We start from the raw sequence: 72,089 nt of genomic DNA, 5'->3' as shown, positions 1-72,089 counted from the left end.
TTGTTTGCATCTGATTACAATACTGCTATAATAATGTGTACATATTAATTTGAATTCCTTTCCCATTGAGATATATGGTTATGGACTTTTCACCACTGATTCATATAGTTATGGACTTTTCACCATTGATTCATATGGTTATGGATTTTTCCCAGAGATACATATGGTTTTGGATTTTCACCCATTCATACATATGGTTATGGACTTTCACCCATTCATACGTATGGTTATGGACTTTTCCCCATTCCTACATATGGTTATGGACTTTTCCCCATTGATACATATAGTCATTGTCATATTTTTATATATTGATATATATGGTTATAGCCTTCTCCCCGTTGATACATATAGTTATGGACGTTTCATGCCCTGCCTGTTCATCTTATAGGAAACTATGCACATTTGCAAATTTTGGAAAGACAATAGTGTTGTTCCTTCAGGGAGAAACTTAAACATTCTTGCACAGTTTATGATCTTCTTGTTCTTATAATATTTTAGCAATAATGACTTCATCTTTCATTGTTCATTTTTCTGTTTAATAGTTGTTTTTTTTTTATTTGGCTTATAAATGTCTGTAAAATGTCGTACGTTCTGACATTCAGTCTGATTTTTCTTCTCCAGTGACTTAGAGAATTAATCGTTGAACAATGTATCCCACTATTCAAGTGCCTCTGTATGTCAAGCTGGAGAATAATAAAATGATTTATCTGTAGCATACGCCATCAAGGTTAATGATATCACACGTGTCAACACTTCGCACATAGAATGGAAAATTTCAATCTAAATATTTTTGTTTTAATGCCTTCAAAATTGATTGCTTTTTTTTAAAATCCATTTTAAGTTACTCAGTAAGACCACTTACTTCGTAGAGCAAGTCCATATCACCCTTCTCCTTTGATTGGGGATTGTATCGGTCAGTAAATTGCCGGTACCATTCCTTTCGGGTGATGCTGGTATGTACGGGTGATTATGCCAATCAGCACAAAAAGTTTATTATTCTTGTTTATGTATGCATGAGTTTGTTATTTATATATCTAACTGTAATTATGTCCCTGTCATTCTCGCGTCCATACCATTTCTCTATGCTGCTATTAATCTCAAAATAAGGAAATAAAGATGGGTTGGGCTCGCTTTGATTGGTTGTCTGCCAGTGAAACTAATCTAACAACAGGGATAAAAACCATGCCAAACGCATCTTTTTCTGTTGTACACTTGTCATATACAGAAAACTGCATAAAGGTCAAACTCCTGGACAGAAAAGCATAAGCATTGGGTATACCCAACTGAGAAACACCACCGACACAATACAACAACGATGGCTTTCTTCATCTTCTTTAAGCTGCTTCTGATCTCTGCTGTGACCGAACTAGCTTACAGCTGCCGCCCGGAAAGTAAGTTAAAAATCTGTCTTTAACTGTCTCATTGTCCTTCATTCTTTCTCACTAATTTAATTTATGGCAATACGGAGTGTGTGTGGGCAGCGTAGACCCTCTTCCCTAACTCCTGCGATTTATTTGAGTCTTGAAATGATATAACTTACTTATTCACCACAATTTATTGAATGCAATCTTTGATAAGTGACTAATATTCCCAGTTTCCAGCCTAATAGAAATGAAATGTTTTTTTTTTTCTTCCATAAAATTATCCTCATTTTAGTTTATCAACCTCAGTAATAAGGAACTTTTAAGCTAGTTTACACATAAACACTCACAAATAAACACGTTTCTAAATAACAGAGTTTTAGTTCTATTATAAACGATGCATCGATAAAATAACTCTCTCTCTCTCTCTCTCTCATATACGTGTAACAAGTAATTTCCATTGAAGTCGTTTCAAGTCATGTTTCTATATTTCAATGGGCGTGACTTGTAAGACTTGTATACATGCAAAAGATGTCAATATCTGTATATAAATGTTGAAGTGCAAAATTAAAAGATTTTGCGCTACGTAAAATGTGCAGGAAATCAGAAGTGCATTTTGTTTAGATAATAGTAATTAATAGTAATTAAATAAAAGTAGCAACATGGCTAAATAATTCACTCATCTGCACTTAACATCCAAATTAATGCTGTTGTTGTTGTAGGGGTTAACGCCATTTTTCAGCACAGAATAGGCTATACATGGCGGCCAGTATAAATGGTGGAAGAAGAACACTGGAAAACCCCAGAAAGAACCACCGACCCACGAAAACCTACTGGCAAGCTTTCTCGCTTACCTATATTGGCCGAACCCGAGACTCGAGCCCACGCAGACATGGTAATGATCCATAACAGTGAGCGCTTTGGACCACTCGACCACTCGGCCTAAGTAATGATAATCTTCATATATATTTATGAAGAAATATTTATCTTAATGGCCGACATTACTAATATTAGTGATCTTCTTTTTCAATGCTTTTCACTTGAATTATTATTTTCAGTAATGATTTTAAATTTTAAAAACAACAGATAACTGCAGCAACTCGACATAACTCAAGCGTCGTAATGCAAAATCTGTCACATATACGTTGTGCCCTTTTAATCTGGATGCATATATTTAGTTTGGTTTAAAGAAAGACTATTGATTGAAAATATAATTATGATATCAAATTTGTGAGCATTAGTCCTTCGTTCCACGTCCTGAGACCCCATCAGCGGCGGTTATTGGGCCCCCAAAATCGAATTGTATATATCACTGAAGAAATATTTTGAAACATTCATAGAAAAATACATGTTTTTTTTCTTCAAATTCAAATTTATTTTTGAATAATCTGCTTAATTTATAATCTGTTTTAAACAAACTCTAAAATTTTCTCTTCCCTCCCCACCCCCCACCCCCCTCCGTGTGCCGGCCTGATGCAATCGTACCTTTCTCACCTTGTTAAGGCCACAACTGACCCCAGGTTCAGAAACCAATTATGACTATCCTTTTGCAGACAATCACAATATCAAAAACACTGGAGCTTTTCCATGGCTATCCATAAAAAATATCCCCAGACTTATTATTGCACCTTCACCTAGACTTCCTTCCGCCTCAAGACCCTGATCCATGAGTCGTAATCCCAAATCTAACAACGAATGTACAAAATTTGCTGAAAAAAATATATTTACAAAAAGTCACTATAATTATTTATATCCAAAACTTGATCTCACGTGAGATATCCCAAAGACATACCCTTCTCACAGATGGGCGACCATATCACCAGATTTTTGGTGACATTCTTACCGTTGATTTAGGAGGAGAAAGCGTTTATGAATTGACTGCCAGCTAGATAGACAGACTGCTGATATTACCATTCCCCAACGCTTTTGAAAGAATGTTGTAATAAAGAAAAAAAGTTTTTCACGGAACAATCGATCTTGCCCGTTAACAGCGTAATGACTCTTCAAGTTAACATGATCTTAAAAGGCAGTTTTTGTCGCCGCAGTACTGCAGCGCCATCAGCAGGGTATAAATGTACCAAACGTACAACTAGGCATATGATAACGGTGAGATACCAGCATAAATCACTAGGGAGCTTATTTATATGTGAAATTGAACCCATTTTCAGGTCCTTAGGACTCAGTCGCCACCAAAAGAACCACAAAAGCGCATTGATGTCTATATGGTCGAGAAGTACACTTTTCATTATTATTATTATTATTATTATTATTATTATTATTATTATCATTATTATTATTATTATTATTATTATTATTATTTCATTTGCTTGAAAAAAGTCGGTAAGATATCATTGACATGCATTGTAGGTTTTCTTAGTGTTTTGAGTTTCTACCATTTCCACACAGCTTCAGTATTAGGTCAAAACTAGAGATGAATCGACAAGCATCTTGTCATTCGATATATTTTGCAAAAGAATACGTCCATTGAGTAGAAAAGTGCAAAATGTATATTTTATTTCATTTGATATGTTTTGCAAGAGTTGACTTTCAGTAAAGAAGATATTAAAAAGTACACATAATCACCGTTTTTTTTATTCAATCGAACACGTATCAGGTGAAAACAAATACTTCATGTATCAATACACTTAGCGTACACTCATGGTGCGAAATAGTGCGTGAAGTAAGAAAAACAAATTATTCCCTTGACCTATTCCTTTATGTAAAATTCAGTCAGTTGATGGATGGTTATATTTTTCATGATGTCAGACAACCATAAAAAACAAGGGGAAAAAACAAGACCTGAAAATTTACATACAACTCATGTGAAATTTATAATAATTTAGGAGTTAATTTGTTATTTTTAAATGACAATTATGACTGCCTAGGGCATTCACATCTGGGAGCGAGTTCTTCTTTAACTAATGAATAATGTACACTATTTTTGTTTCCATCAAATGTGTGTGTGTGTGTGAGAGAGAGAGAGAGAGAGAGAGAGAGAGAGAGAGAGATTTGGATTTTTAATGTAGCTTTAAAAAATATTCAGTCATATCGCTTCCATGTCTGCAGTTGGGCAGTTAAAGTTATGTCTAGTACTGGGCATATTACGATGTTGGGAAAACGGAGATTTTCGCGGTCGTTTTACCAAAGAACTTATCTGCCGGCGGAGACGTCGTTTTTTTTCTTCTTCGAATTAGACCAGCAGCATTTCAAACTCACCTGTTAGTCGTCTTATCTTCGATGTCCATCGAGTGCAGCTTGGGTGGCGCTCTACAGTTTTGTATTTTACATAGGTAGATTTTTAAATTAAGAATTTCCCCGGGTTTCCTCACTTGTTATAATGGCTATTTAAAAAGACCTTTCATATCCTATGTATTATTCAAAGAACCTTTAATTCCATTGTGTTTCCCTTTAGAGACACCCTAATTTTTTTAATCTGAGCCCCACTTTTGATACCAAAGCGTCTTATTTACTCAGTCTGACCCCCAGTTATGACATCACTCTCAGTCTTGCACCCCTAATGGATACACTGATTCCCTTTATATGAGTGTATGACTGATGGGCGTAATATGGGTTATAGAGTATACAGTTTAGCCTTACTTCAGATGTACACCTCTCAAAAAAATGCATTTAGAGTAGAGGTAAATTGCAGATTGGAGCCGATAACTTTTTTGTTACGTCTTTCTTTTCCTGATCGCGTCAATGTTGATAGCGTATTATACTCGACGGGAAATTTTATCGCTGTATGTTTGTTGGTGAATTCCACTCCATCATTGTAAAATCAATCCCTGAATGTTTTCACCCATATATCAGCCGAGTAGGCGTTTTCGCATGCTAATGCAATCCAAACTGGCTTCGAGTTGGTATTGCAATAACAGGATGACCCAACAATCAATTTCTATCTGACTCTCGCGTAGATTATATCCGAGTGTATATGAGGGTATGGTAGCGCCAATTTAGCGCAGATAAACATCAACAAATGACAAAAGAAATGTTACAGATGTTGACATCCCCTATGACTTTAAGTTCCGCAATATCATCACCGCGCTCAGAATTCATCACGTATATGTAACAACAAATCTTGAAGACAAACACTAAAGACGGTTAAATACCCGACAAGATGGATGTGGAATTTCTCAATCTGAATTTCACCATTAGCAACCAACAATATCCATGTCGTGTTTAGAAATGAGATTTTAGTGCATCGATGCAGGTTCGGCACGAGATACTACTACTCGTGAATCAGGCTGTTTGTTTATCAAAGCTCTCAATTGACCTCGCCGACCCCAAAAAAACTATCCGGTCTCGTGCACCGTTAAGATGTGAGGTTTTGGTATATCATAACCATTCACGTTAGTAAAAACAAGTCGACCTTTTGTTATAATGGCATCATTTTTGTCTGTCCCTCGCTGGTGATCAGTCCTATATATTCTATAAATGAAGTTACTACGAGTGATGGTGAAGGTATGGCTGTTAACATCGCACCATTAACATCTTTAACATAATTTTGGATACAGATCATCGACACGCCAAAGTCTCTGATTCCCTTCCTCTATGATTTCGGGAAGGTTTTCCGCGATGGCATTATACTACTTCAAAACAATAGCGAGAATGTCCACGTTGAACCTTTGCAGGTTTCCATTTTGATACTGGAAAAGAATAAACTCGGTCCGGATCGACCTCAACAACAACTCGGCTCATAAACTCCACTTTGTTGACAAACCTGGTCAGATGTATATCCAGTTAACGTCGTTGGGTGGTTGAGCGTCCGTAAATGTCAACATTCATTTCATATTCTACTAAGTGTGGTTTCTAAGTGATAATGTAAAATTAATATACCCTTGTGGTGTCGGTGAATGCTCGAGTGCATTCAGTGTCTCTACAACAAAGATTTCTAAAGATATTAGGCCTTCCATCCGAGTCTGTCATGACGGTGTTGACTAAATGAGCGATCGACGTCCAGAAGCATCGGTTTTACCACCATGCAAATAATCTACAGTCACGTGGCAATGCAATTCCATTTCAGTCAAAATACAAAAGATGTTGAGGCATTACCACATAACCTACCCAGCGAGTAACAGGTCCTGTTATTGAATCCAAGCTGACGATTAATGCTTCGCACTTCCAGGACATTCATTCTTATAATTTCCCACTACATTTGTGTTAGCATTTCTAAATAGTGGATGATCTCGCTGATACTAGCTGGCATCGAATTTATTTGTCAGACCTGGTTCAGTCATATCTGCATACACGTCACCGATTGTGATGTGTATTAAAAATGAGTACAGCACTTGAATGCTAGCACCATACCGTACTTCTGCTTGAACGAGTTGTAATAGAACTCGTACATCAGGACCATGGAAAGATCTAGCATAGATACGTATAAAGGCTTTGTCAGTTTCAGGTTAAAATGTTGTTACTTTTTAAAACGATGAGACAGCCATCATTTGTTAGCGTTAATAAACGATGTAGTTGTTTGTGACATCGGGGTCATATCTGTCCACGAATGGATTGTTCGCGCGAGTGTAGCGATGACCCGTCATAGAAATCCCGCCACAGGTTCCACTTGTGATACACAGATGCTGACCAATATCAGTGGTTTTATAGAACATTGCGTCCAAAGAAATTCACCAGTGACAGAAAGTAGTGTACTGGACTCAGCTTGTACACACGCATGAATGTGCCTCATAACGTTTCCAAGATATCTTCGAGCAGAAGTACATCTCTTCTAAACTACAGATCGTAAGAGCAGACAAGTCTTAACAAATAAAAGCGGACCACACATTGTCGCGTGGATGTAGTCGTTGGTGGAAATAACTTCGCGATACAGCGATGAAGGAAAGACCTCTATGTGTGCCTATTGAGTTTCAGGAAACACTTGCCTGTCGCTCATGTACTCGTAGGGGAAAGATTCTTTTGCAAATGTTCAAGTCAAACAGTTCCGGTTCGTCAGGGAAACCACCATCGTATCGATGTGGGATTTTAAAACGCGAAGCTGTGGGAAACTTCGCTTCCTGTTGCTAGTTTGCTCATTAAGGCATCCAGGAACGAACTGAGAAAGTGCAGTGAATCAATAAACTGCAGTTGGCCCACCGAAACGTCACGAATTTGTCGATGTCTGTTGGGGATGGCGTATTTGCATTCGATGCCGTTGCGACTCATTTCATGATCGTGTGTTCCTCAGAGATCGAATGCGCTGTGTGCGGCTCCTCTATATGCGCAAGTGATGTGGTAGTGATCGCGAACTTTTGGCAATAGTCTGAAGAGGTCATCACATATCGAGCAATGAGATGAGATTTTGTTATTCACGTTATTTTATTTAGTCGAAAGAATTTAAATATAAAGAAGAAATGATTTCATTTTATTCGTGCTCAAATATTGCACTTTTCAATTCTTACGCGTGAAATAATAATCCCAGACGCGAATTGAGTCAATAATGCACATCCAGTACCCTTGAAATTTTAAAAATTGTTAAAATTCAAAGAGCAATTGCCCTTCCAAATCAATACAACATTTGACACGGACAACACAATATTTCAACACATGATTTCTGATGTGAATTCCTGTGAGATGTATCATACTTCACTGGGGCAAGAACTGTTAGATTAGATGGAGTTAGATTCCCGTTGTTGAATACTGTTGTGAAAGCATGATTATTGGATGCATACATTGTTCCAACTCTAAACTATAAAACGTATATTGAGATGGCGCTAAGTATAGTGATTCCACCTATAATGCTTGTGTAAACCGATATTTGCATTTTATGATTTGGAAGAATGAACGAGTACAATGTATACCTATGATTTCATTTGACTTCATGGCCTGATTTTTATTTACAACGATTTATGCTGATAACCAGCAAAAAGCTAATGATTCCTAAATGTTATCATAATAAAATACATTTTACATTCCTGTAATGTTTTGTTAAATGTTGATGGTTTCTTCTGTACATAATTGACGTTAATCAGCGTACTATTTTGTGGGAAGGTGACATTATCTGCATAACATATCTTCAGAACAGTTTTCTGTAAATTTTATAACATGGTTAGAATATTCCACTGTTGTTAATTTATCCGTACTATATAGCACGTCACAAACATTCTCCTTCTACAAACGTATGTACCATTTGCTACATCCATGATATCTGAACATTTGGTTTAGATACAAAGAATTCGAAACAAGTCGCACACCTTTTTTGTATGAGGCGTTATGTGGCAACCCTATGTTGATCTATTAAAGATACAAAGCCAAACTAAAATTTTAAATCTTCAAATGTTTACAACAATTTGATTCGAAATTAAGCCTGCAGTTAAAATGTGTATGGTCGTCATTAGAATTATATGCTTCACATTCTTCGACATTTTCAGGCTCATGCCAACAAATTTACAAGCAGTCTGTTGCTCCAGTGTCAGGCGAATACCAGTTATGTACACCAACCTGGATAAACGTTGACGTGTTCTGTGACTTTTACGATGGGTACGGCTACACATATATATCAAGAGACAGTCTGGGCGTTCTCCAAACCTTATCCCAACTGTACACCAACCAAAGCAATGTCGTTGTGCGTCATCGTCATACAAATGGAACCCAAAAAGGTGTCGAGATAGCTCCTCTTTCAGAATTCAGCAAAACGTATCCAATAAGCGTCCAACTAAGCCAAGCTGTTGGGTATAAAGTTCCATTAAATGCAGCAATGCAACCATACATCTATATTGGATTTCTGCCCGAATCTTACGCTAAGAGCACGTCAAAACAAGGCTATCAAGTAGCAGGAGTGGACTACACATTCACAAACTGCGACTCCAATCCAAATTCCTATTTGGCCTTCTTTACTAACCCATCCAATGGCCCTCTTAATGATTACTACACACGATGCTGCATGACAGATCTGGTTGGCGCTTGGATTACAAAGGCAACAGATACCCCATTAACCCACTACCTTCCCAAAAAGTACTTCTACGACTTCGAGATGCACATGGGCGGCTGTGGGGGCTATGTCAGCACTGGTTCATTCCCCTCAATTTCTGGGGCTGCTGTTGGTTTCAAATTCGGTATGTATTCAACAGAGGACCTTAATATATTAATTTTTATTAGATATTCTTAGTTCTGAGAAAAAGGTTGCACTTTATGATGATCAATGTTATTTTATTGAACCAATTCATTTAATATAAATGTTATTAAATCGAGTAAACTCATTTAATATCCATGTTATTAAATTTTACCAATTCATTTAATAACAATGTTTTTAAATTGAGCCAATTCGTTTAATATCAATATTATTAACTTGAGTCAATTCATTTAATATCAATGTTATTAAATTGGGCCAATTAATTTAATATAATTGCCATTATTTTACAAATACGGTTCTACTTCTGAAGTATTATAAATAAAGGAAGAATATAAGACCTTTAATGCTAACATTTTATTTTAAACATTTGTCTAGGACATTTCAAGTATCTCAGACGCAATAGGATTTGTATATGTCCTTACTCTTTACAATTCAGTCTGCGTACCGAATATAACTCCATCTTGAATTGTTTTGTCATTACATATTATATTGCACAAACTCAGTTGAAGAATACTGTAACGTAAAAATCAATCTTGCTTATTTCAGAAACGAAAGAAAACAAAATGCAAAATGTTACTAAGCTATGATCAGACCATTAGTAGATTGTCAGGAGGTATACAAGCAGTGACCTTAAAGCAGAGCGTCTAACTAAAGACAGTGATTTTATTTCATTTAAATTCTACAAATTTAGACATATTTTTTTATTTCTTCTTCTGATTCACGCGTCACATTATGTTAACTTTAAATGAAAAACAAATGGATTCATAATTCCTCATCCCAAGTTCATACATACTGGTACATAAAAAACAAATGACTACAGAAGTCCTCATCCCACGTTCATACATGCTGGTACATAAAAAAACAAATGACTACATAATTCCTCATCCCACGTTCATACATGCTGGTACATAAAAAACAAATGACTACATAATTCCTAACCCCAAGTTCATACATACTGGTACATGAAAAACAAATGACTACATAATTCATCATCCCAAGTTCATACATACTGGTACATAAAGAACAAATGACCACAGAATTCCTCATCCCAAGTTCATGCATACTGGTACATAAAAATCAAATGACTACATATGTAATCACCCCAAGTTCATACATACAGGTACATAAAAAAACAAATGACTACAGAATTCCTCATCCCAAGTTCATACATACTGGTGCATAAAGAAACAAATGATTTTTAACCCAGCATGTATGTTCAGCTAAGCGTTGTTAATTAGTTGACAGAAGTATGTGTGAGAATTATATACAATAATACATGTGACTCTGCAGGTTGCAAGATCAAACGTATTTATCAATTGGCTCATAATATATATATATATAAACAAAAACCCAGACCCAGACAAATAACAGTGCAAAGATAGTGCGAAACCAGTCCAGGCGCTTTCGGAATCCGCCTGATTCCTTTTGCAAGGGCTAAAAGCCACAGAAGAACAATTACACAATTTTCCTGACTAACACTATCTTCGTTGATCCATTTCCCCTGAGCGGGATTAAACAAAAAATATTTTGAAAACGTTTTTCCAAATATATGGTAAATGAATAATGTATTTATATAAAGATCCTCCATAACGATGATGCGAAAGCGCTTGAAGGAATAAATTATGGATATTTTTCTGATCGGTATATGTTAACTAATTTTTCTATGTAGTATCCGGCACATGAACGGATTCCGTGTTTGTGTGTAGTTTATGTTGCTTAACATAACTCTTTTTTCATCTCTTCCAGTTGTCTGAAGATCTATTCAATGGAATAATGCCTAGCTGTATTCGTCTAGAAACCTGAACTGCTTGCATTTGATCTTATTATACTTTCAAAATAGTAACTCCAATCTTTCCGATTATGTTTTCGGATATGAATGTAATTACTTAAAATCCTGTACTGAAAACATTAAATGTTATAATATTTAGAATATTTTGTCTTTATAATTTATATAGTTGGAAACTACCGGTTTGCATGTATCCCTCCTGTCTGATTTCGACAGAAAATAGTCAGGAATGTATATGATTTAGTATATCGAACTTTCTTGTTTTTCATGTATATTGTTACGAAAACGATATATCTGCTAGCACAGAAGTGAGAAGTCTAAGGAAAACACACAGGTTCAAAATAAATTAGTACGTGGAAATTATTCTAACGTCACTATGTGTTGTCGTGAAATAATATCGGTATCCATGTTTTGCTTTTGAGCGTGCATATCCAATCGAAGAGGAAAACTGTATTAATCTTTATAGTAACCATTTTTGTGCGCATGCATTTTTTCGAATAAAATATTGGCTTAAGATACTCTGATGTGTGTTCGTGAGTTCTTAAAGTAGCGAAAGTTCTCTCGTACTTTTAGAAAGAAAATGAAACTTACAACTTTGCGATAAACAAACGCAGGCTTGTAGACGCACAATGCACACATCCAATATCTGGCGCAGAGATATAATGTCAAGGCTTGGGGAGGGACAAGGGTCACTTAAGCATGAAGTGACGTGACTTTGCAGACTTCAGCGTTATTAAGAGTCTATGGTCACAAACTAAGCAACAGAAACAAGCAAAACCTACAAGTTTTGGAAAACTTAACGAACAATTTAATTATCAAAGTTATAAATGAAAATGTGAGAGTAACTTACAGATTTATGAAATGAATTAAAAACAAACCCTGATAAATAAGTTATGAAAGTCAGCTTGAATGAAAAGTTCTGTATACATTTCAAGACCGGAAATGTACTGGTCAGCCAAGAATCATGACCTTGTTAGGATGACGCCGTCCAGAACTCATTTCAAAAATTCAAAATAGTTCAAAATAATTTTATAGTCCAAATAATGAGCATTTTTTTTATTTCCACTGAAGAGCCCAAACAATTATTTTCCTCTCAAATAATATCTAAGTACAACATAAGACACGTCTGTAGACTTAATTCAGGAATACAATAAATGAAAATTACCCCAAAATAGGAATAAATGTGGTTGCTCAGTTCTCTACTTATATACTTTTTTATTACGACTGTATTTCACAACATACTCCCAACATGACAGATCTTACTACTTAATTTATCTCGACCTTGTCTATTCATGTGACCTAGCCCAACCAATCGCAATTTACTGAATTCTTACAAAACCCTCCAAACCCCATCAACTAACAAGTAATTAACCTGTTTGACTTAAGTTTTACCATCATTCATGTGCATAGGTCCAGAAACATCGTGGTATGACACAAGTGAAAATCCTCTACGCTCGTCTTTTATGGGATTTTTGCCCGTTAACTCGAAAAGAAAATCCACAATGAGAGAGAGAGAGGCGAGTGTGTGTGTGTGCCTTTTATGGGATTTTTGCCCGTAACACGCTAATAAGATCCAGAGAGAGAGATAGGCGAGGGGGGAGCTTTAGACGTTTCATATCTAACTAATAATAATCGATTTTTAGATAATTATAATAGGTTTGAGAAACAACAACAACGAAGCATTAAATTACAGTATGTGTTCCTCGTAACCAAAAATTTACCGTCTAGTGTCAACAGGTTATTGCAACTTTGTATCATTGGTTATATAAACAGATAGATAAATCCCAAGTTCAGTTCCAATGCTTTCATCCAGCCTAAATTCTTTTTCTCTCTCATTACAGATTTTGCGTATTTTGATTTTGTAACTTATGCACGAGAAGGGAGGGAGAAAGTAAAACAGAAAAGATTGCGATGAAATTGATTTCCATATCAAATTCATTTACAAAACTGGAATTATTAATACTTTTGTCGTTATTTTCATTCGTCAATAATGTTTAATGAGTGGAAATTCATTATTGTTCTACAGACGTTGAATCGACAGCACACAGTTGCGAGTTTTTTTATGATTGCGCCATGGGCGGATCACAGTTTGGTATACCAATAGTACTGATATATAAAAATGCTTTATACTGACAGTTTAAAAGCCATGTTATTTTAATATATATATATATATATATATATATATATATATATATATATATATATATATATATATATATATATATATATATATATATATATATATATACATACATACATACATACATACATACACTAATCGGTTTTGTCTTGACGTGAAAATCTATGTTGATGCATCTGCCGTGCAACTTACGTCAAAATGAAAACTGAGCTAAAATGTTGTGTGAAACATTATTTACAAATGCTACAGTAATATACTGCATAGTCTAAAACTTATAACAATATAAATGGACAAAGAAGTCAAGTAAATTCCAGTAATCCGTCCCCCTCCCCTTTCGTAGGCCTCATCAATATCAATCAAAGGAGTTAGTGTACAGAATCCAATATGGCTGTGTCTGGCACTGAAGGACTATCAGAGTCGGCTGAAAGATTCGCAATGGTGCCTATTGAACTCAGCCATGGTGTCATGTAAATCAAGCTGCATACAAAGTTTAGTTGAGATCCAGTAATAATTAGAGCAGTTCTTGTGCTTACACAAAAGTAAATCCGTCTGAAAGTCAGCGTCTATAACTCCGCCATGCTTTCCGGTAGAACGCTGACATTGAAATATAGCCAGTTCATTGATGCTAAGCAGCAATCCCAATTTGTTTGAAACCAAATAATAAACAAGATCTGTTATGCGATGGAAAAAAGTGGATGGGTCTGAAATTCACTGCTTCATGTAAACATTGCATACTGAGAATTGAATTTAGCAATGGTATCATCAATACCTAGCAGCATCCCAAATTTGAATAGTGGCATACCAAATTTCAACAGCGGCATACCAAATTTCGATAGCGGCATACCAAATTTCAATTAGGCATACCTTAATTAATTTATATCCAGTGACACTTACTTAAAGCATTTATTAATCAGAAACGAAAATGGGCCATTGGGTGGAAGGAAGAACAGATGGAAGAACGGACAAACATGCCTAATTTAATATCTTCAGCTCTTTCTACGAGCAGCAGAGGGGGCGAACAGACCACTTGTCTGAAACCTAATTTGCTTAAAATATAAGCTTCTTCCGAAATAAAAAAAATAAGGTCACTATTAACCTGATCGAGAGTTGTGTTTACATACCAGAGGTCCCCGTCCCCTCTGCTGCTATTAATTTATCCAAAAGTTTTATCAAGTCCGATACGATATCTTGTTCTAGGATCATGTAAATTTCTTGTTATAAACCCGTGCTGGGTTGATTGTGCTTGTGAAAAGAAATTTCTGAATTTAATTATATCCATGTCACCGCTACACCAAGTTTGATGAATATTTCGCAACGTGTGCGTATCAACTCCATTAAACATAACTAAAATATTACAGTTATCTCTGATTACTTTTGGCATTTGTGTGTATCGCTGAGTAACATAAATCACATCAGTGTTTTTATGTCTGCCACGTGAAAAAATTCTGGCAGGGTTTGATTGCTTGTCCAGCATCACATCATCGTATACAACTAAATTATTAATAAATCCGTCTAAAACATCAACGCTCGGCGCTTCATCAATATCGGTTATAAACTCTATAACATCCTTATCTTCGTCCAGTAATCTTGCGTTTTCATTGAAATCTTTAAGTACATCATAACATCGTTGATCATCAACTGATGGTGCTACTAAATACAACCTATCCCATTTTAGCCATCTCATTATCAGATTAAGTAATAATTGCGTCTTACCCGATCTAGATGGACCTATTATTATCATTCTAATCGAATTGGGCAACGCAGGATGGTGTTTAATTGGCTCTTGTTTTCGTGTCGCTGAGAAATCAATTATATCCATATATAAATAATATGAATCTATATTATTTACGTTGCAAAGTTAAAACTCCAACTAATGATCTATCTACGGTTACAACAAAAAATGAGAGAATTGCATACGGTGGAAGATGTACAGTATGTAACAGAAAAAAGTTTTCGTTTTTACCCATGAAGGATGGTGGTGATATTGCTAAATTAATGTCAAATTTCCCAGGCACTCCCTGGGCTAAATACCCAGGAGAAAAACATCTACCAGGATATAATTATTGTGGTCCTGGTACTGACTTGATATCAGGCTTGACAATCAGGATCAACCAAAACCAGGTGGGTATCCCATAAATGATATTGATAAAGCATGTCACGTTCATGATGTGGCTTATAAAAATAAAGATCTACAACATAGGCATATTGCAGATGTGAAGTTGATTCATTCGCTAGATTCCATAAAAAATAAAAATATCAGAGAATCATTAGCTAATTGGTTAGTAAAATCTGCAATGAAAGGTAAACTCGTATTAGGGGCTGGTAATTAATTATAAATGGAATCAATTTATTATAGTCCAAAAGGATACTGGAGGAGTAAAGCAGCAATTAGTAAACTCGCTGATGCAGCAGCAGTTAAACATTCTACTGCTAAACCGTGGTTATCCAAACAAGCAATATGGCAAATTTACCTACCATCACCGAAACGAATTCAGTACGCGTATTTCGATGTTAGTGTTCCTAATGAAGTTCGTCAAGCAGATATTCTGTTTTTACCTTATGATACGATTAAAGTACGTAGACGTCAAATAACATACAAATACGCGTTAACTGTCATTGACGTTGCAAGTAAATATAAAGAGGCAGAACCATTATCAACGAAAACATCATCTGAAGTTGCCGATGCGTTTGAACGAATTTATCAACGAGGACCATTACGATGGCCACAACTATTACAGGTTGATCCTGGCAAAGAATTTCTTGGTCCAGTATCATCGTTGATGAAGCAACATAATGTCAAAATCAGACGAGGACACACTGCAATTCATCGTGATCAGGCAATTGTTGAACGATTTAATCGAACACTTGCTGAGCGGTTATTTGGATATCAATACGCGAAAGAATTTATTCAAGATAAAAGATCTCCCGAATGGGTTGCAAGATTACCAAGTGTGATAGCTGCATTAAATAATGAAATAACTCGAACAACCAATACGAAACCTATTAACGCAATTACCAAAAAAAATATACCTGTACAACGACGTGATTTTTCAACACAGCCAGTATTAGGTAATGTGACCGTAAGATATTTATATGAACGAGGTGAACTTGAAGGTGGTAAAAAAAGAGCGACTGATCCTATTTGGAGTATTACGACACACAAGATATCTAGCGTAACAAGATCTACTGGTAGACCAGCAATCTACAGACTAGATTCAACTGCTCCTCAACGTGGATTTGTACGTGAACAGCTACAAATAATTCCCGAGGACACTCAATTACCACCGCAGTCACTTAACTAGCACCCCTACGTCGATTACACTCAAGACAGGTCAACATCGTGTTTTCTCGTGTATGGCCAAGACGATTATCTTACCTATCTACGGTAAATTGTCTTGGATCATTTTTCAGATACCGCCATAACATTATACAATTACAACTCACACAATGATTATTCTGCTGTTGTTTCAGCGTATTAATAAATTCAACGTCAAGATCAAAATCACGTTTATTTTTTTTTTATCACATTGTTTATAACCAGCTAATTTTTTTCTTGTTATGTCACCGTCAACATCATCATCATTGATCACTGACTCGTTCATGATAATCCTTCGTAGTTGAGATATTCTTCTGACCCTAGATACAGCGAGATAAACTAAGTTTGACCACTCGATACGATCATCGATAGATCCAAACAACTGTATCAGAAATAGTTAATCCCTGAGATGAGTGAATCGTCATTGCATATCCTAGCGTCCACGGAGATTTGTTCAACGATAATGCATCTTCAACAGCGTTGATATCAACTGTGACAATATCATTCAACACTAAATTCTGTTTCTCGGTCTGTCCTGGTATATCAACGTCAATATTTTGCCGCCGTGTATCTGCTGGTCGATAACATAACGGAACTGGCAACGTTGGAAACTTTTCTCTTTGTAACTGAAATAATTCCCGTTGAAGTGTGTCTCTGACTATCTTTCTACTTGCAACTATCAAATCGTTTGGTTTCCATGTAAGTAGAAAGTCGTTCATGGGTGTTTCTGAAATCACCTCACGCATTACTTCACATTGAATTTTATTAGTTTGAAATCTGATTAATTTTTTTAACTCCCTTAATTCTGGATCAAGTGCTCTATGATCATCAGTTACTTCTTCAGCATGGTCAACAAAATCTTTCAGCCATCCATGTGGAGATGGTCCAACTACGGGTGGTGGTTGACCGTGATCGCCACACATTATCACGGCAGTATTTCTTGTCAATAGCCAATCAAGAAACATTTTTTATGTTTCTAACGGTACTGTACATATTTCATCCCAAACGATATTCCGAGGAATATATTTCTCACCCATCCTCGAAGAAGTCCATGCGTCACCCTTCCATCGAAGAAACTGTGATAGGTACACGATTGTACTCCTCGTTGTTTCATCTCTCGTGCGAGTCAATGTGTAGGAGTTAAAACGATCATATCTGAATTCTGAAATAATTCGATTGCTCGTGTCGTCTTACCAGAACCCCCTGGTCCGTTCAGATAAACCGTTTTATTTCTGGATATTGGATCGTACACCGATGGTACAGAAAATAACTTTAATGCTTGATATTTTTTACAATAAATATCTTTAATCGTAACATCAGCGGATTCGGAATAATCGAGTATGTTTTCTATTTTTATTCTCCACGAACCCCACTGTGCACAAGTATCGATATATGGTTGTTCTAACAATCCTGAATATTTTTTATTGATATAAAACGAGTCCGTAGCAACTCTGACAGCAAACTTAGAAACCTTATTCATCATCGATAACAGATTTATTGAAAAGTACGCGAGCATCGATGATCTTTAATGAGTGTACTGAGGTGACTCACCGTCCATGTAGCTCACGATTGTGACTAGTTTAGTTCCATTTGACAAGAAAGCTATCTCTCGACTTATAAACGTGTTTTTCTTCGTTGTATCAGCGATTATAAAATCTAACTCAGCATCGTCCATGATCAATCTTGCACAATGTCGTGTATGATCGTATGATCCTCCCTAAGCGAACTTGCCAATTATTTTTCTGCCAAGATCTTTCGTAATTTTATTCTCGTAATCTGTTTTATCCGGGTTTTCATCATCAGAATACTGTTTTTGTTGCGGTAACCAAACTTCGGTTTGTTTCCGATATGATATATATGATATAATTGCTTCGCTGATCGTCAACGATATTAACATCGCACAATCAAGCATGTACCGTAACAGTACTATTGGTGCCCACATTTTTTCTGAAAAATGTTTTCCAAACCAAACATAACAAATTGGATGAAGTCCCATAGCAAACTCGAATGACTCGATACAAGCGAATCCAGTCAGATCAAAATCCGGTAATGGTCCATTTATTGATACTCGTGTCATTTCATGCGTCGGATGACCGAATCGCTCAAAGTACACAGAACAATCTCCGTACCCGAGAAAACTTCCGGGGTAACACGCGACCATATCAACCGAAATAACTTCTCTGTGATCGTATTTAGTATTCCATAATCCACCGTGTCCGTATTCGACACAACTGGATATTATATCATTAAGAAAATCTAGTTGGTTTCCACGAATTTTTCTTTCTAGCAAAATGAGCCGCAACTGACGGAACTGTAAAACAGTTGCTCAATAGTTCGTCAGTATCATCAGTATATTGCAGTGCAAGATTTTTCATTTTCTCGTGAAGAAGATCTTTTCGATAAATAACGCCATTAGGTCGTACAAACTGATCAAATTTATTTTTTTCTTCCATGCAAGAACTCTGAAATAACCATACTGACACAGGATCGTCTTTACTTATTTCGTTAATAAAATCAAACATATCTCCGCGGTAAATTTTAACAGTTCGATTTCGTGGAAACACTGTTACTGCGCTAGTCCACGCGTGTGCGTTATGATCAATAATTTCGATCGAAGCACCTTTTGATTTATATTTTGATTCAAACAATATTTCTCCTGTTATCGTCGCTACGGGTATTGGGAACTTTAGTTTTTTCCCTAGTTCAGCCACATCTTTGATTGACGCCCCGGTATCTTTAACCATTTCTCCCCACGTGTTTATTATTTTACGTCTTTTATCCGTTAAGCCGTTTCCACGAATCGAAACTGTAAAATGTTCTGTTACTCGTTCAGCTACACAGTTTATTTTTGAAAATTTCATCGGCGCCAGCTTATCAACGTTGGGTTTTTCATTTATCACATAGATTCCATAAATAACCGCGGTCACAGGATACGCTAGCTCATAATATGGTTTGTAAATGCCAGTCAATAGAACTGGTTTAGAATCTTTACTTAATACGACAGTCTTTTCACAGTTGTGTACAGGATCATGTTTGTCACGGATAATCCAATTACCTGTTTCTGTTAACACGACAAATTTTATTCTGAAAAGATATTTGCGATCATCAATGTAGTTAATGATAGTTGCTGCTCGTTCATCATTCATGATATTTTTATTTCTATATCGATATGGTTATGATCAGCTAGTTTGTCTTCTAATATGTTGCTTTGTGTAATGTTTTGTTGGAAATTAGTTGTGACGTATGCGCGATCGATTCTTGATGCATTGTTAGGGTGGTGGAAAGTGTATTTTCTTTCGTGGGGGTGTAGCATGCGGTACGTGTCTATTAGATTATTGTTGTGTATTAGACCTTTGATGTGATGTAGTATGTCTTTGTCCCATTTTGCGAGGCCTTTTGCTTTATCAATATCGTGTGTTACTGAGTTGAAATCTCCAATGATTATAGTGTTGTTTAGATTATATTGTTGTAGATAATTGGATAACTTGTATATAAATGGTTTCTTTTTGTTAGTTCGAGGTGGCATATAGATGTTTATGATATCGATATCGTAAAGGCTGATGTGTAGTAGCCTTCCACGCATTTCTGGGGGTGTTGTTAATTGTTTCCAATTAGCGTTTGTTACTGTTTTGTTTATGATTATTCCAACCCCTGATCTATTGCTGGTGAAATCTCTTTGCACCAGGAATATACCGTTGAGTTGGTCTTCTATGAAGTTAATCACTTTTTGTATGGGATTATGGATTTCTTGAACGCAGATAATATCATAAGAGCTAGCTATGTCTATAAGTTTTTTAGCTTTTTGGAAGTCTATTCCATTTGCATTTAATGATAGTATCTTGAGCGTTCGATCCATTTTCATATATAGGTTGTTTGCATTGTTTTCAGTTGTAGTTGGTGATTATTTGGTTTAAATTGTGGGTTTGTTATGTGTTTTGTCATTGGGTGTATTTTTTGCTGGTGCAGGTGTCTGGTTGTTGGTTGATATTTCTGGTGTTGGTGATGTTGTGTTGGCCTCTATGGGGGGGAGTAGAAGTTTATGATTCCGCATTTCTTTGAGAATCTTCTTGATTCGCTTGGTTTGTGGTGAGGAGCTACCTTGCTGTAGTTTTGGTGGATTTTTGTTTGGGGATTTTTTCTGTGATTTGTTTTTGCGTTTTTTGGTTTGTATGGGTGTGGTTGGTGGAGTTTGGTCCATGTCTACTTCAATGTCGCTGTATTCTTCTGTGTCTGTTGGAGCGGGTGTTATTTGTTGTTGCATTTTCGTTTCTTGTGGTGCGTTAGTTGCTGCGTCGGTTAGTGTATTCGTGATTTGGTTGTTTGTCAGAGTTTCCCCTGTGTTGTGTGTTTCTGTCTTTTCCATGTTGTTGATGGGTAGGTTTGATGATGTTTGTGGAGTCTGTGGTATTTCATTTTCTTCTGGTGTAGGTGTGTCCTGTTCTGGTGCGTCTTGAGAGATTTGGCTTTCTGTGTATTCGTCTGTTTCACTCTCTTGTTGTGCGGTTTGTGAATTGGTGGGTGTGTGCTTCACAATGTCCGCATACGTTTGTGCAGTTTGTTTTGTTGTTGTGGATGTGGTGGGGGTGGGGAGTAGAGTTTTTCTCTTTTGTGATTGAATTGGGCATGTCCATTTTGTGTGTCCTATGGTGTTGCAGTTACTGCATGGCCTTACCATGTGGGACTCGTAGAAGTGCGACTGTACTAGGAGTCCCATTATTTTGAAATACTCCGGAATTTTGTGAGCATCAGCCTTGTCCACCTGTACAACGATCTTTCCGTTGTGGACATCAACTGTATTCTTATATATGTCTCGTTTGATTTTGTGTACCTTCACGTTGAGCCTGTGCTCGAATCCCTGTTGGAAGGTTTCGAGGGAGATCTCTCTTGGGAAGTGAGAGATATATATGTCTGTGTATTTGCGCTCAACCATTTTTGTGATTGGGGGTGGTTTTGAGACTTTCGCTGTTGTCCCATTAATTATGATGTTGCCCCCTTTTAGTAGGGGTTCTTTTTGTTTGGGGTACAGGAGGTATACGCCCTTACCCAGGTGGTAGAGGGTTTCTATTTTCCCTCCTAGACCTCTCGCCGTCAGGGCAGCAATTATGTGTTGCGCTGTCGGCCGGTCTTGTTGCAAAGTTTCGGATAGGTCTATGGCTTGCACCGATGGGTCTCGGTAAGCCCTGTATAGCCTTCCCTGTTCAACGTCTTCTTCCTCCATCCGGAAATATTCCCGGAGGAGGTTTGCGGCGTTGGGGGTTTGCTGTGTGGTGTTTGTGGCCATGGCGTCGTGTCAAGCCCTAGTGTGGCGTAAAAGTGTGAGGATAGTATAGAAAAGTATTTTTCTTTACCTTTTTCCTTGTTGTGGAGTCGTTGACTTCGAAGAGTCCTTTGTGTTAATCCTTGCGTACGACGTTGTGGAGTCGTTGACTTCGAAGAATCCTTTGTGTTAATCCTTTTTTCGTTGTTATGGAGTCGTTCACTTGGAAGAATCCTGTGTATTATTCCCTGGATAGAAATGTCCTGCTTCAGTAAGAGTCAATAAAGATCACTATTGAGTATTAGGAAAGAGGTTGTGAAAGATTGTCACTTTTTTTCCTTACACATGAAGAGAAAGAAGAATGGTTCACTATTTTGTGTTATTTAAAAACACATATTTTGTTCCATTATTGTTATTGTTTTAAACACACATTTATTTTCACTATTGTGAGTCACTGAATATTAATTCACTATACTGATTCACTGAATTGTTTATTTACTAATTCTTGGCGCCCTTCGATCCCGCAGCCTGCTTAGGTGGCATTTTCTATCTATGTACACGAATGTTTGGCTGCAAGAAACGATCAGGGGATGCCGAGAAGACCATAAGAAAGTCTCAAATGAAGACAAAAGTCTCAAACAAAGGATCCCATGGAGACACACAGGCCAGTGCAGGTAAACCCATGAATGATAACCGCTCATGATGCTACTGTTTAGTTTTGTTAAAATTTATTTATTCTGAAATATATATATTTATTCTGAAATATATATATATTTATTCTGAAATATATATATATTTATTTATTCTGAAATATTTTTTATTTATTCTGAAATATATATTCATTTATTCTGAAATATTTTTTATTTATTCTGAAATATATATATTTGTTTATTCTGAAATATATATATTTATTTATTCTGAAATATTTTTTATTTATTCTGAAATATTTTTTATTTATTCTGAAATATATATATTTTATATATATATATATATATTATTTGATCGATTTGAGTACCAACCACCCCATCAGAATTAACAAACTGATTGATTTACATGATTTTAAGTACCAAACCACCCCATCAGAATTAACAAACTGATCAATTTCCATGATTTTAAGTATCAACCACCCCATCAGAATTAACAAACCGATCGATTTTGTACCAACCACCTCAGCAGTAATAAAATATTTCTGAATAAAATATTTTAGATTATAATAATTATTTCAGAATAAATAAAATATTTCTGAAAAATCATTAAGATTTCACATACAGATTTACTATCAATTTCTCTCTCCGTAGGTCAATTAAGTGTCCAAGGTGGTCAGTTAGTTTAAAATTTATTCGTGTTAACATATTATTATGACACCGCAGATAAACAGGATTGGTTGGTACTTGTACGATCAAATCCCCAGGGGGTACTTCTGGTGTGAACGTGTATAAAATGTATCCTTGTTGAGCCTGATTCGACTTTCCAAGATATATTTGATAGCTGCCATCGATCACATCACAAACGAGATTAACTGCGATTGTCGATGTTATATTAACGATTCCCGGTGATACATGTCTGCCGCCACCGTATGGATCGTTATCATATTTGAGAACAAGCGGAGGTGGGTCTATTTTTTTCCATGATTCGATGATTTTAGGAAAATTTGTATCAATAATTTTTTTCAGTTCATCCTTTTTAAATGTTGGTATTTCAAATATAAAATCGCCTTCCCCTTCATATTCTTTTTCTGTTAATTTATAATAATTAATAAATGGCTTTCTAGGGCGGGGAAAAGAAAAAGCATGATTACGTACTTCCCTAATGAAAGTTTCATTAACATAATTATAATCTGATTCCAACTGATTTAGATGTTTTATTGACTCAATGATCTGTTGTTTTATATCATCATTATAATGTTGCGATAACGACAAAAACAAATTTTGTGTGTTATCGATTGATTGTTTGTCCTCAGAATTAATAGGGCCGGAATACATTTCATAAACCTCAAAATATCTTATTTCACCACTGGAAGTATAAAGTTCATATACAGAATCCCACTTCAACCACGGATAAATACCTCGGTATTTGGGAGTTGTTATAAATTTCTTTTCATTTATTGTAAAATCGCCCCGGCCTGGTTCTGGTGGTCCATGATATTCTGGCGGGATTTCAGGCCAACCTAGTACTGATCTTATCGATGATTGATACATATCAACGGTGTAATCAGGTGAATGTATCTCAACTGTAGAAGATAGCGTCGGCTCATGAACTTTAATTGATATTTTTGCTTCTTTTCCCGTTATTGATTTTATTCTACGCGCAAATTCTTCATTGATATCTTCAATCCCATAACTGCCAGTTGGTATCCCAACAAGATTCCAGTCAGGTGTTCCATCATCTTTATTTTTATTAGCAAATACAAGCGAATTATTTGCTGGTGTATCATTAAATAATTTCGATCTGATATTTGGCCAACTGTGATATACTCGTAATTGTGCTAGTGCAATTTCTTTTACTGGAATCGCAGTTGGAAAACTAACGTTAAATTCAGGATTAATCGAACTTACTGAGATCATCGTGGTCTTGTGCGGAGTTGTGTTTGTCACGATCTGCTGCAGTAGCTCTAGTGATGTCATTATTTAATATATTTATGCCTTTAATACCAGCACAGTTGTATATTTTAATCATTTCTGTAAACTCAAAATCAGATATAATTACATCATTAAGACCGGCTGATAACAACGAAGATAACTTCGAGTATGCTACCGTCGCCGTGTGCAACTTTATCATGTAATCGGATATTTTTTTATTCGTGCAAGTACTTATCTTTTTTGCAATGATATTGAGCACACCTGCAATTGATGTTGTAGCTGAAATACAAATTGTTACGGCTACTGGCGCCATTATTGTTATCGTTGATAATATTATGCCGGTGGACACAACAACAACAGCGGATACTGAATAAACGATTAAGTCAACGATAACTAGTCGTCGTCGGTATTTCTTTATTTTTACCGTATATTCTTCTACTCGATTTTTTAAGTTCGTTTGCCATTCACGTGCTTGATTGTACCTGTAATGTTGCGATGCTGAGGTACACATTATATTTTATACAGTAACCAATTGAGGTGTTTCAGCTACAAATTCTAGACACCACCAGAACGATGCTGCGGTTAATTTCTTATCAGCTGCTTCGAGAATAAATACTTTTTGGTTTCCGCTATTTAATATGATAGACACAACTCCAGAAAACCTGTCGATGGAATGACCCCATGGGGACGTTGTAAAAATCTCGAATTTTGCAGCACTAAACACAGACAGCCTGTACACACCAGTGACTGCCGCGGTATATTTGATAGTTTTATTTTGCTGTGACCATGTTGCGAATCCAGATGACACCGTGCATACGATATTGGTAATATGCCCGGGAGTTATTCCGGCTGGAATTTTAATCAGACTAATTTTGTTAAAGATATCAGGAATTCCACTTACGACATCATCTAATGTTTTTTTAGTTGCGTCTAGGTTAGTTTTGATATCAGAGAGTTTTATGTCAACGGCGTGCGGAGTGCAGAAGAATTTATCTATGGATTCATCGGTTTTTTGAAAATTTCTTCGAAATCTTCCAAAAGCGCCCACGTGTACATCATGCTCTGCCCGCAACGTGGATAATTTACCATCTACGGTATTGTAGTTGACGTCAACGTACATTTTTGTTGCGGCATCTTCGTCGGATGTTGGATCTCTTAATACTCCTATCTTGTTTCCGCTCATGCTGAGCTCACCTGTCATCGCCGGTGCTTCTTACACGATTAGCAACGCTTTTTGCAATTTCATCTCTGATGGTTTTAAGCGATATACTTGAATCTCTGATTCTACCGCCGTCAGTAAACACAGGAATGTTATCCGTGACCGCACCGAGTACTCTTCGAACTATATCATTCCATTTGATATTGCTAGTTTTTAGTTTTCCGTATCGGTCCTGAAAAAGAACAACCTCATCTGAGTCAACTCCAGCCAGGTTCATAATATCAGCAGTTCATCTTTAGTCGCGTACTTCGACAAATCAATGTCGGATTTTTTTTCTTACTGGTAGAAGAAGATCTTCCGTAAATATCAACCATTATAATTTAAGATCTATTTAAAACGAAGCGGTTACTTGTATAATCATGCACGACTTTATGAGGTGCCGCGGAGGACTTTGATATAGCGTCAAGTACATTAATTACTTCACTGCCACATATTGGCGGATCCGTCATCGTTTGTGTTTTGGTAGTGTTGAATACCAAACCGCTGAGTGAAGTGGCGCGACATACTTGATAAACTCACGAGGTGGAGCTAACCCGTACGAATCAAAATAAACGATTCCACGTGGATCAATTGCGTATGCGGTCCAATGAGTGCCAGGTCCTGAATTATCATCGAGATTAATAATACCTGTTTCAGCGCTGTTTGGTCGGTCCGGCAATTGATCTCGCATAAAAACACCTCTGAAGTTTTTTATTTTTAGCTGTTTAACAGCATCAAGTAAATCAAAATTTGATGCTGGAATAATTAACGAAGTGATCCTGGAAGCCTCAGACCTCTTCCCCAACGAGATCCCGGTAATCTTAATCCGGTCCCTCTTTTTTTAATCCTCGCCCTGTTGCTTTCTTTAGAGCCATTCCAGCAGCGGTTTCAACAGCACCTAATGCGGCTGCTTTTGCTACGGCAGGTGCCGCTGCGGCAATTAATGCTGAAATAGCCGCGAGAAGTGGAAAAATACCGCCTGTTTTAATTGAGTCTTTAACCGCACCCGCAGAGAGATTAAGTTTGACGCCTGTCTTTGATTGTTTAGCGCTGTTGAAATGCTTAAGTTGACGTTCTGATAATGATAATTTATTTTGACCGCCCGTGATCTGATCTCGCTTTAATGATAATTTCATTCCGCAGTTCTTTGCTGAATTTGATTGAAGGTTTTTAATCTGACCAGGAGTCAGACTGACACTAAAGTGATGATATGGCATTTTATGATAATACTCGTGTTTTTATATAACGTGATTAAAGATTTTCCACTGGTACATCAATAACCCTCATTCGACCACTCCCACCTTCAAGTAACATCGCTTTGTCACTGAGTATGACCGCGATTGCCCTGTAGGTGCCGCGAATAAGGGGTGGACCAGCTATATCAGGAGGAGGGTCAGTAACACGAGCTCGAAAGTGTATATCAACGACAGATTGCTTGGATAAATCAAGATGCTCCAGCGAAAAGTAATAAATCGGATACAGATTTGTAAAATAAACTGATATTTGCAGCCCAGTATCCACGTTTTGATCACGTCCTATAAATGTCATCAAACGATGATATGCACGCGCTACGTGATTTTGACCAAAATTTAACAATATATCTTCAGCTGATTCTTGATGTCCATTTATCCGCAAGGAAACTTCATCAACTCCAAGTTTGTCAAATATCATATGTGAACGTTCTTGACTATTCGTCCGATCATTATTTTGCAGCGCAATAAAAATATGTCGTGGCGCAGAAACACCTTGCTATGATGCTATATTCCATGTAAATAAACCATTAACAGAACTTTGAGCAGTATCTGCGGTTGCTGTTAACCATGATAGCAATGATTTACCGCCTTGATCCGTAAAAGAGAGTAATTTTTGTTCTTCAGCAATAGATGGAATCATTACTGGCATCCACAATGAAAACTTCGTTATATTTACTTTACCAGCATCAGCAACACCAACACCTCGCCAGATTGCATCATTATCATCATCTGTTCTAAATAGCACAACTATGTGTTTAGCTCCAAAGATGACCTTTCTAACATTTCTGCAAATCCAAAGATGTGAGACAATGGAATTGCACATGAAAAATTTCTATTATTTCCTGACAACGCTGCTCGGCGTGTTGCAAATCCTAAGTTGTAAGTTGCATTAACACTTTTTATAATATCAAAAGCAGCACCTGGTCTATCTGCATATTCAGGACCATCAGCAACTGGTTGTGGATCAGCTGCAGTAACTCGTGGTGTTTGTATTTTAATATACTGAACATGATCAGCGTGATTGGTAATATCCTTGGCAAACATCATTGTTGGACCGGCTGATCTTGTGTAATCATCAGAATATCTCGCTAGACCAATTATTGTTGTAGCAACATCAAAATCATTCTGAATTGATTCAATATTTTTTCCATCAATCATGTATGTGGCGCTGCTAAACAGTGCCATAATCCCGTTGTTGACAAAACCAACTCGCAAATTGGCATCATGTGGCGTATTATCCGCCTTTACAAGTTCACCTTCTACTTCAATAAACGCCTCAGCGGGCAAGAAATATCTACTTGTATCCTGAACCTGTAATTCGATTCTCCCCCGCTGATTTGGTTGTCTTGCGTCATAGGAATAAAATTGATAATCACGTACTGATTCATCTTTGAGGACCGGTGCATCCATGTCAAATGCTGGGTCGGACATACGTTTGAACATTTTATTATAATTACCATTTTTTCAAATGGTGATCTAAATTATCGCCGAAGACCACTTCCCGCCATTAAATTTGCAGTTATATTTCTTTCTGCTTCTTCAGATAATTCCGCTAGTTTTAGATTTGCGGCTTGATTTACTATTTTACTGACATTTACAGGCATAACTTCAGTGCTGGAAATTTCACCGGTTGCTGCGGTTTTCTTTGTACTAATCGAGCTAGTCTGTCCTTGACTGTCGAGAACGCTTTACTGGCAAGATTACCAATAGCGCCAGGAATTTTATCACGAACAGCCTCTATAGCCTTCATCCCTAATTGTTTTGCAATCGGTATTGCTTTTGGAGCCATCCTTCCAAATAAACTCTGAACAACATCACCAAGTCCATCTCCGTAAATTATTTTGTAATTTGGCAGTCGTGAATTTACTACCCTGACCATGATCGGTCTACGTTGAGCAGTGTGTACAATCATTTTTATATACTGATTAATTAATTGTTTAGTCGCTGTAATAATCATCGGTAATTTCATCAATGAGAGAACAATAAATACTGCGATCCATAATACCGTCTTGAAACAATCTTCGACAAATATCAGATGTTTCATTAATAATTTCTGAAGAATTGTTTCCAGCTCGTTTTCCTCCAATCAATATTTCTAGTCGTTCTACGACAGAAAGAACATTGTTAGGACAGGTAATAAGACCACTTTCCTGAGTAACCAAAGGAAAACCGCTTCCAGTGGAACCTGATTCTTCTGGAGGTTTTGATGGTTTTGCCGTTCTTTTTACATCCTGTTCAAAATCTTTATACTCTGGATCATTAGTATTAATATTTGAATTTTTAGATGCAAAATATAATGTAGGAACCCAAAGTTTAGGAGCTATTGATTTAACATATTCAGGTTTCACGTATTTTTCTCTGATTTTATAATGAAACGCAGCAATATTAACTTATTTATCTCGGTCAGTAAAAGTATTAAGAGCTTCATCGGTAAATATATCTACAGGTTTAATATCTTTTTTTGGTTGTTCTGTCTGTTGCAGAGGTGGAGAAAGTTGATAAGAAGATTGTTGCTGGGGGGATTGCGGTGGAGAAGATTGTTGTTGTTCTGTTTGTTTCAGTCTCTCTCTATAAAGTCTTCGTATTTCTTCAAGAAGACTTCTGTATTCCAAATCATTATCTCTGGCTTGTTTTTTGTTTTTGTATACGCGATATATCCACTTGATAAGATTATCATCACTTACACTTTCATATCCGGGTTTTAAAATACTGGATTTATTAAACATACTAATTAATATTTTTTCAGGTAGTTTTTTACTTCTAGTATTTCTAATATCTTCGACAACCCCTTCCCTAAATTTTTTAATCAATTCAATGTTTTCTTTTATTGGTTTAGCTTTAGGTGCAAGTTCTTTTTTCACGTCGGCGACTTCAGTATGAACTTCACCAGTACCTTCAGGTATTTCTTCGCCGACGTGTTGAGGTTGAGCTGCAGCTGTTTCAGTTGGAAGATCTCGTAAAATCTTTTTTGTTTTCTTGGTTCTTTCTGCTACTTTTTTTAGTCTGCGCAGCGGTTTGTTTTAATACTTGAAGAATACCTTTCTTCTTCTTTTTCTTCTCCTCGTCGTCGTCATCCTCATCATCCTCATCATCCTTAAAATCTCCCCATACAGCTTTTTTAGTAATTGTTGTAATGGGTTTAAATAACTGTTCTGTGCCTTCTGTAAATTCAACTTGGGCTTCTTGACGTTCTTGCAATTTTTGTCTAACAGAATCACGAACAGGAAGAAATGTTTTGATTGCTTTTAGTCTCTCTCGAGCTAATCTAGCAGTGTGAGATTCCTTAGCTGGTGGCATTATTAATACGATAATTTTTAATTGATAGCAGCAGAGGGGGCGGGGACCTCTGGTATGTAAACACATCTCTCGGTCAGGTTAATAGTGACCTTATTTTTTTTATTTCGGAAGAAGCTTATATTTTAAGCAAATTAGGTTTCAGACAAGTGGTCTGTTCGCCCCCTCTGCTGCTCTACGAAAAGCAGTGGACAATAAGCATTTCAACGTATATATGTGACTACTTTTTTCATTCACAAATTATCAAAGAAACTAAATTGTTCCAAGAAAATAATTTCCATTACTTGGAATTGAATTTCATAAAAGCAATTACGAGAGAGAGGACAAGAAATACACTCTTCCTAAAATGCCCAGGTAATTGGCAAAGAATATGGCATTTTGACACATATGTAAATCGAAATTCTTAGAACAACCAAGTCCATTCATATCCAACCGTTAGCGGACATTAGATAAACGTCAGACATTTTACGCATAAGCACCATAGCATACCTGCGATTATGGACGTGCAAAGGGACAGGGTGACTTGGTCCATGCGGTTTCTTTTCATGCGTGTGATTATGGACGTAGGAATAGACAAGATGGCTTGGTCTTTGCGGTTTCTTTCATGCGTGTGATTACGGACTTACAAAGGGACAGGATGACAAGGTACCAACATGATATTTACAAAGCATTAGGAAAATAACAGCAATAAATCTTATCGAAAATGATCATAAACTTGCACCATTCTGCACTTCACATATTTTGGTGCGATTCTGTGGTAGCTTATACAAATCAGTTGGATTCACTGTGTAAGCAATGCTTTTTAGCTGTTTAATGCATACACGTGTCTTAGATCGCAGACCGTATTTTTCCAACTCGTTTGAATATGGTATTGCAATTATTTGATTAACTGTAGAATTCTGACAATACAGGGTCAACAACAATTACTACCAAAGACTTTAGCTTATTATTTATTCTCACAGAAGTAGTTAGATGTACCGTTTTGCCATTTACTCGTGTGTTCGTTGGTTTATTTCACTATAAACTGTCACACTGCAGACATCGTAGCGATATGACTGAAAAATTGTTAAAGCTACGTTAAAAATCCAAATCACATCACATCACATCGTTGGTTTATTCGTTATTCATTAAATATTTTGGACCGTTTTTTACCTACAGCTGGCATAAGAATGCATTCCAGCAGCACGGTTACATTCCAGGATTAGCAACACGGTTACATTCCAGGATTAGCAACACGGTTACATTCCAGGATTAGTAGCACGGTTAAGTTCATATTTTCAGTTGTTTTTTTCATTACACTGTCAGTATCTTGGACTCTGTTTTATTTTTATTTTATTTTTCAAAACAACTGGAATTTAGATACATCGTAACATAAGTAACTCGTTCATACAAAAAGCCCAGCTAATTTGACTTAATTTTCAAGCTTAAGTGGCATTTTTAATTTCAGATGTTCGATCGTCACACCCGTAATATATTGGACCCAATAATATATACACTCAAGAAAACCTAAACGTTGACATTCCAACCTTCCAAGAAACATGCTTAGCATCGACTAGATCGCCTGGAGAAAATGACTATACCTTGTACATGCAGCTAAAAAGCCAAGAAGAAACAAGAGAATACGTAGTCAGCTTCTCAGTCAGAAACACTCATGGGGATGATCGTCCTTACCACAATCGGTTCAAGCAAAGAGTCTTGGTAATGCAGCTATTAAGTTTTAAACGCCCATTTTAGCTTGTGAGCGTGTACGTACAACAATCCGCTCGTCTTCCAAACAAAAGCACCAGTTTTATAACGAAATCAATACCACCGTCAACGCAATTCCGAAACATGAGCATCCAAACCTGTTAGGGGATTTTAACGCACGAGTAGGTGCTTATTGCAGCTCATCGTCAACTTGTCCAGGGCATTATGGTACTGAGAAGATGAACGAAAATGGGCAGAGGCTGATTGATCTTTACTCGTACCATGATCTCTGCATGTACTTCCAGCCAAAGCCTTGACACAAGGTGTCATGAAGATACTAAAGACCTGGTCACTGGCACCATCTGGATCTCATCATCGCCAGATGCAACAATCTCAAAAGCGTCCTCATCACTTCCAGCTACCATAGAGCTGACTGCAACTCAGACTAGACATTTTTGAAGCGGCCTTTCTAATGTGGGAGTTGCGTTCTGCATCAAGAGAGATGTTGTCAGTGGTGTTACTCCCAAGGTGTGGGAACTTGCTGACAAATTCATAGTTGTTGATGTTGATAAAAGGTGGCTCTTCAGCAGCTTGATCCATCACTACCGTCCTTTTCAGGCTGATGGTAAGACCGAAGTCCTCTCAAGGTTGTGAAAATCGGTAAAGAGCTTTTTGGAGATGAGCCTCTGTGTGGCTTGTCTGATGGATTGACACCAACTATATGGTTAAATGGTGCCGATTGTCATTCAGCTTTTCTAGACACATGTCATTGCTGTGTAACAATTGGACAACTCTTTTCGGCCAGGTACCTTCTTAAAAGTTAGAAGTTTGAAACCTCCTATTAACTTGATTAATGTGAATATTGTCCATGTAATCAGAAAAATACAACATGAAAAAGCTTATTAAAATCGGTTTTTCTTTCTTCTTGCGGAAATTTAATAAAATACCGTGGATTGTGGTTTTGAAACCATTTCCACCCCATATATTAGATTCTGGAATAAACCTATATTTGGAAACTTAAATTTACACATCATATATTTCAAAATTTGAAATTAATTTATTTTGAATAAAATATTTATTATGGAGTTTATTATGTAGTTGTTTTTTGAATTGTTTTTACTTTAGGTAGAGTTGAAACTGTAATAAAATATTTATTTTGTCTTTATTAGGCCTGAGACTATAAGCAACAGCAAGTTATGTCCTGTGATTAACTGTATCTTTGTCATGTTGACTTCAAACCAAACTTATCTCAGACATGGTATTGATTTTAAAACACCTGCAAACTGTTGTAACATCAATGAAGCAAGATAAATCGCGTCACACTAATTAACTTACAAAGGAAAAAGCGGATGTACATATACTCCCCTGTTAATGTGCAACTCATTGTTTATTTTTAATGTTTTTACTAAAGATAATTCAATTATTACTTGATAATAAATTAAAAATGTTATTGTAGATTTAAAAGTACTTACTTTTTATTGTGAATGAGTCATGTGCGATATCAATTTAAAGTGTGAGAATTCATAATGGACTCTTTATTTAAAATTTATAAATATTGAAAAGTCATTGCTGAAATTATTTTTTTTTATTAAGGAACATGCCAAACTTTGCAGGAACAGAAGATTCTGTTATTTTGTTCTTTCGAACGAAACGCCTACATGAAGTTTGTGCAGACGTATGAGGCGTCTGCCTTATTTGTGGAGGCCCTGAGCAGTGATGCAACGTTACTTAGAGGCAAGAGACCTACTGATGCCAGTCGTGAACCTATCGTTTTTGCTGGGACAGCAGCGCCAATTGTGCGTGTCACGCCTACAACCGAAGCAAAATATAAACTTCTGGAATTGAATGCACTAGTACAGTAATTATACGTGCCATAAAGCTGGAAGGAGGGCAGATTCTGTTGTTAATAATGCATTATTTTTCCCGGTAACATATTTTCTGATATAATTACAAGAACTTAATTTAGTCAACGGTTATTCATGTTGAATATTATCAAAGTGTACATATCACTAGAAAATGACGGTACTCTATTTTAAACTCAAAAAAAAAACAACAAACTGGTTCAGTTTTAAAAGTTGAAAAATATGGTGGTTTTAGAACGTTTTAAAATGAATGAGTTTTTTTCTGTTTCATTTTGTCTTTTAATTTTAGTTTGTTTTGTAGTTGTTTTGCCCCAAAAACTGTTATAGACAAGAAGAAATCTGATTTCAGTAGAACGGAACCACAAACTGTCAGGTTCTATACCCAGCATTTCTATTAATAGCAGTTAAAAAGTAAGCTTACTATTGCACGTCTCCTACAGATCCAGCGAAGTCCATCTCAGTCTGAGAACATAGAGGTTTCTTAGCTTTTTGAAGTGGTTTTTCCTGCATCGGGTGGTTTTGATATTCCGAGAGGTATTGTCGCATGTCCTCAAATAACTTCTTCCAATATAATATTTGGCGTATTTTATTCAAGCTGGAAATCGCTAAATATGGTATGCTTTTATGGAATGTCCAAAATCATCCGTTCATTCCTTGTAAATCAGGCGAAAGCAGTCTGATCCGATCTGACATGCATAGGATGAAAATGTTCATTTCTTTCTACAGCTTTTAAGGATTTTTACAGGTGTTAACTTTATATTTTATTATATATTCATTTTGCAGAATTTTAACATCATTACGTTTTTTAATTTATCGTGTTGTACTTCGTGTTTACATTTATTTGGAAGGATGTATCTTCCTTTATATTTGTGCTATCAATTATTAAATTTTTCTAAATGTACCTTTAGTTCGCACAATATAGCCAATATTGTGCTGAGGTGCTGTAAAATGATACGCTATACGTACATAATGTGTTTTTCTTCACGTGAACAATATTGGGTCTTTAAATTAGATGCTCCACCAAATGATTTCTGAAAATCATGTTTTGATCTTTGAAAATTTGTCATCGTTAAGGATACAAACACAATAACTGAAGAAAAAAACTAATATGATTATAACCGCTTTGGCTAATGACATGTTTCTCTTCACAGATGTTATAACCACTCAAATATTACCACTGGAAAAAAGAAAGGAGCCAAAAATCTTGTACAACTACATGCAAACTGCAAATAGACAATTTTCATCGTTTCGAAATTTCCATTAACAGCTCACTACAGCGCTTATAGTTCTAATATGCGCTTATGAATTTATCTGCGAGTAAACATTTGAGCATGAACAATGTGAATCATTAATGTTCACAAAATTAACGTTGTGTATTTTAATTATATTTAATAATGATGATAATCAAGGCTCCTAATACGTTAAAGGGAAATAAAGAAAACTACGTTTGCTGACAATCATCATTGAGAACAACAGGAACAAAACATAAATACATAAATACAGTGAACCTTTTTCATAGGACCACCTTAGGGACCGACATAAAAGTTCTCTGAAGACACGTATGTCTTAATACATGTAAAGACCCGAAGTATGGAATGGACTATTTTTAATCTCGTAGTAACAGATCCGTTGAGTTGATCTTTAGCATAGGTTTATATAAGAATAAATACTATAAATACATAAATACATGAAACAAGTATTTATCAAGTTCGTCTTAATCAATGTTCGGTTGTTTGTCTTAGCGGTATAAAAATCAGATTCAACTTTTTACAGTGTCTCTTGTGAGATTTTGTATTTTACATTGATTTTAGCGAAATCAATAAAACAGGATAATAATAATAATAATAATAATAAAATGAAGAAAAATCCCTAGCGGTGTACAAATATATAATCAATTACGCAAGAATGGTGCTATACAAGAAACATGTCAATTTTCAATGGCTGTGACTAACTGTTGGGTCCGGTTCTAAACGCTGAATTTTGATATGGTCATATATTCAACAGAGCAAAAATTCACTCTTATCCCTGTAAACCAGAATGCCTCTCAAGCACAGATTAAAAACAGAAGTAGTCGGGTACGTGCCCCGTATGTGTGTCAAGATATGCTCAGACCAGCTACAAGTTATTATTGTTTCAAACTTGATGTTCCTTTTTATTATCTCGGGCACACCGATACGTAACTTTGAAATCGTTACTATCCCTTTAACCAGGACATATACACGGCACTTTTCACACGGTATAACAGAGGATAAATATGCACAGCAGACGATTACGAATCGAAAATACTATTGCAGCGCTTTCGCCAGTTTCCATTTTGCTGCAAGTTTGGTATATCAACATTTTACCACATGTTATTCAACCCTTTACGGCACCATACAGTTTAAAAAGTTTCTTTCGACACACCTTAACAACTTACCAAACTCATACATATGTTTCTGCCAGATACTTATTGTCAAAGAGATGATTTTCTTAATGCAAGATTAATCATCAGTTGCCGAATATGTAAGTTTTAAAGGAATGAAATTTACAATTATTCTGTAGTGTTTGCAATGCACGTATTAAAAGTAGAGAAATATGTAAACCGCTTATAACAAATTGAAAAAAGGAAACTTTGCATTTTCATACAACTGTTCTAAAAGCTTCTTTATATTTATACATGGACTTTAGCTGATCACGATATATATATATATATATATATATATATATATATATATATATATATATATATATATATATATATATAACCTGATAAGTACTGAAATCAAATCTTATGAAAATATCAATCAGACACTTAACATAAAGTCGATGTTTACCCCAGGCGTGTTGTTGTTCATTCTTCTTATGTGTCCAGGCTAATGACCTAGACACTGATCTACCAGTGAATTATACTAATGCAGATAAGACTATTTTATGCTTGCAGTTGAACCTCTGAAGACTGTACATATTGTTTTTAAAAATTCAATTAGATGTACTGTGTACACCGGAAAGGTCTTATTACACACGCTAGTAGGGCAGGAAACAAAGTGTTGCTTTTGGGTAAAATGTTCACGTTGTAGAATGACAATTAGTGTTTACTTATAATGCGCGTCTGTTATTTGTTAGCTACAGTTGTAAGTGTAATAGATTTTCAGCATTATAGAAACGTTAATGCGCTTTAAAAATTATTTTAATTGAAATTTATTTGGTGGTAAATAAATAATCCAGGCAATCTTGGAACAAAATGTTTTTAGAATTTATATTTGCAATAGTGTAAAACAAAAAGAATCAATATAACTACTTGTCCAAACTCTCTGTAAACTGGAAAAGTAGCTCCATGTTTTACATATGTAACAAAATCATTTTATTTACTTATTACCGCGTGCAAGTATGGCTGTTTTTATCACACTCAAGAGTTGAATAGAACTCAATTTGTTTCCTACCATAGCATTGGTTTTTTTCCAACTTTATTATGTACGAATCCCTTTGCTGCCTTGTTCACCGAAATACCTTTTCCATATTTGGTTGAACTTTTAACTAGTCCCTTCTTCCTGTCCTGATGGTCATATGCTTTCAGCATTAACTATTTAAGAAGTAAAACCTGTTCTATCATTTGCTTTTAGTAAGCAGTTACCTAATCACAACGACCTTTTACCCCCCCCCCCGGCAAATGTCCTAATATATGTCCTGTTTGTAACAGTCATCTGCCTTCCGCGATCAGCGGCTAGTGTTTCTTTAACCAAACAATGGGTAATCCATGCCTTTAGCGGTCACTAGCGCATAACTACAGTGACTGCTTATTCTTTCATCCTGACGAAGACAGCGTTTAAATCAAGAAATATCACGTGAATTGATGTACTCCCGCTCCAGTCACATTGACAATGTAACTCAGATGTATCAACATCCAGAATTCGAAAAAGATACAGTTTTATAATTGCGGGGGGGGGGGTCGAAAAAATGCATTTGCTGGATGGTAGGAACTAGTTGCGTTATCGCGGCAGAACTGGAAGTCGTCTTTTGTTATCGTGTGACAGGTATATTTCAATATCTTCATTTATATGATTTACAAACTAAACCTATATCTCAAGAGAAAACGTTCGTTTTTCAGAAGAGATAGGAGTTACATCCCTTTTAATTAGGGTCAAGGGTCATTCAATATTTAAAACCTGTCTGCATGGACGGGCATATTTTCGGTTCATGGGTCACAAATAATAGCCACATACGGGTTCTTTTGATTTCCTACTCATCACACGCTTTCTGTCTTGGTGAGTTGAGCAACTGTCCAATCCATATTTTTTTAAAAAGCGTGAGCAGCTGTTTCCAAGTGATACTTGTACAATTTTGTCCGACTTAAGAGTCAGTCCGATGTTTTACAGTCATATGTAAGCTGTCAATCAGATGTGAAATTATTATTTGGACATGGTAAACAAAAAAAACAAAAAAACATTGATCGGTAATTATTTTAAGGCAGTGATTGTTTATGTTATTGCATGAATGTAACCAGGATATAGCATTCTATTTTATGAATAGTGCAAAGACAACAACAACAACAACAGTAATAATAATAATAATAATAATAGCAATAGTGATAATGATATACGGTGCTTGGTATTTGTTCAGAAACCAATTTTAAAAGGTGAACTTGCGCACAGCGTCCCGTGTGTACAGCGATTAGTTTTGCCTTCTCCCATGGGTGGACACTGTTTACAGGTTTTACTTTTTCAGACCATGCTTCCCTTCTAAACCCTTTACGCTTACACGCTTTCGGCATCTCTACGCGCTGAATCGTCTTTCTTTCCTCACCATCCTCTAAAAGAGCTGTCTTTACGTGACTCGCTCGGGCAGGTCAATGGAGACTGTTCATTGATGAAACTACTTATAAAACAGGATATAAACTCCACACCAAATATGGTGTTCCGTTGTTGTCTCCAATATAAAAGTCAACTTCCTTGAGCGAAAAGCAGAAGCAGGTGATATACTCAATTGAAAAGAAAACTCTGATGCAATATGACGACCAAGGATGTAACCGCCTTGTTCATGCTGCTTTTGATCTCATCTATACAGAAAACGTCTTACGGCTGTAGCTTCGCAAGTACGGTATAAACACTACTTTACCTGTCTTTCATTCTTTCTCTCTTAAACGATGGTATGGCTATGTACAGTTGTCCATCACAAGTCTTCTCCCAGAAGCACTTACGATCGTGTTTGAATACTTTAAACAGGTAGGCATTCAAAAGTTACAAAAATTTGTTTATTAACCACTCTTTTGAAACGTCATCATTTTAAAGCGGGCAATCAATTTTCCAAAATGTTTAAATGCAAAACAATTGAAATATGATATTTGCCTTAAAACGTGTTTAGCTTCCAGAAAGTAACGACCTGAACTGAGAATTGCAGTGCTCGTATTTTATAATTTGTCTTCTTGCTTTATGTTTAGTATAAATGGATAGGGGAAAAATCTTTTGAACTAAAAACAAATTTTGAAAGAGTTTACTTGAAACAACCGGCAATGAATATCCAGTGGTGATTAAAAAATCTACGTGCTGCGCTTAATATTGACCTAACATATTACGAAGCAGTCTTGATGTTAGTTAGAATAAGACAGAAGTCATAATTTGGAAAAGGTGCCTGAAATGAATTTCTCCTACCCCCAAACCTCCGCGCTCTTGCCTTTTTTTTTTGGAACGAACCTTTAAATTTATTGACAAGATATAAGAATGGGGGCAAGGAATCCTGTTGCCGAAACTTAATACAGTGGGTGTGATTTTGTATACATTTATTTAAAATAATTGTAGATAGAATTATATAGGTTAGATAATAGGTAGATGCAAATGTTAAGTACACAGTGGTTTAAATTCTAGTAGATTTGAACTTTGCATTGAAAAACACGACAAAATGTTTCCCACCAACAATTACACTGCTCACCCTGTAGTGAAGAATGCATCAGATCGTTCTATAAGAAACATTGGGTCTGTACAATATTTTCTATCTGCAAATTGTTTGGGCTAAATATCGTTCGAAAAAAAAAATTAGTTCATTTTGAATGCAGTGTTACATTACTCATTTTGTGTCGGTTGCGAAGTTTAGGAAAACAAGTATTTGTATTATATCTACCAACGTCAAAAACAGTTTTCACGCATTTAGCTCTATTTCATTGGAAACTTCTAAATTAGATCTAGTTCTCTTAAACTCACGTTTATATTCATTACCGCGATGGAATCGTTACACTTACTGATGAAAGGACTGCTCCTTGTTAGCACAAATAATGACTTTGTTAATACATTTACGCGGTATATTATAAAGCATTACCGTTACCCGTACTTTTGCTGCGATGGAAAAAGGTATAATTTTCAAACCCGACAGTTACATTCATTTCGAGGATTCACCTGCACTTCTTGGGCAATAATGCCATAGTTTATGCATTTGGTTTTCGGCTGAGGTTGTTGAGCAGGTGGACAAAAGCACTCCTTTGAATTCTTGTTACAACTCTCGTCACCCACGCAGGAAATATTTGTTTTGCTTGCTTTTGTAATGTGTAGGTAGAGATTGTTTGGTTAAACATTGTTTCTATTCACAGCACCGGTATTTTGGATGTTTTCGTCCCGTTTAGTTTGCTACCAGAAAAGACATTTTTTGAACAACTAGACTTTCATTTATTGTATAAAAATACGTCTTAAACACTGTTCACAGCCAATCATTTCAACCGCTAGCCTATGAACTGTGAAGGGAGGTAATACAGAAAACCATTCTTACTACTCGCAGTATTTTATTTTGTTATTGTCCCGTTTAGTCTATATCCACAATAGTTTGATATTTGTGTAAGACCCTAGACTTTCAGGATATGATAAAATAAGTACAAAGTACATAGCCAATCATTTAAATCGTGTAAATGTGTAAAGAGTTTGCATAGAATTATATGTTTCATATAATCAATTCGACATTTGCAAGATCATGCCAACATATATACAAGGGGTCACTTACTCCGGTAACAGGAGAATAACAAGTATGTACACCAACCAGAAAGAAATTTTGACGTGTTCTGTGACTTTTACGATGGACATGACTACACGTTTGTCTCAAGAGAAGGTTTGGGCGTTCTGCAAGACCTATCCCTATTGTATACCGATAGAAGCCACGTTCTTGTGCGCCACCGTCAAAAAGATGAAATACAAAAAGATATCAAGCTGGTGGATTTAGCGTGCCATTAAATGCAGCAATGAAACAGTGCATATATCTAGGATTTCTTCCCGAATCTTACGCACGAAACTGGACAACGCAAGGCTACCAAGGCTGCCAGCACGTTCCAGTGCCCATACTACCACGGCTACTTCAACATCACCAAAAAATGATGTTTTGGTAGCCGTTCATAAACGGTAATAGAACGTGCAGACACTCTCTAAACTCAGATATATACATTATTTGTCCCAAGATACCTTGGCACTGGCTAGGTTAGGTTTTATTTATTTATTACTCCAAGCAATGGCCTAAGGAGAATTGCTCTTAAAACTATATACTTATACATACATATATATATATATATATATATATATATATATATATATATATATATATATATATATATATATATATATATATATATATATATATATAATACGAGGATGTATATTAAACTCCCTATTTCAATAATTCGCTCCATTCTGGGTTTCTGCGTGGTATTGAATCTATGACCTCTTTATGCGAGGTAAGACAACTATCGCGTGCCTGTACGTTTCATTGCCCTTACTACCACGGCTACCTCCGTATCACTAAAAAATGACGTTTTAGTAGCCGTTCATATACGGTACTAGAACGTGCAGACACTCTCGAAACTTAGATACATATACATTATTTGTCCCAAGATACCTTGATCGATCTCTCTCTCTCTCTCTCTCTATATATATATATATATATATATATATATATATATATATCGTGCATGTATTATGTAGTTTTAAAGTACATATGTCTTGTACAAATCTTTGAACACTGTATCGTTAGGACTTGGCTATATTAACTCAAGTTGTTGATCAATGTATTATTTACAGTTAGTCACTATATCACTATACAAATCTAAGCAATAATCTTTTTCATGATATTACGCATACACTGAGATGCGCTTTGTGTTCTTTTCTTTTTATTAATCAAAAATGTAAATGTACTTTTCGAGTATTAAACAGCTCACGTCAATTACATGTTATGTGTGTTGTGAATAGGGGATTGCATTTGGAGACTATTATCACCCGCTTGCCTCTCGGCAATACATTCACAATATCAGAGTTTGTTCTCGAAGTGTTCTTATATGTGCCCATAATCATTATTACTCTGTTTCGATTTAGGTCAAACGTTCCTAATATGACGACTCCATGGTCATTATCACTTTGCTGTACAGTTTATAATACTAAAGCCTGTACTCCTGTTAGCCCAATTCGTGTACATAATTAGTATCACTCTGCTTTTGTATCGATAATGCGTTCAAAATACGAAGCTTTCTACCCCTGGTAACATGACGCTTCTATCTCGCTAGTGTGTTCATAATACGAATTTCATGTACTCTAGGTGGTCTGAGTCGTGTACCCTTCCTTCTTCTGCTTCCCGCTCAGAGTTTTGGGATACATGATTATATAAAAGAAATTTATTTAGAATTGCACCATTATAATCAAAAAGTTTCAACAGTTTTAATTCCTTGAAAGCAGTATTCGTACATGATCTGCTTGAGCTTCTTACATATGAATCATTGATAATAATTACTTCAATCGCCCAGTTTTCTCGTACTTTCTTCATTTATGACGGCCATTAATGTACAGTTGCATTAAAACTGTAAATAATGTTACGGAAGGCTGAAAAGTAACGTCATTCATGGTCTCCTACGTTTTAAGCTGTATGTCACGTCTTTGGTAATTAATAATAATAATAATAATTATTATTATTATTATTATTATTGATAAAGTTAAGAAACATAAGTGAGGAGTAGAGACAGTCAGAGGTCTTACTTTATCTAAATGAGAAGGACTTTCATCTGACATGTTCATTCACATGTCACAAAACCGGTCAACAAATGATCAAGGACACAACGTGTCATTTTATATGGTAAAGATGTCTCCTGTGTGACTTGCATTTTAATGATTGTAGACATAATGAATGCGATGAATATTTGCATAAAAGTTGTGCTTTTCAGATTCAACCACCTTTTAGCACCAGATAAACCAAATATGTCAGCCATTATGTGTGGTGGGGAAAGACCCCGGGTATAAATACAGACTAAAGTAGAGCTACTGGCTAGCCTTTCACACGTATCAACATGGTCGAACCAAGATTCGAACCCACACAGACATAGGTGAGATGTCACTGAGATCATTAGGACACTCAGGGCCACGGATGACAATTGTGCCTTCTTCACATTACGTTTGTTCTTTAATCAAAACACTTATGCAATAATATGCAACTGAAAATGTAGCTCACTTGCAACATCAATATACATACACGCTCTCTCTGTCTCTGTCTCTCTCTCACACACACACACACACAACGTGATCAGATTGAGCTAAAAGACCCTCGCTTGTCGGAAACGTCGGTAGATTTTTGGCTGATCTCTCCTCAACTGCATTTCAATTGCGTTCAGATTTTTCAAATGTAATGAGTAAAATAAATTCAGTCAACTGAGTCCATATTATACATTAGTTTCGATCATACCTTGAAATGCGTGGGCTGGTAATCTTTTTGGAACAACATTAACTCTTCCAAGTTTCTTATCTTTTTCATTGAAAACCGCCATCAGTGTTAGCAACTAATTTCGATGTTAAATGTTAAGGAAACTTGTCGAGTTGGAATGAATTCTTGCATGCAAATTTGTTTAACTTCATCAAATATTATCATGAAACCAGACTATCTAAGAATTATATGAAGCCATACATATGCACAATATCCTTCAATATAGTACATACATATAGCATACCAACAGTTGTTAGATCCGGGTGATCAGTGCAAATAGCTCAAAGTATTTCCTCGAGATAGGCTACAAGTGTTCTCGTAAAAGTGGAAAATCCGGCTTTCACACTCGTTATCATTCTAAGGGGTTGAACTCGTCTTCAAGATTATGGCAAATACGATATTCAACGTATAGGCCGAAAAGAACCTAGCGCTGTTCATTACATTGACGAAATAAAAGCAAAATACAAACGGCTATTATACTTTCTCTAGAATATCAAATGATTATCGACAGGTATTTAAGTGACGATCATGTAATCCAAAGCGACTGAGTAACGCGTTTAATTTTATTTCGTTCAAATTCTCTGAATTTCTACAAAAGTTCATATTTCTTCCTTTGGCCCAGGTTTCACATTAAGTAATCTTTTGTACATAAAAACTGACCTCATGAGTTCACATTGCAAATTCACTTTTAAGGAATTTATTATTACATCAACTGCAAGATGCTGGTTTTCTCTCTTTTACTCTGCAGCTTTGGAAATTCTTTGTAATTTGATTGAATTAAAAACAACTCGAAATATATAATCATGTAACCATCCAATGGCTTTTAGAACCTTATTACATTAACAAAGTATAATATTTAATTTTATGACAGATTCCACTTTGTTTTGACAAACATTGTTGTATACTTAGGATATTCCTATTTGTACTATGATCTGTCTTAAAAAATACAATAGTTTTTCAAGGGCTGGGTGGCTGCACAATAAAGAATATACAATTTATCACGATGCAGCTTATGTTTGCCATGCATTCCTCCTTACGCATATAGATTGCGTACTTTGAATGAATATATGTTTGTGGATTCTCATGATTGTCTTTAATATTTATTGTGTCTATAATATTTTGTCTCAGGATTATGACGTTGTAACACCACATACATACATACATACATACATACATACATACATAAACGCATGCACGTATATATATATATATATATATATATATATATATATATATATATATATATATATATATATATATATATATATATATATATAAAGTATTTATTAGTTCTTCTACCCTCTTGTATGTTAAATTTCCCTTTTGCTCCAGACTCTCATGCCCATGTTATATTTCCGTCTGAGTCCAGAATTTATTTTTATTATACATTCTCGTTTGGGTGCATACAAGTTTTACCCCATTTAACATTTGGACTCACGTTTGAGTCTCATGCGACACACGCTACTACTGACAGACGCATACCAGTTTGCATCTGAAGAGCACTTCTCCATCTGTTTGTTCATACTTGGTTACACATAGATGGATCTCTGATAACATACCCTTAAGTTCTTTCTTACAATAGTATAGGCAAAGTGATGCCCTGTGTGTTCAGAACTAAGTGTCCTCGATCTTTATTGCTGTATTGTGTACAGATGTATACCTCTTCCCTAACGTCGCTAGCCACAACATAGACAGACATTCTACGATGAATACTGCAGCTCAGTCAAGTGGAGCGCTTCTCAACTGCAACTTTCAATTTAGAACAATTTCTTGCGATATGCGTAAAGCTTTCGTAGATGCTGTAAGTCTGTCAGTAATGAGAATGTGTAAATAGTTCAGTTTCCATAAGTTTCAGCCTATAGTAAGGTCTTATTCGGGGCGAAATAATGGAATATAAAGAGATAAATGTCTTCCTCGAGGGAAAGAAAAGAAGAGACAGATCAGCAAGAAAATGATACTTGTTTACATTTTGGTACAGACATGCAAAAAACAATACAGAATAATGAAGTGGCATGAACTAAAGAATAACAAAAAGCTAATAGAAAAAATGGCTGAGTGTCTAAAAAGAAGGATATATGTATATTATTTATTTGGTATTGTTTATTTTCACTCAAATAGTGATACTGAATTACTGATTACGCCTAGTACGTAGTACATAATGGGCTGAGTACGTAATGGTCCGATTTGGATAGTCCGAGTTCGTTATGGGTCTACGCTGCTATGGGCCGAGTAGTCCCGAAATCGTGGTGTTGCACAGTGTGTTCCCCGGTCGACTGACCAAGGAAATAGTGGCCAAATTTATAGCAATATCTCACATACCTAAGTCGCCCATATTGACAATGTTGCACATATTAAAGTCATATTGTCTCAGTCGGAATATACTTACACTGGTGTGAATTGATTTTGATTTTTAACGTAGATTTTAAAAAATGTTCAGTCATATCGCTACGATGTCTGCAATGTGGCAGTTTATAGTGATGTATAGTACTGGGGCATCATGCCGCAGACATGTAGCATGATGTCCCACCCAGTCACATTATCCTGACACCAGGCCGACCAGTCCTAACACTAACCTCTTAATGCTGAACGCCAAGTGACGCAGCTGTTAGTACCATTTTTGTAAGTCTTTGGTATGACACGGCCGGGGATCGAATCCAGGACCTCTCGCATCCGAGAAGGAAGCTCTAACCACTAGGCCACCGGAGCGGTTTTGACGGAATGAAATCCTGGCATAAGCAAACGGAGGCGTTTTCAAGAGCCATTAACATACATTTCAGTTGGCTGATGGTAGCCGATGAATACCTAGCTCGGTAAAAATGGGATAAGTTTCTTTAACGAAACTGATTGATCTAATCACTTTTTTCTTCAATATTAGTGTGCATCTCTTGCAGATTAGTCACCTTGCACATTTAAATTTCTTTGGTTATAAGGAAGCAACTAGTAAATAACGTTTGATTCAATTGAGGAAATGCAATTAAAAAAAAAACGATATTGGAGGAAATGTGGAATTAATAAAATTCACAATAGATCAAACTCAGATACTAACGGCATTCAAAAATGATTCTTATAGCAAAATGAAAGAAACTGAATGGAGCAAACTTGCATGGTTAAAAAACAAACAAGAAATGATACAAGGAGATCAATGAAAATGATTAATAAATCAGAAGAAAAAAATAATATGAAAGGGTCAAGAATGTTTGAAGCGGAACAAACATGTTATCGCCACATCGTTCTCAGTGCCCTGCAACAGTATAGATCCATTGGTCTATTATTATTCCCACCAACTTTCAAAAAGGTCTTTATAATTTTGTATTTTTTATTGAAAGGCAGCACACAGCATGACCTACTTTAATTGACTCAAGTTAACGAACACATACACACACACATACACACTATTTTGCACCCCCAAAACACGTGCAATAGTTACAAAACTCTTGTATGTATGCCACTGTTCATAATTTACATTTCGTGAATACGTTTCGAGAAAGTAATGCCCGACGTATTCACGATTAGGTGGAGCAGATATTTTTGAGACTTTTTATCTTGTGAGTAAAGGGGATCGACCGTTGTAATATATGCGGGGTGGATGGGGCCGGCTTGACTTTTCTTTCGATCCGAGGTATCTATTTTTCTTTTATTTGACAATCTTGATTTGTTCAACAAACATAAAGGATTTAATAATTTTCTTTGTTGAAATAAATCTTTTTAACGACAAACAACTTTTAATAGTGCTCTCGGACGGTACATCTAATGGAGATCTGAGGTATAGGTAACCGGAGAACCATAACCCCTGGCCACTGCTAGGAGAAAAGGAACCTTGCACGTGACGGCATCATTGAGCTACTCTGAGAACGAGATTGATGCAAATCAAGTCAGAGGGAGAGTCCTTCGTCTCAACTGGTCTTCGACTCTGTAGGTCAGTCTGTCTCTCTTTCTCTGTCTCCATCTCTGCCGATCCAGTATGCTGTATGGCCTGGTCATGTCAAGTGTTGGGGGGATAACATTTCAAAGGGGTTCTGACTTTTTACTCAACGTTTTGTGACTATTTACTCAACGTTTTGCATAATACCCAATAAACGTGCGCAGCAATCTTTGGTCAAATTTCACGTGGAAAGTGTCTGTACGTCTGTGTGCATGAAAATTTTTGCTTAGCTGCAGTGGGTGGATCTGGAAACCCAACACTGATCCGGCACTGCCCTGACACTCGTCCTAACTGTGGTGACATACAGCTAACGGCACTCTATGTGATTGGTAACGTAATTTGTGTGGGCTAAAGTACAAGTCGTAGATAAATCAGATTTTCTTTCGAACTTGGACTGTCGTTTGAGTGTACACTAATGACTCATGGGCCTTATGGAGGATTATTTTTTTGTTTGGATGATAACGGAGGTTAAACATTCAAGTTTACTGTAAAGAACTGTTTTATGTATCTGCTCTCATTTAATAGACGAAGACGAAAAATCACTTTCGTTACTTTATAGGCTCCTTAACATGAACAGAAATGTAGAATAGGAATGTGTGTGCAATTTTCCTGCTGAATGAGGCGACACCCTGCTCCGTTATCTCTATAGCCAGCATTCGTTTCACACATCGTCCTACACTCGAGTTTCAGTACCTTGATTCACGATACCGATTCAACAGGAAACGAAGCTAAAACCCTCGAGATTTTGGTTCGACATGATAAGCTGTTGATTTGTCAGGTCATGTGGATACAGGATACAAGTTTCTCGACAAAATTTATCTTTCTGAAAGCATAAAGCATGGATATAACCAAACCTTTATAACTTAAAAAAGCGGGAACTCGGTTGAATAATTTGAGTTATTTAAAAGCCGCGCGTTCGATGCGCTCCTACATGGCTAAGATATAATACAGCACAACAAAGTGCGATTACACTAGGATACAATGACACATCCAAAGAAAAAATAAACACAATAAATACATGAATAAATAAATCATTCAACCGAAATACAAATCACCAGGATACCTTAATATTTTAAGTTTTACTCAGTATTTGCGAGATTGCTTGCATTTTTTTTTTACTATCGTTGATATGAAATTGACAACAACATAACTGTATTTGTTTTTTTTCATCAGAAGTTAACTTAACATTCAGCCTTTATTTCTTCAATGTATTTAGACGGTGGTCTAGGTTAATATGTTAACTGCTTGAGTGATCCCAGTCATTTACAGGCTGCAACTCGGCAAAATATGTGCTTAACATAGCAGATCTTGTTCAATTGCAAATTCAATGAAAATTTGATTGGAATTATTAAAAATGTAATTTTTTTAAATATTCACAATTCATTGATGCATTTAGGTCGATGAAGAGCAATTTATATCGATAAAAAATAAAAACTGGCCGTAAATCGCACTGATCTGATATACTGTAAATGAATCTTCGTAGTAGTGTATTAGTGTAATAAAAGACGGTGCTGCCGGTGTATTTTATGGGTAAGCCCGTTATAGGTCGATTGTGACCCATTGCTTAAAACAGTATGTTAATCTCAAAGTTATTTTCAACCGTTTTAAGAAGGAGTCTGACCAATGATTTCATCAAATTCAAACCACAATAATAACAAAAATAAACGGTCAAAGAATAGAGCGTTTGAAAGTTTTTACGGTGTAAGAAGTTCGAGGATCAAACTCCAGAAAACAAATTAAAGATGACAATGACTGAATCCATGATCTTGTAAAGATGAAACGTGAAAGCATATTTTCGTGAAGCGCATTTAACTGACTTACCGATATATGTGTTAAACTTTGTAAGTATTAACATTTGTTCATTGGAAAGATTGTCTTATTGAGACGTGTGACTGGTTCCAAAATTGACCACAAAATATATAAAAAGAACTGTTTGTGTACATTGAAAAACAATACCAAAACCTAACTTAACTACGAATACTTTTATGTAATTTAAATGCTGACATAATATATAATTAATAATGCTGTATGCATCAGAATAAGATGTGTGTATGTGATTACGTAAGTCAAGAACAAAGGAATTGATTAGAAGTGATGTATATATGTTAGACCCCGCGGCTATAGTGGTCCTGTTCGTAATTGTTACGAGAGACAGCTTTGTTGTGTGTCAAAAATCACATGTGGACGTTGAAAGCTTTGTCCAAGAACAAAGGACCCTTATTGGCGTCGTAACTCTCACCACGTTGACAGACGGCCGGAGCATTGTCTGCTAAGTTGAATAGAACAGGGTAGAATTGATTTCGGAATTGAGAGAGGGGATGGTCACCATTTCAATCCGAATTGAGTAATTTAGTCTAGAAACTTCAGTAATTGTGAAGCATCGTGCTGGAAAGTTAAAGCAATAACTCCGGGAAAGCCACTTGTAAATTGGCGGGAAACCTTAGGAAATTCTAAAGAAAGACAAAGCTTCGTAAAGGTCAGCGAATTATTAACTCGATTGGTGCAGAATATTAAGGCATTGTGATTGTAATTATGTGCAGTATTTATACTTCATTACTAGAATCGTTAATACGTAGAATTACCTTTGTAGTGTTTAATTTACATGCGTATTTGAGAAATAAGCTATGAGTATGTAAAGAATAGTGTAGATTGCTAGCTCGTAGTTAGAATTAATATTGTAATTCGCTATTTGGTTAAATCGTAGTAAACTAGTGCATTTATTCATGTGATATTCTAGATTTTGGAACTGTTGAAATGAAGTGTAACTTTGGAAAATGGTTGCAGTATGTAAAATTAGTTAATATGGATATTTGAATATTTGTGTACACTTGTGGGAGTGTAATGTACAGAAATGCGTCTGATTGATGTGCTATTGTTCAGTATAATGAGATCAAGAATATATGCTTTTATTACGACGTTGCTTATCATGCAAGAACGTTTGGGTATTTCGATGTGCACGAATGCGTGACCGAAAAATGTAATAGCCTTTGTCTGATGATTGATTGCTGGTTTAGTGTGAGACAAGATGGCTAAGGAAATATGCTAACGTCCATGTGTTTCACAGAAAGCTTTTAGGGGACAGACTTCCGGTGTGGTTTAGTCTCGAGTCTCTAGGATAGAGGCGGAATAGAGACTAGTGGAGAAGTCGATTGTGAATCGAAGGCTAGTCGGAGAGCAGAGTCAATGAGGAGGAGGAAAATGATTCGAGGAGGATGAATTGGAGAAGTAGCAGTCAAGGAGAAGGAGTTAGGAGGGAAGTCGGAAGGAGAGAAGAAATTGGTTTGATAGGAGAGATACAGATGAGTAGAAAACGAGGACAGTTGGAAAAGCGATCTTACACTATAAATCAAAGAATACAATAGGCTATCACTTGGTCAAGAGGAAGAAGAGTGATTGGGAAATTATTATCATTTGAATATTAAATTGTATTAAATTGTTATTCTTTTGAATTTCACCTTTTGTGTTCTCAATAATTTAACTGTAGGCATTGCTGACTGGAAGCTCGGAGATTTACCTCTCTCTATCACTAATTTTACTCCCTACAAAATCGATCCCGGCGTTACTTCTATGGCAATTTAAATAAGATATTGGGAGCACCCCTCGCCATCCCTACCAAACCCCACAATGTGATTAAATTCAGCCTATTTATAATGGTTGAATCTGAGTGCACTTTATTTATTAATCGGATCGCTTTACTCGATCTTGCCGATCATTTAGCGTACTGTTTGCACGTTTGAGGATTGCTCTTATTACGTGACCTTGTCAAATGTTGCTTTAAAGAGGGATTGAATTTCTAGAACTTCTTTTGGATTTTGAAGCATGAATATGCTTGAATATATGCCTGTTTTTGTGAATGAAACGGGGAAAATAACAAATACAACAAGATAATTATATAATAGATAAGCTTCAAATCGATAATGTTACTTTTCAAACTGTTGTATATAGCAAATAGCTTTCTAATAGTCTTTGTGTCAAAAAAGATCTTTATTTTGTATTACACAAAGTCTCAAATGCTGCATATTGTATATATTGTCAATCATTCAATGATTGGCCTTTATCCTTTCTATATTGTTCATTGTATACGTCAGCCAGTACTGACTGCAACCGTAAACACTTAGAGACTGACCAAAGTTACGGAAAACCTATTGGTAGTTTAAGGTGTGCACAAATGATGTGAAATCTGCTACCTAAAAATTGTTTAGGATTGTACTGCCTTTTCTCGTGAGGAGTAAACGTATAATACTTGCGATCTCAAGTATTCAAGACACAAGACGTCGTATTATGTTCAACTACTGTTTTATTCATGGGCGAGAAATTTGTCACTGTACAAAATGAAAATACAACTATTGCAAGGTATGAAAAGTTTCATTAAGCAAATGTATCTGTAATACCGAAACAATCTGAATTTATCAAAAGTTAAAGGTTCATTACATTTTTAAACATCTGTAAAATTCACCAATGAATTAATATGCATTATGTGCTTCCATACCTTGAAATGCACTAAGGAATTAACGTCCATCGCGTGCTTTCATACTTTGAAATGCACTAATCAATTAATATCCATCATGTGCTTTCATACTTCTTAAATAACGATAAGATATTCCCAGTCTACATCTTTATCGTGACTTATCGAAGACTGTTATTAAAGGAATATGAATAATAACACACGCACAAACGGGTTTATGACGAATCTAACACAAAAAGGGGTGTCATATACACTTGCTGAACACAAGGACATTTTGTATTGTGAACGATCGCAATATGGGAACTGATTAACATCGTCAGTTGACATCCATATTAGAAATTAAATATAAGAATCATTCACGATAATTTACAAAGATACTCACACTGTGATGGGCTTCAGAGTCAATGATGCGAGCTGTGAAAGCGTATTCACGCTTCGCCCTGAACGTGTTACAACTTTAAAAGAAAACTGATCTTAATGTAATATTTTTTTTTAAAATTTAAAGGGTGAAAAAATCTCACAGTACTACTGTATGGAAACTGACTCAGTAAATAAAAACGTCACTTTTCTTCAATTAAGGATAAGTAACAGACAATATAACTTGCCATAATAAAAAAGGAAATACACATTGGTATAGTGACGATGCAATCTTTTCTTTACCTACACAGTACTTTACCTGATAGGGGAGTTACAAAAGATATATGTGCGATATTTGGACGCTTGAGAAGCGTATATCTTTAAAACATGTATATATCTGCATCTTTATAAGGAAGACACGCTAATTTAAAAACAATTATCAATGTACTTCTTTATGAGCAGATTCAAAAAGATATAAACTTATTTTCACCGAATCCATATTGATCTTTGGCCATCACCGTAATGTACTTTTTTTTTTTTACACTAGTCCGATTTAGACCCAATACAATTGAAAACCATATTTTATATCATTTGGGGCTTACTTATTCGTCAGATCGCTCATTATTATTCTTCAAACCATTGGGATTGTTTCTAGGCTTAAACAATTCCGACTAAAAAAGAAGAAAAAAGATAAATCGATCATGAAACATTAGATCGCATAATTTTTTTTAAAGCACAAATACGTTGGCGGCTCAGTTATATATATATATATATATATATATATATATATATATATATATATATATATATATATATATATATATATATATATACTCTCAAACAAGGATACAGTTTAGAAATTTAGAATTGATGGATCGGTTGTATTTGGACATGTGGTTGCACCCTATTATATTCTGTGAATTTCGTATAGAACTTCAGTTTGACACAGCTCTGACCAACACGGTGAACGTCATCTTGTATGCAGAATTTGACAATGCTCTGGAAAACAGCAGCTTAAAAGAAGTGATTCTAGAATAAGGGTCTCAAACACGCGCGGGCGGCATGCGGCCTGCTAAGCCGTATCCTGAGGCCCATAAATAATCGGCGTCACAATGTGTCATGAGTGATAACAAAGATGGTGCGGCCCTTGCGCAATCGAAAATGTTCTCATGCTGCCTTCAGGGTGGTTTGAGTTTGAGACCCTTGTACTAGACTATTAGAAGCTATGTAATACAAAGAACCTCTGGATATAGACGATGGGAATTCCCTTGAACCAGGAAAAGAAAAGTCAAAGAGAAAGTCATGTTGGCAGGAACAAGAGGAACATTTAATCTCCTGTTTTGCTAATGGCCTGAATTACATATCTGTTTCATGAACATTGCTTTTTGATGTCAAAACGATCATCACAGTGAGATTCAATATGGCAAATATATGACGATGAGTCAAGAAGAAACATTGGAAGAGTATCTCCAACGGGAAAGTGCTGAACAGTTGGTATGAAGACTTGGGTTACATTCCTTCCATCCATCCATTAACTTTTCTGTAGATCCAAGGCATCGAAGCACTCTTGCAACGGAGTAAAGGGACAAACTGTAGAGCGAATTTCATGACATGCATTTTCTAGTAAGAAGTCAATTGTGCATTGATGACTCGTCATTACTTGTGAACGAAAAGAGTGTACCATGCCCTTGGAACCTAACTTTACCCAGAAACATTAATCCAGACCTTACTTATCCCTGTTTTGAAGCTAAGGAACAGTTATGTAGTAACACCAGTCATAGCATTTAATACGAGGATTATGTAGGAGATTATTTTTGTGGGGGCTTTGATTTCAAATCTGACCAAGGCAGCGACGAAAGACATTTCCACCCTATAAAATCAGGTAAACTTTGAATGGAACTTGAGTTTGCCACAACTGTGGAATGCAAAGTGAACATCATTTTGTATGCAGATTTTGACAATACTCTGGAAATCAATAGCTTGATAGAAAATATTCTAGACTGTTAGAAGCTACGGAATACGAACACTCTTTGGAGGTGGATGATCGGGCATTATCTGAAAAAGAAGCCTGCCGTAAGAAGAATACGTTATTCTTAAAATTGCACTAGAGGTAATAGAAGAGGTCTTCAGTGAATATATTTGCGAGGATAGAGAAAATTGGACACATGTAGCAACAAAGAAGAGAACAACAGGAGCTGCATAGGCAACATCACCAACAGTAAGGAGCAAAGGTAGAATGGACACAGAGGAGAGCTTCTTCTCCTTTTGAACAAGCAGACCTTATCATGTAGTGAAGCCTGCAGTGAAACGTCGTCATCATCCCAAAACATTTAAACGATCAGGACAATTCACCAAAAAGAACAGAACGGTCCATTCTTGGCCAACTAGATCTTTGGAAAAGAGACAAATCGTTTTGCCAAACATTTTTGTTTGTATGTTTTGTGATTGTTTATGTTTGTCTTTGTTGTTCTTCACAAAAAGAAATCGCTTATACTTATGAAAATGTGTGACTGTATGAGGTTATTGTATCTTTGTAGGTAAAAAGTAGCTAGACAGTTTATTTTAGGTCCGCACGATATTTCTTCTCCATGTTTATGTCCTGTATATGGTGGGCATTGTAGGCTGTGTAATGGATGCGATGCGTTTGACAGTCTGGCTACTACTCTTGACTCGTCAACTCAGAAGAATGACAAAGAACATGACCGGAAGGCTGGGTGAATCTCTGGTCCACCTAGAGCATGTCAAGCACCTCCTAGGTCAAGTGAAGGATCCAGATAATGAATGGATGAAAATAGCCACTATGCATTTGAAAATGGCTAGCCGCCTAGTCCTCTCCACACTGACAGAAGCGATAGTGGATGATAAGGTGAACTGGGGAGAGGAAAGCTGCCCAAAATTGTCTGTAAAGTAAGACCCATAGTGAGGGGGACACCAACTCAACCGAGAAGAGTGAGGATTCCCGAAATAGAAAACCATTACAACAACCACAATTAAAGCATCGGCAGCCAAGGGAATCAGTCCTCAAACGGAGGATTGGAGCTCTTAAGCGCCACATGCCCCAGCAGCATTCCCCATCTTCTTCAAACCGTGGTTTGGAGATGGATGGAGTTGACGCTGTGTGTGTGGAGCTTGAACTGTGAAGAATTTGTCCGCTTATATATCAGGGTTTAGTGGTGTTTCTGTAAAACTTCCTACCCTTTTGTGAAATATTGTGTTTTGTAGGTTTTGTGTATGGATGTGTTTGTCTTTACTATAAACAAGAAGGCTATACACACATGCTCTTTCTCTCTCTCTCTCTCTCTCTGTCTCTCTCTCTCTCTCACACACACACACACACACACATACACACGCGCTCGCGCGCGCACAAAGAAACGTGTTCAAGTCGAGTCTTCACATCGCCCCTTTCCAGGAGCTGGACATCTTTTGTAAGAAACATCAAAAAGTTCTGATATCTCCTCAACTGCCAGGCCAACTTTTCAATGCAATAAATAAAATGAATCGCCATACATACTAGTACTGAAATTCTTAAAAGGTCAAGATAGTACACACATTCTATAAATGAACCAAGACTTGATAGATCCGGGTGATCACTACAAATAGCTTTAAGTACGTGCTCGAGATAGTCCACATGCGTTTTCTTAAAAGGAAGTCCTGCCTTCAGACTTGTTATCATTTTAAATTGTTAGCGATATAATGATTGAGATGAACTCGTTTTTATTCGAGTCGAAATTCCTCAAATTACGTGTATATTGTTTTATTTACAAACGTTTTGCAAAGTACGATTTCTAAGATTGATATTAATCAAAAGGAAATATATATATATATATATATATATATATATATATATATATATATATATATATATATATATATATATATATATATATATATATATATATATATATATATATAATAACAGTAGATGTTTAGAGGAGGTAAATCAGTTTTTCTTCACCCATGATTCACACAAAATCCATATAACATTCAATTTTCAGAATCGAATTATTGCAAATGTCGGCGTCTGAATTTTAAAAAGAAAAAGAAGGAAATACTGTTTATTCATGTATGAAAAATAAACAAATAATATTAAAGCTGTATTTTTTTTAATTTGTTTGATTCATTAAACCCGGTCCACAGATTGATCGAGGATAGAAAATGTCATTTAATGTGGCTAACGTGTCTCATCATGCGTCCTTACGATAACATGATAGGCTTTTTATACCTTACAGTTTCCCTTTAAATTATGTGAGCTGATGGTTCTACAAGAAAACTATTCCGCGACTAAATATTTCAAAAATGTATCAGGTTAGGATAAACAATTACATTAAAATTATTCAATTATTATTATAGTATGCAGAGGAGTGAAAGGGATGGATCGATGTGTTGTCCGTTACTGACAAAGGCTACTCAAAGATGCAAAACGTGACTTTTTTCAACAAGATATATGGGATTTTTAGACTGTGTTAATCGTTGTAGCAGCTTGCAAGAGGATGATACAATTCATACAAACAAAATCAATGCAGTAATCATGTTTAAGAAAGGCATTTATCACCATCTACATGATTTTCGAACTGAGACAACTGCAAGGGAATTGTAGGGAACAGAGAAGAGTACTCTACGTAGCCTTTATTGTCTTCACAAATACTTTCGACCTTGTCAGCAAAAGCCGAGTGTTCAAGCTGCTAGAAACGATTGGATGTTCTCCAGTATTCAACAGTATAGTCAAGTCGTTCTATGAAAACAAGTATCGCACAGTGGCAAAGTTCATTTTAACGGCTCAGCCTCATATGCATTTTAGATGAATCTTGTGTTCTTGTTGCTATACTTTTCGGGATATTATACTCTCTCCTGCTGAAACAAGCCTTTGGTTCAACCGAGGGAATCTACCTTCACACAAAGTCAGATGGAAAACTCTACAATACTCGCACGTCCCAAAGCCGAAAGCAAGATCCGGAGAGTTCTCATCCGTGACCTACTCTTTGCTGACGACGCGGTAGTGACAATCCACAGAGGCTAATCTCTAAAACCTCATTTACCTATTGTCACAACATTGCCATGACTTTGGGCTTACCAGCAGCCTGAAAAAATGATGGATCAAACTGTTGAAGGGTCACCTTTTCTCAGCATCAACAACTACGAACTTGTCAGCAAGTTCCCACACGTTGGGTGTACCATCACTGACAACATCTCTCTTGATACAGAACTCAACTCCTGCAATGGAAAGGCCACTTAAAAATGTATATTAAGAGCAAGAGGATCTGGAGGAGCAGCACGCTGACTGAACGCATCAATATACAACTGTTCCAACCCTGTTTTATCAGCACCCTCCTCTACGCCAGAGAGTCATGGTCACTATACTAACACCAATAAAAGAGGCTGTCATCTGAAGCTGTTCGATTTCTTCGTCTGACACTTTAGGAAGCCTATAATACAATGTATTCTTTATGACTTAAAGAATTTAATTTTAATTATATTTTTAAAGTGATAAATTAGTTATTTAATAATAATTATTGAAATAATCGTTATTTTAAAAATAAATACAAAGATATTTTAAAATAATGACACTATTATTGTGCTTATGAAAAAAATTTATACAATTTTATGCTAATTGCATTCATACGTATTCTTTATTTTATGTTGTTATTGTTTTTATGGTTATTTATTAACGTTCATATTTTGAAAACATTAAATTTGGAATATTGTTAATGGGTAAGAATATATATTGAATACTTAATAATATTTTCATTAATGAACACTTCGAACTTTGCAAGAACAGAAAAATTCGGGGGGTGGGGGGTCTCCTCTAGCGAAACGTCTACTTGAAGTTTTGATGACGTTCGTACTTTCTCATAGATCGCTAGCAAAGTGATGCAACTTTTCACCTGATTGTCGCCATCGAAAGTCCAAATTTCATGAATATCCTTCTGTGTAGTAGTTGAAGCCTGAATCAAGTAGGAAATTTTATAAATATTGTCTGGAATATTTTCCAACGTATCTATTCCTGATACTATTTAATCCGCTCTTCTGACGATCGCTTTTGAGCCGTATTAACAGTAAATAATTGCAAGTGCGCTGGGTTTTGTTGATAGCTTCAACAGTATTCCTCAGAATGGCTATTTGATCACAGTGCATTCATGAGATGTTAGCAGCAAAGCGTTGTGGTGACCCGGAACAGTGAAGCAACGCGACTTAGATGGAAGAGACCTACTGATGCCATTAGTGAACCCATCGTTTTGATTGAGTCGGCCCCGCCAACTGTGCGGGTCACGCCTACAAACCGCAAAACATAAACTTTGTGAATCGTTAATGTTCGCAAAAAATAGCCTTAATGGAGTATTTCAATCATATTTAATAATGATGATAACGATGGTTCCTAATATAGTTAGGAGAAATAAAGAAAATGCCACAAAAGCTTTTTTAGGCGTAAATTGGCGAAAACATATACCAGTAGTGATATAGTATGTATTATGGGTTATTCATCCGTTCGAATGGTAAAACTGAAGTGTATGTTTATGATATTCACTCTTTAATAAAATGACAAAGATACAAACCTACAAAGCTGCTGACTGGTCAGTTTGTTCTAGCATTGAATGGAAATGGTTCAAAGTTAAACATTGAATAATGGACTCACTGAGAAACTGAAAATTAACTCGGAATCATGTCAGTTTTCAATAACTGGCTAACTGTTGTGCCCAGTTTCCAACACTGAAGTTTGATTTGACCATGTTTTCAACGGATAAAAAATTCAGTCTTACACCAGCAAACCAGAATGCTTCTCAAGCACAAATTTAGAACAGGCGCACTCGGGCATGTGTCCCGTCTCTGTGCCAATATATGCTCAGACCAGTTACAACTTATTTTATGGGGGGGGGTCATTGTCGCAGGCACACCGATAAGTAAATTTTAAATCGTTAGTGCCCCATTGCCCATGACTTATACACGGGTTTTTTACATAGGGTATATCAGAGGATGACATAAGATACAGTTGCGAATAGAAAACACTCTTTCAGCGCTTTGGCCAGTTTCCATACTGAAGCACGTTTGGTAAATAAGAACTGTTTCACCTGTTGGTCAACATTTTACTGCACCATACAACTGAAAAGGTTACATATATCATTCAACGGACGGTAACAATTCATCAAACTCATATACATGTTTCTGCCAGACACTTATCGTCAAACAACAAAATAACTTCCTTAATACAAAGTTAATCATCTTTGGCCACCGAGGTGAGTCTTGAAAGAAATAAAATTGACAATTAATATTGTTACGTTTAGGCTCTTACAAAACGTAACAAGGAAAGAGTGAAGACAACAAGCTTTGTAAAATTTACAAACACTTTATTTCCCTAGAAAAACAAGGTAAAATTGAGAAAAAGAACTTATGGTTTTACGAATCAAATCCAAAAATATTCCAAAAATATTCCAAGAATTTAAAAATAGAAGTCCTAGTTATAAAAAATCCTAATGAAACTGAGCTCGAATCCCGATGAAAAATGGAAGGCGATGACGTATGCTTGTTCAGCGTTGTACTGATGTGTCAACATTTCTTTGTTGAATCACAGAAAATAATATTCCAGTGTTTGAATTCTGTGTAAATTTCGATAACTGTCCTTGTCCAAGAATTATTTTTGAGCACAAGTATTTCCAGGGAAAAATAATATCTAATATCTTGGAATCCGAATAATATGAAGAAAACAAAATAATTAGCCCACAAAACTGGTCACAACATAAAACACATGGAAGTCTCCGGTGTTAAGGCAAGTAATGACTATTCTTTCTTAAAACATCAATAATAAACCTTGCTACGACGCAAAACAGATGCCCGGATGCGGGTCAATTATCTGGAAAAACCTAATTGATACATGCTATTTGTCACGTACTCCAAGTATGGCATCGATTTCACTTTATGAATCTTACTCTGAGAAAGAATTTTAAAATACTTTAAAATAGCTGTTTACTTCAACTCTTGCTGATTCTGAATCAAGGTCAGGAACTAGGTCAGCATTAGATACAAAGTTTATATTATTAGCTGTTTACAAAAAACAGTCAGGTCAAGGTGATCTGAACTGAATTTCTGGAAAATGTCAAATCCAGTAAATAAAGTTACATTATAATAGCATGTAATGGAATAAAACATTAAAACTAACTAACAAACAATTAAATTAAATCAAATATAAATTAAATCAAATATACATAACAGTATGTACTGCTTGCAAAGCACAAATTAAAAGCAGAGAAATATGCAACAATCATATATATAAATATTAATTTATGAACAAATCCATGCACCAAAAATCATATTATTATTATTATTATTATTATTATTATTATTATATCAGAGTTGTTATTGTAGGGTTTAACGCCATATTTCGGTACAAGAGAGAGTATACATGACGGCCAGTATATTTTTAAGAGTCACCTGCCTTATGCGGTAGCGACCAGATGTTTTCTAACCAAACAATCGTATCTCCCTGCCTTAAGCTGTCACTGGCGCATAACAACAGTGGCCGCTTTTTGATTGATAAAAAAAAGACGCCGTATAGATAAAGGAAACAATTCTTATCTCGCTTGCACTCGTAATCCAGTCATACTGACAATGTAAATCAAGTCAATGAACATAAAGATTTTAAAAACCATACAATTTTATCATTAGGGTGGGTGGGTCGAAACAATTCGTTTGCAGGATCCTGGAACAGTAGTCGCGTTATCGCAGCATAACTGGAAATAGCCTTTTATATGCCAGTATGACAGTTACGGTTAAATAGCTTCATGTATCTTCCTGAAAAAATTAAATCTATTTCTGAAGAAGAAGAAAAGTTCTTTTGGAAAAGAAATAGGAGTTTCATCCCTTTTAATTAGGTCATGGATCATTAAATATTTAAAACTTATCTGCAACGAGGGAAAAAGATTTGGTTCATGGATTGCAAATAATAGCAACAGACCGCTTATTTTAATTTGCTGCTATGTATGTTTAATTTGCATTGTTTGTTAGTTTTTTAATTTATAAATTGTGTTATATGCTATTGTAATATAACTATGAATGTTGGACTTAACCTTGTCCAAAATTAAGTTTATTTTCTACTTGGCCTGAATTATTGATTGATTTTATATTTTTATTTTGTTCTGGACAAAAAAAAACTAATATATCGCTCAAATATTTTTTTATGTCAACGGGTTTATTATCAGGACCATTATTAATAGAAGTAAATATGTTTATTTGGGTCTGGGTCTAGGTTATTGGGATTCCCCTACAATTTACTTTTTGTACCTGATATTGTCCAGGTTATTTATTGTAAATTTAATAACAGACTTTCTAATAATAATTAACTTTTTATTTTGTAAACATCAAGAACCTCCTAGATAGTCATTTTCTTTTAGGTAATGGTTATTTTTTATTTATCGAAAATGTTAATTATGACCTGAAGTCACATACATGTATAGTACTATCTAATCTTATCACTGGAAAGATTATTCATTCGTGCTTAAGATCGAGCAGAATCAATGTGTATTATTGTTATGTTCAGTGTTCATTTGGGCTTGAATTTATTTCTTCAAATTATTTAATTCAGTGATTATTTTCGCTGGAGTACAGAGTGCTCATAAAATATTCTTAGACAGAAACATTAACTGGGATTGATGAATTCAAACCTGGAATTGTATTAGAGTTTCAACAAAAGACTGTTGGCACATCAGCATTATTCAGGTCATCACAGACACGTCAACACTTCAGCGTTGGACATAATTTTGATATCTACTACAGTTTATTCAGACCTTTAAATTATTAGGACTTGTGTGTGTAATTCTATGATTTTTTTGGAACTTACTTTGCAATATTGTTAAAGCGTGAACATCTGTTTCTAAGTCAGACTTGCACAATTTGATCGACCAAAGAGTCAGTCGTCTGTTTTCCAGTCATTTGTAAGCTTTCAATCAGTGGTGAATTTATTATTTTGTCATGGTGGGAAAAAATAACATTGATTGCTGATTATTTTAAGGCAGTGATAATGGAAGTTATTGTATGAATAAATACAATTAGCAGGATACAGTAATCGCGTGTGAAACATAAATTTTAGAGACAACAACATGTATTCATATTTTATTATTTTGTTACATAGAGAACATAAAACAATCTTAATAATAATAATAATAATAATAATAATATGATTTTTGGTGCATGGAAATAATAATAATAATAATAATAACACAACAATATGATTTTTTTTTTTGGTGCATGGATTTGTTCATAAATTAATAATAATAATAATAATAATAATAATAATAATAATAATAATAATAATAATATATGTCGGTGCACCATATTTTTTCTTTTCCCCATGAGTGGCCTATGTTTACAGGTTTACTTTTACACTTCTTCGGCACCTCCACGTTCTTAGTCGTCCGTCCTTTTTCAAGATCCTCTAGAAAGCCGTCTTAATGACTCGCTCAGATTGGTCGATAACAGTTTGTTGGTGAAGCCACTTGTAAAACAGGATATAAAAGCGACGCCTAATAGGGTGCTCCTTTCTTTCCATATAAAAGTCAGATACTGGAGCGAAAAGCAGAAGCAGTTGGCATACTCAGATGAAAAGAAAGCTCTGACACAACATGACGACTATGGACTTCTCCGCCTTCTTCGTGCTGCTTATGATCTCATCTATGCTGAAAACAGCTTACAGCTGTAACTTAGCAAGTATGGTATAAACACTACTTTACCTGTCTACCTGTTTTTCATTCATTCTCTCTAAACGAAGGTATTGCTATGTATAGTGCATGTCCTCTCCCAGAAATACCTACGATCTTTTTAGTGGACTGTAAATATATAGGCATTTAAAATTTAAGAAAATTGTTTATTCACCACTCATATGAAGCGTAATCATTTGGAATTGGGCTGTCGATTTTTCCAAATTTTAAGAGCAAAACATTCAGATATGATTTTCCCCTTACAACATTTCTGGTTCCAGAATTATACTACAGCATGTAGCGATTTGTACTGAGAATTTCAATTAGCCAATACTTAACAGAACTCCACCTCTTGCTCATATGTAATATTTGTTATTAACTCGTGAAAATTGGCATAATGAATCTCTTTTGTGTCTGTAAATAAAATTTTTGATGCATCTACTATATATTTAAAACTACTTTCAGGTGTAGAATTATGTCTTTGCATCCTAATAGATGTTCTTATATTTATGGGCTTCAAATTATTTATCAACTCAGAATCCAGCAACAGGTTTCTTATGTGTATATATTTTCAATCCTGTATGTGCATAAATTGTTATCAAATAGTGCAAAACGTCGACTAATCACGAGAAATGAAACTACCACACCAAAAAAAAAACAAGTAGCTTAGTCGGCGTTCGACACTCTTCCTCATTTGCTTAGAGTCCAAAACTAGTGTTCGAAATCCAAATTTCCATCTTAACTTACCCAAGTTTCATGTACATCTGCCAAAACAAAATAGGCTCCATCTTCAAATGGGTGTGATAGATATCAGTATTACGGAATTATGGGGTGACTACTGCTTGCTTTATTATTTTTTTAGTATAAAAATGGAGTTGGGATAAATCTTTTGAACTATGAACAGACTTTGAAAGACTGTTGCGGATACAACCGGTAAATGAATAGCCAATGCGGGTATAAATGGAGCAGGGATATAGCTTTTGAACTATGAACAGACTTTGAAAAGACTGTTGTGGAAACAACCGGCAAATGAATATCCAATGCGGTTTCAAACAGCAATTTGCTCAGTTTAAGGTTCACCTAACATTTGTGCATAGCTGTCTTGATCTTAGTTAGAATAAGACAGTATCCATTATTTAGGAAAAGAGCTTAGAAACAAATTTCCTACCTGACCTCCGATTAAAAATAAGATATGCTGTGGGAGGAGTAGAATATACGTTGATCTGTTTCATGTTATAGAAAGCTTGACAGTTATTTTAGCATAGTTTATTCGCTTAATTCAAAACATGTTCCTATCCTCTCTGCCCACAACTGTCATTTAACAAGCGCTGTCAATTTATCTACAAGATATGAAAATGAGAACAAGGACTCGTGTTGCTGAAGCTTAAGACTGTCGGCGTGATTTGTACACATTTGTTTAAATAAAAGTAATTGCAGAAAAAATGGCGTAGTTTAGTCAGTAGGTAGATGCAAATTCTAGTAGATTTGGTATGTGCATTGAAAACATGAGTTAAAGTTTCCCCATAACGATGACACGGCTCATTATAGAGTGAGAAACGCAACAGGTCGTTCTGTGGTAAACATTAGGCCTGTGTAATATTTTGTATCTGCAACTTGTTTTGGCTAAATATCTTTGGAAAAGAAAATAACATTTTTTCTATGTTCATTTTGAATGTATTGTAATATTATTCATTTTGTGTCCATTGCGAGACGTATTTAAATACATGTATGTACTTGTATGTTTCTACTGATGTCAATACTTTTTTTGTTGCTCTAATTCGTTCAACATTCTAATTGTGTTCTAGTTCTTTTAAACTCTCTCATTTATATTTATTAACATCATGGAATGTTTACATTTATCGATGAAAGGGCTGCTCGTCGTTAGTGCAAGCAATCACACTGATAACAGTTAGCCCTGACGATACCTTCAAAAGCCTAACAGTTGTTAGTATTTTTCATGCGTTGAAACAGTTATAGTTCTCAAGCTTGATAGTTACATTCAATTCGAAAACTCATTTACACGTCTTGGACAAATATTCATAGCCAACTATTTAATGTGCTTCAATGTGCAATGTGTAGGTAGATTGTTCAGTTAGCCATTGTTACTATTCACTGTATTTTATTTTCTTTTGCCCCGTTTAGTCTGTTTCAGTACTAATTTGATATTTGTGTAAGAACCTAGACTATTAGGATCGAATAAATGATGGCTTCGGGATCATATAAAATAGTTACTAAATACTTAGCTAACCATTTAAACCGTGTAAATATGTAGAGTTTTTACATATAATTATTTGCTTCATTTTTTTTTTATCAATTCGACGTTTGCAGGATCATGCCAACATATTTACAAGGGGTCACTTAATCCGGTAACAGGAGAATACCAGCTATGTACATCAACCGGGAAGAAATTTGACGTGTTCTGTGACTTTTACGATGGACACGGTTACACGTTTATATCAAGAGAAGGTTTGGGCGTTCTGAATGACCTGTCCCAATTGTACACAGACAGAAGCCACGTTCTTGTGCGTCACCGTCAAACAGATGGTATACAAAAAGATGTCGAGATAGCTCCTCACTCAGCATTCAAGCACAGGTATCCAATAAGCTTCCAGCTTAGTCAAGCTGTTGGGTTTAGCGTTCCATTAAATGCAGCAATGAAACCGTACATCTATCTTGGATTTCTGCCCGAATCGTACGCACGAAGCCGTACAACACAAGGCTACCAAGCCGCAGGAGAGGATCTCACATTCACCAACTGCGACTCCAATCCAAACTCTTACCTGGCCTTTTTTGCAAACCCATCCAGTCTTCCTCCTAATGATTACTATAAGCGATGCTGCATGTCACGTGTGGTGGACACTTGGATCAAAAAGGCAACTGACACCCCATCATGGCGCCAGCTGCCCGAAAAATATTTGTACTTCTTCGAGATGCACATGGGAGGCTGTGGGGGTTACGTCAGCACAGGCTCATTTCCAACGGTTTCTGGGGCTGCTGTCGGTTTCAGATTCGGTATGTACTGAATACGGGTCATATTTATTTACTACTTTATAGCTACATACATCTATTAAAAGCTTATATTACAAAATCGATGTTTTGGCACTTTTCCACCCACTGCCTTCTCAAAAGTACGCAAAAGGTACATTTCACATGATACGAACCACAATAGCTCTAGCTGAGGATAAAGGATAACAAATTCAGCTAATTTCTTTAAAATAATTACATTTCTTTAAGTAACAAATATCTGCTTTGCGATTAGTCTGCCTTTGTTTCTCCGGCTAAGTTTATCTTGAAGCGTTAATGCCAGATTTGAGGAATCTCAGATATAAAAAATACCGGTATCTGACCATAAGGATTACAGTCAATGTCGAGTGCTGTATATAACTAGCTTCGAAATTTGTATACGTTACATCTTGATTGGAGAAAAAGTATCCTAAAATTGATTTGAAATCAACCTAGAACTCTTTATTTCACTGACGAATAAAAATGAAATACAAAACGTCATTATACTTTCACCAAAACATCAAATGATTTTCGACAGATCCATAAATAGTTCTCATACAATCCAGAACGTTGGAGTAAATTGTGTTATTTTATTTTGTTCAAATTCATCTGTTAATATTTCTCCTGATCTACGTTTCAGATTAAATCAATTAAAATGTATATATATATATATATATATATATATATATATATATATATATATATATATAGTGAATGTGTGCTGTTGTAAAGTACATATATCTTTTACAGATCTTTGAAGATTTTATCGATGGCCAGATGAATACAAGCTACTGATCAGTTTTACTACATACATTTAATCACTCTACAAATCTAAGCAATAATTTCTGTCATTTACATGATGTTACTCATACACTGAGATGCGCTTTATGTTCTTTTCTTTTGTATTAATCAAAATGTAAATGAACTTTTTTGTATTAAACAGCTGTCAACAATTACACTGATGGTTTGTTGTGAATAGTGGATTGCATTTGGAGACTACTATCACCAGCCTGCCTCTCGGCAGTATATTCAAACTTCGTGCTCGATTTTCTTATTGTTGCCTTATAGTCATTATTACTCTGCTTCGATTTAGGTCAAACGTTCATAATACGAGGACTCCATAGTGATTATCACTTTGCTGTACAATTTATAATACCAAAGCCTGTACTCCTGGTAGTCTGCGTCGTGTACGTAACCATTAGCACTGCGTTCATCTTAGTAATACGTTCATAGTACGAGAGTATGTACTCCGTGTGGTCTGAATCGTGTATATGACTTTCATCTTTCTGCTTCTGGCATGGAGTTTTTGGATGCATGAGTATATGATAGAAATGTGTACAGAATGTCACCAATATAGCAAATAATTTCGATAGTTCAATTCGTTGTAATCAGGATTTGTTCACCATCTGCTTGAGTTTTTTACATCTGAATCATTGAGAATAATTACTTCACTCACCCACTTTTCTCGTACTTTATTCAGTAATGACGGCCATTAATGTACAGTTGCATTAAAACTGTTAATAATTTTATTATATGCTCTTTTTTCTCCGTTAAATTTACATTGTTAGAATTGTTCAGTATTCTACGATATTACACACCTTTATATTGCATTTACGTGCATAAAGAAACTACTTTCTATTGTAAACAAACAATGGACGCAGACGCCAGCACTTTTGATTTGTAAACAAAACATGTACACTCGCGTAGTAGGCGCTTCACGTCTTTTTTGTTGATGAAATTTGTTTCTGAATGAACTGAAGCAGATGTCTCGTGGACTGCCACATGCCAGCTGCTTTGGCACATTCCACGTTGATACATTCTGCGTAAACTTTTTTCATACAATGTTTGGATTTAGGCTAGCTATACAGCTGACGCCAGACATGGTCCTTACAAATAAATGCAAGTGACAATTAATAAACTTGTCTTCTTTAGCTGGTAATAAGAATTTTAAAAAAATAAACTTAGAGTTTCACATCCTGAAGTTCTTCAAAATGTACTTTCTTAGTTAATCAAATCCGAATTACATGAGCCATGTCATAGGTTCTCAATCTTGATTACACATTTCAAAATTGTACCGTAATTTCAAACATATTCCACGTACAATTACATCCTCCTTACTGCACTCAAAATTAAATAAGCATTAAATTCCATAGCGTCTTTTTGATAATTATTTTTCCCACATTATGATTTCAAACATTCAATGACAGAAACAGAAACACATTTGAAGATGTCAGCACGCTTCTCCCTCGCTTCTTCAATCCGATGTATTTCGTGTGGAATTGTCACATATAAATCCAGTCCATAATCACAAAATTTCGTAGAATCGATTTTTTTAAAAACCAAACTCTATTTATTCCAGATCAAATGTGAATGTTGTTGCAATGCACATTCATTCAAAATATGACTCCAAATTTAAATTTTAACTAAACACGACATTTTCTTTCAAAAGTTATGTATAGCGAGCGATTGAGTTCAAATTTATCTGGGTGGAGTTATGTGCGCATTAATAATGTTGTTGTTTAATGATGAATGTGCGGTTGTGTATTTAGTTCGGAATACGACATACAATCAGTTACATTGTTTCTTGTAGTGTATTTTGCTTATATAATTAAGCCTTAGGTAGAATAAGAAAATCAGCATATGAAAAGGTTACTGCATTTATATGGGAAAAATATGAACTCGTTTTGTCGGATGGATATATTGCACTCCAAAGGTCGTGCAATATTTCCATCCGAAAAACTCGTTCATATTTTCCCATGCAAATGCAGTAACCTATAATTTTGGAAGGCTGAAAAGTAACGTCATTCAAGGTCTCAAGATGCATAGTACGTTTTGCTAAATAATAATTATTTATGATAATTCCAGTTTTTATTAACTGACCGCGTATTCTACAGTTTGATTGGATATAAACGATCACGTGATAATGGTCTAGAATATTTTACACATTGATAAATTCTGCGGACTACTTTTGGTTCCCCGTTTCAATGTCATTTGATGTAAAGTTTTATCTATATCAATACCTGACATCCTAATAATAATAACAAAAAGCCCCCACCCACCCACTCTTGTGATTTCTGATCCAAATTTACAAACCCCTGATTAAACTCGACCATTAGATGTTAAGACAATGTAATTGCACAGACCTTCCTGTACTCCAGCACTCAACCCTTTTCCCGAAGAAGGAATATGGCAGGCTTTACAAGCCAATCTTCAGAAATTAGTGTATTTTGCTTCGAAAATATAGTCCAGCAGCTAATAATAAAGGTCAGGCTCATGTGTCAAGCAAAGAATCTCACTAAAAATGGAAACGATTTTGCTTTTGAAAGATCTAAAGACGTAGATAGTAATAACAACGGTTGCTATAACAACACGTGTAATACACAAGCGTAATTTTGGGAAAAAGGAATAGCCGCTATGATACTCTACTCCATATTACTGTGCAAAGAATCGACGTCTATTGACTAGCGTAGATCGGGCTATATACTCTGTAGCAGTTAACATAAAGTCCTTCTGACTGTAGTTACTATGCGAGTGATTTGGGAAAATTTACACATCGGTAAATATTCATGGTCATTTAATCCTATAATAAAGTTAAGAAACGTAGGTGTTGTGTTATTGTGTTAAAACATAAGATGAGACGTCGTGTTCTAACTATCAATACTTTAATATATACAAGTGACTACTGTGAGGTCTTAATACAGAGTGCTATCAAAGAGGCAGACGCCTGTAGATAGTACCTGTGGAGCCATGACTCATGCACAGAGGGTTCTGATTGGTCAGTTACACATGTATAATGTTACAGTAGGTAAGGAGCGTACGCAAACAAGGGCCTTGCCTTATCTTAATGAGAAGGTCTACCATCTGACATGACGATTCACATGTCACAAAACCGGTCAAAAAATGATCAAGGACACAACGTGTCATTTGATTTGATTAACATGTCTCGCATGTGACTTGCATTTTAATGATTGTAGACATAACGAATGAGAGAAAAACTTGGATAACAGTTGTGTTTTGTTTAGATTCAGCTCCCTTTTTAGCAAACGATAAACCATATTTAGCAGCCAGTATATTTGGCGGAGTTAGACCCCGGGAAGAAATACCGACAAAAGTAAAGCTACTGACTAGCCTTTCACAAGTACCAACATTGATCGAGCCAAGACTCGAATCCACACAGATATAGGTGCATGAGATGTCACTGAGACCACTAGGACACCCGGTGCCTGGATAACAAGTGTGCCTTCTACACATCATGTTTGTTCTCTTATCAAACCACATATGCAATAATGTGCAACTGAAAATGCAGCACAGTTCCAACATCAATAAACATACAGGCTCTCTCTCTCTCTCTCTCTCTCTCTCTCTCTCTCTCTCTCACACACACACACACACACACACACACACACACACAACGTGATCAGATTGAGTTAAAAGTCTTCACAGCGCCCCGTATGTGAAAACAGACCTTTGTATGTCGGAAACATCGGTAGATTACAGGTTGACCTCTTCTCAACTGACATGCCAACTGAGCAAATGTAATGAATAAAATAAATTATATCTATTTAGTCCATTTTACACCATAGCTTGAATCGTCACTTTTAATCGTGTGGGCCGATAATCTTCCTGGTACAACACTAAGACTTTCAGTTTAGTTTATGGTCTTTTTGACAAACAAATCTTTCATCACAGTGTAGCAACTATTTTCGGTGTTAAATGTAAAGAAAATGTGTTGGGTTGGAATGATTAAGTACATGAAAATTAGTTTAACTTCAACAAATATTATCATAAAACCAGACCCGTATGCAGGCTTTGTTTGTGAAAATGTGTGTGCAATGAAATTCTCTAAGCTATTTCAATCAGTCGTTCGAACTAATGTGTCCGTTGTCAGAACTGCATTCCTTTTACAATCATATTTATTGGGTTATTCAACTTTCCCCAAAACAACTTTATAGAATAGATGAGCAGCGAAAAAATATTAGTCGCTTGCGGAATTAGAACAACTATTTTTAGTTTAAACAGTCGATTCTTAGAATGAACTTTCTATATATGTTAAGCACTCTGTATGTGCGTGTGTGTGTGCGTGTGTGTGTGTGTGTGCGCGCGCGTGCGAAGCTTTTAAACCTATATATGATCTGGAGAGTATGACATAACAAACAGTAGTTGTAGTAGTAGTAGTGGTAGTAGTAGTAGTATTGTCATCAGATATATTAGTATGCATAATTCTTAAAATGTTGACAAGTTAGTCATCTATGAATTAAATGAAGCTATACACACGCACTATCTCTTTCATGATAATACACACATATAGTAGATGAATGAACAAGAACTTGATAGAGATCAGGATAATCAATTCAAATAGCTATAAGTACTTCCTCGTAAAAAGGGAAAATCCGTCCTTCAAGCTTGTCATCATTTTGAGGTGTTGAACCCGTCTTCAATGTTATGGCAAATTATATTCAACGTATAGACCGAAAACAACCTAGCGCTGTTCATTACATTGACGAAATAAAAGCAAAATACAACCGGCTGTTATATTTTGTCTAGAATATCAAATGATTATCAACAGGTATTTAAGTGGCGAACATGTACTCTTGAGCGACTTAGTAAGATGTTTGATTTTATTTCTTTCAAATTCTCCTAATTTATACAAAAGTTCATATTTCTTCCCCTGCCTCACGTTTCACATTAAGTAATTTTTGAATCTTTTGACAAAAACTGACTTCATGATTTCACGTTGCAACTTCACTTAAAACGAATTTCCTATTACTTTAGCTGCACGCTGTTGGTCTTTTGTCATTTTCTCTGCAGCTTTGGAAATTCTTTGTAATTTGATTGATTAAAAAACATCCTGAAATATGTAGTCATGTAACCATCCAATGGTTTTCAGAAGACTTATTACATTAACAAAGTATAATATTTAATTTTATGACAGATTACGTTTTGTTTCGACTAAAAATTTTGTCTACTCAGGATGTTTTTATTTGTACTCGGATCTGTCTTGAAATACAACTGTTTTTCGAGGGGTGGGTGGCTGCACAATAAAGAATATATAACTTATCACGATGCAGCTTATGTTTGCAATGCATTCCTCCTTACGCATATGGATTGCGTGCCTTGAATGAATATAAGTTTGTGCGTTCTTATGATTGTCTTTAATGTTTATTGTGTCCATAATCTTT

At 35.7% G+C, this 72,089-nt stretch overlaps 2 protein-coding genes and 1 long non-coding RNA gene across 4 annotated transcripts; all 3 read left to right on the top strand.

The window, feature by feature from the left end:
- The first annotated feature begins 1,193 nt into the window (after positions 1-1,193).
- On the top strand, positions 1,194-11,731 carry LOC149806662 (uncharacterized). The gene is made up of 3 exons (XM_089976740.1): positions 1,194-1,391; positions 8,726-9,409; positions 11,173-11,731. The coding sequence occupies exons 1-3, from the start codon at positions 1,316-1,318 to the stop codon at positions 11,178-11,180; spliced, it is 768 nt and encodes a 255-aa protein (XP_089832866.1). The 5' UTR covers positions 1,194-1,315; the 3' UTR covers positions 11,181-11,731.
- A 26,884-nt stretch (positions 11,732-38,615) lies between these two features.
- LOC149806661 (uncharacterized) lies at positions 38,616-62,754 on the top strand. 2 transcript variants are annotated; one of them, XR_016420737.1, is made up of 3 exons: positions 38,616-38,865; positions 47,211-47,397; positions 62,583-62,754. It is a non-coding gene; the product is annotated as an uncharacterized LOC149806661 (long non-coding RNA). The 2 variants fall into 2 exon arrangements; XR_016420733.1 differs by lacking the exon at positions 62,583-62,754 and adding an exon at positions 56,576-57,728 and having other exon boundaries at positions 38,617-38,865.
- A 12-nt stretch (positions 62,755-62,766) lies between these two features.
- LOC149806660 (uncharacterized) lies at positions 62,767-66,866 on the top strand. Its single transcript, XM_089956255.1, has 3 exons — positions 62,767-62,917; positions 65,236-65,919; positions 66,661-66,866. The coding sequence occupies exons 1-3, from the start codon at positions 62,833-62,835 to the stop codon at positions 66,666-66,668; spliced, it is 777 nt and encodes a 258-aa protein (XP_089812381.1). The 5' UTR covers positions 62,767-62,832; the 3' UTR covers positions 66,669-66,866.
- Positions 66,867-72,089: the final 5,223 nt, after the last annotated feature.

Source organism: Sinohyriopsis cumingii, chromosome 1 (genome assembly GCF_028554795.1).
Source record: "Sinohyriopsis cumingii isolate HCF-2022 chromosome 1, ASM2855479v2, whole genome shotgun sequence".
NCBI classification, from domain to species: domain Eukaryota; kingdom Metazoa; phylum Mollusca; class Bivalvia; order Unionida; family Unionidae; genus Sinohyriopsis; species Sinohyriopsis cumingii.
The sequence above is the reverse complement of the archived record's forward strand: the minus strand, read 5'-3'. Positions and strand labels throughout refer to the sequence as shown.

Excerpts from the sequence above, each read along its gene's own strand:
- LOC149806660 (XM_089956255.1), top strand. The coding sequence starts at position 62,833 with ATGACGACTATGGACTTCTCCGCCTTCTTCGTGCTGCTTATGATCTCA. Across the intron at positions 62,918-65,235 it reads TTACAGCTGTAACTTAGCAA|GATCATGCCAACATATTTAC; the intron begins GTATGGTATAAA and ends CGACGTTTGCAG.
- LOC149806662 (XM_089976740.1), top strand. The coding sequence starts at position 1,316 with ATGGCTTTCTTCATCTTCTTTAAGCTGCTTCTGATCTCTGCTGTGACC. Across the intron at positions 1,392-8,725 it reads TTACAGCTGCCGCCCGGAAA|GCTCATGCCAACAAATTTAC; the intron begins GTAAGTTAAAAA and ends CGACATTTTCAG.